General features: G+C 38.7%; 1 protein-coding gene across 4 annotated transcripts; it reads left to right on the top strand.

Moving 5' to 3' along the window:
• Window positions 1-33,257: 33,257 nt before the first annotated feature.
• Window positions 33,258-69,940, top strand: THUMPD2 (THUMP domain 2 tRNA and snRNA guanosine methyltransferase). Of its 4 annotated transcripts, XM_090281188.1 has the most exons (10): window positions 33,258-33,419; window positions 40,430-40,565; window positions 41,916-42,322; window positions 43,282-43,359; window positions 46,195-46,247; window positions 50,507-50,594; window positions 55,223-55,294; window positions 55,890-56,004; window positions 63,339-63,447; window positions 69,272-69,940. In XM_090281188.1, the coding sequence occupies exons 1-10, from the start codon at window positions 33,294-33,296 to the stop codon at window positions 69,579-69,581; spliced, it is 1,494 nt and encodes a 497-aa protein (XP_090137314.1). In that variant the 5' UTR covers window positions 33,258-33,293; the 3' UTR covers window positions 69,582-69,940. The 4 variants fall into 4 exon arrangements, with proteins under 4 accessions (XP_090137314.1, XP_090137317.1, XP_090137315.1 ...); XM_090281191.1 differs by lacking the exon at window positions 55,890-56,004 and having other exon boundaries at window positions 69,272-69,334; XM_090281189.1 differs by lacking the exons at window positions 63,339-63,447; window positions 69,272-69,940 and adding an exon at window positions 56,488-57,084.
• Window positions 69,941-72,089: the final 2,149 nt, after the last annotated feature.

Here is a 72,089-nt window from a genome sequence, read left to right as displayed (position 1 = left end):
GAGAAGCAAGGAACGGTGTTGGTGGGAATACAGAAGAAACCAAGAAAGCAAATTGCCCCCCTAGAGCCAACTGTGCACCAAACAAACCTGGGGATACACTAGAAACTAGAAGGGCTTCTCTTTAGCTTCCCACGTCTCTCAAGGTCTAGCACACACTGAACTAACTTCAGCCAGGTGCTTGTGATGTCACGGAGAAAGCTGGGGGTGCGGCTGGGGCTGGGGCATGTGTGTGAGGGTGGGGGGTGAGCGGGGGTGGGGATATGGGGAGCTGCAAGTCCAATGCTCATGAAGAGAGAATGGCAAAGGGCACAAAGGCCTATGGGTGAGGTGCCCACGCTGGCTAACCCCTCTGGACTTGCTAGCATCTGTGACTTCCCCCAGTGTGTTGCAGGTGTTTTGCACCAGATAGGCCACCATATGGGGACTGTTTAGGACCCTGGAGGTCCAATTGCCAGAGCTCACACTGCCTGGGCACCAGCTCTGCAGGCCCACTGGCACCTTCTCTGAATCCCGGAGGCCAGAGACTGCCCAAAGCCAAGTGCTGGAGCCACATAGACCCTGCCTGGACATGGCCCACCTTTGCAGGGGACCTCCTCAGCTTCCCTGTGAGACCTGGAGCTTCCATGGCTGCCCTGGCCACCAGCGTTACCAGCCAGGTGTGAGCGTTTCTGAGGAGTGGACATGGAGTCCTGACCCAACAGGTGCTTTACCCTCAGTCGTCCCTTTCTGGCAAGCAAGTTCTTTCTTTACTTTTTTAAAAATAATTTTTCTTATTAAAAAATTTTTACATTACCGTTTACATTTAATTTTATTTTTCTATTAGTTTCAGGTGTATAGTATAATGGTTAGATAATCATATACTTTACAAAGTGTTCCCCTTGATATTTCCAGTACCAATCTGCCCCCATACATAGTTATTACAATAGTATTTACTACATTTCCTATGCTGTACTTTACATCCCCCCATGACTAGTTTGTAACTACCAATCTGTTCTTCACAATCCCTCCACCTTTTTCACACAGCCTCCACCCCACTCCACCACCGATGGTCTGTTTTCTGTATCTATGAGTCTGCTTCTGTTTTGTTTGTTCATTTCTTTCTTCACTTCCTATTAGAAACTTGGTATTAATTGACTTTAATTGCCTTTATTAACTTCAACTACTTAGAAATTTTACTGGAAGACTCCATTTTCAGTAGCAACAAAAAAGATAAAAGTAATATGCCATATATATTAAGGAAAAGACTACTCCTAACAGAAAGAAAAGATAAATTGAAAATATGAAAAAGTACCATCAGTAATTCTCCCTCCAAGTTAATCTACAATGTAATCTGAGACAATCTCCAACAACAACAGAAGTCCCACATATTTAGAAGCTTATTAGGAAGATGTATCACATTTTAAAAGCACATATAAATCCTACTTCTAAGAAATTATTCTACAAACCTACTAGTCCCATGTTCAAGGTCATTCACTGTAGCATTGTTTGTAAAAGCAAAATACTGCAAACAACCCAAATGACTATCTTTAAATTATCGCATCTTTATCCAGTGAAGTACTATGCAGCTGATTAAAACAAAATATTACAAAGTTCTCAAACTATGACATGTTTATCAGTTATAATTTTCATTTTAAACAGAGCTATCTCTCAGACTTATTTATAGAATTCTATCATTTGTCATTCTTGTGCATACAAAGAAAAAAAAATGTAATTGAAATCAACTGGTTAGGGAATTACTCAAACTTCTTCACACAGAGTCCACCTCTTTGAATCACTTTTACACTCAGAGGTACAGAAATCCATAGTTTGCCATGGAATATTATCCTTTGTGCTCCATTATTATCTCCAAAATCATCTTCAAAAGAGCTGACTGACCCATATTAGTTTTGATGCTACTACCTTCTTAACTTTTACTAGGAGAAGGAATTAGAAGGCTTTGAGACATAAACTGGGACTCCTATTTCTCCCAAAAGTGGTCTTTCAATGGTCTGTTGCCTGAAACACCAAGGAGTTGCAGCCATCCGTCCATGCATGTACTGCCAGCAATGGCTGCACCGTGACTGCTGCTTTTTGACAATGGCTCTAAGATGCCTTTGAATGGAAGCCTCACCTTAATTTAAGGTGCTAAAGTATTTTTTAAAAGTCTTGTATTTTTGAATACATTGTTTAGTGAAAGAGCAAGGTACCATACAATGTGTAAAGCAGGCCACTGTTTGTGTAAAAATGGGGGTAAAGAATAATATATATGATTGTGGAAGCATAAAATATCTCTAGAACACACACACATTCAGCTGTTGTCGGGGGAATGAGTACTGGGCAGCTGGAGCTAGGGTAGGAAGGAGGACTTCGCTCTATAAATATTGTCTCTTGAATCTTAAATAAGAGGAATGTTTCATTCCAAAATACACCTTAAAATTTATAGATTTGCTTTTGCTGCTTTACAAATAAATTGGAAGTAATGTTATTCTTATCACAAAGTAACAGTTTTCAATGCTAAGTAAAATGTTTGCATAAGAAGTAGTTACATTCATTGTGTAGTACATTCAGTTAATTTAAGAGCAAAGAAACCCAACCACAAGTAAAATCTAAGTGAAAATACAAATCAGTTAATAAATCACTCCTATCGTAACAATATAATCAATAAAATATACTTAAAAAATAAATAAATAAATAAATAAATCACTCCTGGGTTGCCATTTGTGTTCTTAGTAGTTGACTCCAAAAAGACATTTAAAGCTTTGAACCACAGGGAAATTGAAAAATGCCATTTCTGATCCATCCTTTTGAGCTGTGCATACAAATAAAAAAGGAATGGCAGTCATTTGCTTGATAAACTACTGAGTGGCTATTATTATGGAACTACAAAGACCAAAGTCTTCACTTCGAGAACCTCGGATTCCAGCAAAGGTAAAAGATATGGTAGACCTATGATGGGACTCAATGGGAGAGGCACACACAGTGCAGTGGAAACATAGCAGACATCTAGCACACTTCAGGATTATACAAGGACACTCACTCTAACAGCTGACACTCGGACCAAATCCTAAAGGTTCTAATTGAAGCAAACAAATACAGTGGAAAATGTGTTCAAAGTCTGGTCAGAGGATCAATTCACCTCTATTCTTGAGCCCATCACCATCTGATAATTGACACATTTAATAATTCTATCCGCTTTCTCTCTTATATCCTCAACTTCCTTCGTACTAGCTCTTTCTTCTCAGCATAGAAATATTCTCATCTCTTCCATCTTTACCTCATCTTTTTCTCCCATGACCTCTTCTAATTATTGTCCTCCTTCTTTGCTTTCCTTTTGTAATCCTTTTATGAAACATGCTACATTTACTATCTCTGCCTCTCCAGCTCTCACTCGTTCTTGCCACCTCACCAATAATTACTCTTGCCTCAGTAGCCAATAATCTCTTGCCTGCCAAATTTAGTCAAGATCTTACCATATCTTACTTGACCTCTTCTTCTCCTTCTTGGTTTCTCAAATCTTTGAATGACTGCCCAAAGACTTTATTATAAAAACTCATGTTAATCACATGGTATGTGAGAACTTACCTACTTTGAGAAACCTATTTTTATTTCAAAAACAAATATCTAGAGAAAAATAGATTGGGATACATAACAGAGAAGTCCCTCTCCCCTGAAAAAGTACATCATGTTTAATCAGACAATCAGCTAACTGACAAGTACAATTGAAAAAGCATGTGGCAGAAGCGCTGGCCTCACTAAGGCCTTTATTCCCAAGCTAAGGTCGTGGCAAAGAGCAGAGCCAAGTTCCTCAAGGCAGAGTTCTCATGGAAAAAAAAAAAAAAAAAAAAAAACAGCAGACAAGGTAATGTTAACAAACCATCTCACTAAGGAAAGCTTCTTTAAAACTTTCTTAAGCTGGACCCAAAAATATCTCACAAAATACTGAAGTCTTTCTAGGCCAAGATTAGAGACAATAAACAGGGAAGATAAGCCTGGCTACTGCATGGCTGCATTTTTTCCCAAAGGCATTTGCCTATGATGGAAAAGAAACTATAAAGTTTATCCTCTTGAGGCCTAGGCATCAGAAATCAAAGCCTGGACACTACCAAGGGATGCAGCTCTGATATATTAATTCCCACATTCTACTAGAATTATGATAGCATGCCCTCAGGTAGGGGTGAACTGAAAATAAATCAGCACTCCAGGGATCTGTAATCTAGCCTTCCATCATCTGAATGTCTAGGAATCTCAAGCTCTGAACCAAGATTAAGGAGGTCCCAGAACGGTAGCACTGCTAAACACCTAGCAGAACCAAACAAAAGTCCTCTCTGAGAGAAGATGCCACCAACCCTAGTCATCAAAATATTTCCTAAGTATCCTTTAAATACAATGTTCAGCACAGACTTAAATATAACCAAGCACACAGGAAACAATAAATGTCCCTAAAGCATATTGTACTGAAATTTTTAGACACAGACTGCTTTTAAAAGGCACAAACAACAACAAAAATAAATAAATAAACTGTGTTATGTTTAAAGAAATAAAAGCCAAGATTGAAATTTTAGGCAGGAAACTAGAAACTATAAAGAAAACAAGCAAAAGTCTAGAACTGAATAATATAATGTCTAAAAATAACAATGCAACTTTAAACAACATATTAGGCACAGATAGAGAAAAACTAGTCAACAGACCCCTGACTGGTCTGGTTCAGTTGGTTGGGTGTTATCCCACAAAGCAAAAGGTCACTGGTTCGTATCCCAGCCATGGCACATGCCTGGGTTGTGTACAAGAGGCAACCAATCAATGTTTCTCTCTTACATCATTGTTTCTCTCCCTCATTTTCTCCCTCCCTCTCCCTCTCTAAAAAAATAAAATAATGTATTTTTTAAAAAATAGTCAGCTGAAAGACAGCTCAAAGAAACTAGCACAGAAATTTGAGCACAGGATATTTGAGAAGGTACTTAATACTGTAAATTCTGCAGCATGCAGAAGCAGAACAAAATGCATTCTTTTGGGGGGGTGGTCATGAGAAGAGGAGAAGGGAGGAGAATGGAAGGGTCTGGGTCCCTGTGTACTTACCCTGTTCCCAAGTTTACCAGGCACATAATTCACTTTTCTCCTGAAAGGAATGTGTAAGGGGGCAGAGAGGGGACAAGAATGTTACAATGACTGATAAAGCCAGGGAAAATTAAGGCCACTCTCATAGAGATGTTGTTCCAGTCTAGGACATTGTGATGTATGTATCTGTGGCGTGTGAGAAGAACAGGTTAGGGAGGAGACAGTGAGTGTGTGTATAAGGCAAATCTTAGAAAGCCAGAAAACCTGTAACTGGGTTAGAGAGTAGGAAAAAGGATGCCTCGGATATTTCCAGAAGTTATTCGAACAAAAATAAATAGTAGGAGCAGATACAAACCTTTGGGATTTACAGGAAAGAAGTATTGGTTAATACAAAAATCAGATGAAATATAATTCCTTCTAGTATGTCTGTCTTTGCCTACATCCCCTTGAAAAATATCAATTACACAAAAGCACTTTTTAAAAGGGTACATTTGTTAGCTAAAATTGAAGAGCAATTCAATTAACGGTTCATACAGAGTTAAAAAAGATATCATCTCAATCCTTCCATCTTTAAAAATACCCCTAAGCTAGCCACCTCAGAAAGATAGATATATCTTATATTTAACGACCTCCAGAGAAAGATTTTACATGTCATCTCAGTAACTAATTTCAGCATTTAGCACAAACTCTTTTCATCAACAAAATTAACTGTCATTCAGAACTTTAACTTAAATCTCTTTAAAAAAAAAAAAAAAGTAATTTGACTTACAGTTTAAATCCAACTTTTTTCCTCCCAAAAGATAAATATTATATGAGCCCTTAAGACTACTAAGATACCCTGGTGAACTCTCAAGCAAACCTCTCCACGAAAAGCAGGAAGTTGCAGGGGAATGAAAAGCACAGAATGGCTCTTTGTCATCACACTGGACAGACCTGGTGCAGGTGCAGGATTTATGACACTGAAGTGGATTCTCTGACTTTGTGGAAATCAATGAAAGTAAAATTCAATTTAAACTTTTTATTAAAATAACATAAATTTTAAGGCATGACTTTCCTGTCATAGTATATCATCAAGACTGGTAAGGATTACTAGAGGTAGAACCAGAGAATGATCATTCAAGTGCATGAATTATACCCTTGAAAGAAAAGTACTGGCCCTTTTGGGCCCATTGGGAAAAGAAAAGTTGGGTCAAGGCTATACACTATAGGCACACCGTTCTATCTTTTTATGTCAGCGGTCTCCAGAAACAGTGATTGGTATGGCCAGGTCAATTATACAGTACATGCTGTGATTATCTAAATTACTAAAATTGGGGAGCCATGGTATACACTGCCCTTTCAAACACAGTGATACAGCTTAAGAACTGGCAATATTATAAAGAGTGTACACTTATGACATAACATTGAACCCAGCACTGAAGAAGCAAAACCAAAACAGCAAAAACAAGCAAAACAAAACAACCAAGAGGGAATCACAGGCATTTAAAAAGCTAACATAAAACCCATCAGAGATCCCTGAGGATGTAGAAGGCAATTATAACCTTGAGAAGAGAGAGAGTAGCAGTCTCACAAAGAGATTTACAAACCTGGGCCCAGGCTTTGAACTACTCTTTCTGGCTACTCATTAAAAACCAAGGTAGCAAATATCCCCAAGGGAATATAAGCTCTGAAGGCAAATGGCACTTGAAAGGCACAAATGCTATAAAGCAAAAGACAACACACCATAACAGATAGCAAGCAAAGTGAATTAATGGAAGAAACACATTAAGAATCTGAAGCAAATATAAGGTCATGTATTGGTTACATGACGCAGAAATGCAGAAACAAGAATTTTAAAAAAGAACCAATGAAGAACCATGAACGGCAGTATGAATAGACTGAAAACTAATTTAGTGTGCTGGAAGACCAAGTCAGAAAATCATCCCAGAGAAGGGTTCAGGGATCAATTAACAGGTGGAATATAAGCAGGATATTATGATATATGTTAAAGCTGTGAAATAGAGTGTTACTATCTGTATAATAGTATAATGGGAGAGTAAACAAAAGGAAGTAAATAACTGAAGAATTAATGACTGACAGCTTTCCACAATTAAAGGTGACAGACCTAGATTAAGAAGGCACATAAAGTGCCAAGAGCCAAACAAAAGAGAGAGAAGGAAAAGAAAAATCTAAAATCTAGACATCAATAGAGAAAACTGAAAAAAAAAACTCAAAGTCTAAAATTCTAAAAGATTCCAGAAAGAAAGAGCAATTCAACTACAAAGAATAAAATTCAGATTATTAGTTTTCTCAACAGCTTATACTAGAGACAATGAGAAAATATTTTTAAAGTGCTTCAAGAAAAAATGAAACTTAAAATTTTGTCCAGTAAAGCTATTGTTTAAAAATGAGAAAATAAGAATGTTCTTTGTATGCAAAGCCTCAGAACATTTACACACAAACACCTGCTGTGAAAACTACTATGAAAAAGTACTCTAACAAGAAGAAAATAAATAAAGCCAGCTATAAGAAAAGTTGAGGTGAGGAAATAATTCAGTAAAATTTACTTTGTCTAAAGAAGCAAGGGTAAAAAAATAAATATACATAATAATCCAGGACTAAAGCAGGATGATACTAAATAACCTTACTTTAGGGAAGAGGGAAGTAGAGGCTACAGTCAGAGAGAAGTAAGACTCCATTTTACAGATGAGGAAACTGAGGCACAGATAGGTTAAGAAAATTGTACAAGGACACACAGCCAGTAATAAGCAGTGCCAAGATTCAAACTCAGGCATTCTGATTCATAGTCCAGTCTTAAAAAGAGAAGATTCAGATATTGATAAAAATGAAGAACTATATTACATAATAGTAGGTTGTTATAAGTCTTAGGTAACAATCAGATAAATAAAAACAAAATATGTGTAACTGTCTAGACAGCATAAGAATATCTGATTTACTCACTGGAAGAAGAGGAGGACTAAGGTAACCAAATGAGAGTACGATAAAGAGATATGAATTAGATGGTATCAATAACTCTAAATAAAATAATAACTAAAAAAACATAAATAGTTAAATTAATTAACAAAAAGGGTAACTAATTGGTTTAAAAGCAAACAAAAAATTAGATGCAGAAACAGGTTTTCTATAGAAACACACTTATGAGGGGGGACCAAAAAAAATATCAGAATTATCTTCTGGAGGGCAGGCCCTTTATAGTACAGGCTTCCCCTACTAGGCAAGTGTTCTAGGAACCCATCTATATCAGTGTACCAGCAAGCATTATTGTGAGAGGCTGCATTTGGCTTCAGTGAATATTTTTGAAGATTTTCAACGTGTTTGCCCATTTCATGGTGGGTGATTTACAAGCACATCGGTCTACACCGTGTTCAGTGGTCAGCAGTTTTTGAGCAAAAATGGCATGATCCCTGTGCTCCACCCTCCCTATTCACTGGATCTTGTCCTGAGTGACTTTTTTTGTTTCCTCTGATGAAAAAAGTCCTCAAAGGCAAACATTTTGCCAATGTGGAAGAAATGAAACAAAAAACAACAGAAGCACTAAAAGGCATCAAAATCAACTAGTTCAAAAACTGTTTTAAGCAGTGGAAAAAAAGCCTCAAAAGGTGTATTGCAACAAATGGAAATTACTTTGAAGGTGAGTGAAGATTAAACATGTAAAAATAAATCTATAATTTTTTATAAATAAATTCCAGGTTTTTTGGGTCCCTCCTTATACATACAGAAAAGTTGAAAATGAAGGGAAATAAAAAGATGTAATAAGAAAGTATAGACTTTCAGCCAAAATGGAGGCATAGACAGACATGCTGCATCTCCCTCAACAACTAAGGATATAACTACCTCAAAACTAGAGACAATCAGGAGTTCCAGAAAATTAAACTGCATGGAAGTCCAGCAAACAAAATATAAAGAAGAAATACACATCCAGACAGGTAGGAGGGATGGAGCCGAGGCAGAGAGGACGAGGTGTGGTGGTGTTAACAGCGGCAGCAACAGCAGCAGGCTGGCTGAAAAGCACAGTCAAACGTTTTAAAAAGTCAGGAGGGACACCCGGGGAGCTTTCCCAGCTCCTCACCAGATCTCACAGCTCACCATGCCAGCACCGGGGAAAATCAAGCCTCATTGCTTCTGACTGTGCAAAACAGTGGGAGTTGGGGTGGAGGCAGAAACTACCAGTCTCTCAGCAGAATTCGCTTGTTTAAAGGGCCCACACGGTCCTAGAATGTCCGCAGACCCAACCACTCTGGGAACGACGGCCAGGGCAGGAGCTAGAGGGGTGCCAGTCCAGTGTGGGTGTGGGAGAGGTGCCTGGAAAAGGGGCGAGTGCTAGGAAGGCGGCATTGTTCCCTCTCGGACCCCTCCCCCACATACGGCGCCACAACGTGGTGAAACAGGTCACCCTGTACTGATGAATCCCTAAGGCTCTGCCCCTTACAACGTAATAGGAGCAACAGCAGAGCCAAACAAACACAGAAGCCTGTCAGAATGAGGAGACAGAGAAGTATGGCCCAAAAGGGGAAACGGATCAAGGTTCCAGTGGGAGAACTAAGCGACGAGGAGATAGCCAACACAACAAATGAGGAGATAGACAACCTAACAGATGCAGAATTCAAAATACTGGTGATAAAGATGCTCACAGGTTTGACAGATATGCTTGAGTATGGCAAATGCATAAGGGAAGAAGTGAGGTCTATGCTAAGTGAAATGAAGGAAAATTCGCATGAAACCAATGGTGTAGGGAAAGAAACCAGGGTTCCAATCAAGGATTTGGAACATAAGGAAGAAAAAAACTGTCAACCAATGCAGAATGAGGAAGCAAGAATTGAAAAAATTGACAAAAACTTTCCAAATTTTGAGAAGGAGATGGACATACAGGTCTGGGAAGCACAGAGGGTCCCGGGCGAGCTGGACCCGAGGGACCACACCAGGATGCATCATGACTGAGAAGCCAAAGGTGAAAGATAAAGACAGAGTCCTGGGGGCAGCAAGAGAGAGGCAGAGAGTTGCCTATAGGGAGGTGCCTATAGGACTATCAGCTGATTTCTCAGAGGACACTTTGCAGGCAGGAAGGGACTGGCAAGCAGTATTCAATGTGATGAAAAGCAACCTGCAACCAGGATTATCCTATCCAGCAAAGCTATCATTTGGAATGGATGAAGTGCTTCCCTGACAAGGTAAAGCTAAAGGAGTTCATCATCACCAAGCCATTATTATATGAAATGTCAAAGGGACTTACTTAAAAAGAAGATAAAACTATGAACATCAAAATGACAACCAACTCACAACTATCAACAACTGAATCTAAAAAATAAAAACAAAACCCAACTAAGCAAACCAAAATAAAAACAGTATCATGGGTATGGGGATCATTTGCAGGGTTATCAGCTAGGAGGGTGGAGGGGGACAAAAAGAGGTATGGTGCAGGGATTAAGAAGAATAATAGGTGGTACAAAATAGACAAGGGGAATTTAAGAATAATATAGGAAAGGGTGAAGCCAAAGAATTTATATGCATGACCCATGGACGTGAACTAAGCAGAGTGGGATTGCTGGAGGGAGTGGGTTACTGGGTGGAGGGGAGCAAGGGGGAAAAAAATTGAAACTACTGTAACAACATAATCAATAATATATACTTAAAATTTTTTAAAAAGAAAGTATAAAATAAAAAAAAAGCCAGAGAAGGAATTTTAATGTCAGGTACAAGTGAATTCAAGGCCAAAAGTAGCAGGGAAAAGCATAAATACTATATAAAGATTAAAAGAATATATGAGGTATAATGATTATAGCCCTAAATGTACCTAACATCTCAAATAATAATGCTTCACCTTCATTTAGTGCTTATTCAAGCACTTTTCTAAGAGCTCTAGGGGGTAAATATTATCACTATCCCCATTTTATAGGGAGGGGAACTAAGACACACAGGATTAGGAGATTTACACGAGGACATAATCCGACTGTCTAACTCAGAGTTCACCTTCTCAACCTCTATTTTCTGCTACTATTCTAAATTATAAAGCAACAACTGACAGGGTTTTAAGACTATAAATCAAAAATAAATCATGAACTTATTTGGAAATTTTAACACACCCTACAGAAACTGATAGATCAGACAGATAACAAAGTCATAGAACATGGGTGAGAAAATTATGGCTGGCAGGCTGGCTGCCTATTTTCGTAAATAAAATTTTATAGGAACACAGCTAGACTCATTCATTTACATATTGTCTGTTGCTGGTTTTATATTACAACAGCAGAGTTGAGTAGTTATGACAGAGACTGTGTGGTATGCTAAGCCAAAAATATTTACTATTTGTCCTTTAAGGAAAGTTTCCCAGCAACGGCTATAGAAGATTTAAACCACAAAATTTAACCAGCTCAATCATTGATACATAGAGCATTTTATACCAACAGAAGAGAGTCTACACATCTCACAAACAGTGCATCAAATTCATTACTGAAAAGCTCTAATCCCACCCTCTTGGCACAATAACACAGTTGTCCAAAATATATCCTGAATCAAAATATTAGAGAATAAAACAAATATAAGAGCCAGGTAAATAAGAAGAAAATGAATGCCTTAAGAATGGGCATTTGGAGTATATCTCTGGTAGTCTCCAACAGGCTACCTAAGCCCAGACTGGTACACAATCTGACGCCACCAGGGGCAGATCCAGGAAGTGCAGATCAATCTAAGAAACAGCAACAAACAAGAAGAGTAACAAAAATGGGGAGACAAAGAAACAACTCCCCATCGAAAGGAAAGGAAGAATCCCCAGAAAGACTGGTAAATGAAATAGAGGGAAGCAAACTATCAGACATGGAATTCAAAAGATGGATTACAAGGAAGCTCAATGAGATCAGCAAGCTCAAAGAAAACTACAAAGAACTTTAGGGAAACTACAAGGACCTCCAGGGAAACTACAAGGAACTTACTGAGAATTACACCAGCATGAAAAAGGACACAGAAGCTATCTATAAGAGCCAGGAGGAATTGAAGAACATAATCTGAATTGAAGAACACAGTAGAAGGAATTAAAAGCAGGCTAAAGGAAGAAGAAAATCAAATCAGTGAGCTAGAGAACAACATAGAAAAAAAATTCCCAGACAGTGCAACAAAATGAAAAAAGACTGAAAAATAATGAAGAGGTTTTAAGAGAGCTGCAGGACAACATGAAACATAATAATATCTGTATCATAGGAATACCAGAAGGAGAAGAATAGGAGCAAGGAATAGAAAACCTCTTTGAAAAACTAATGACAGAAAACTTCCCTAACTTGAGAGAAAGAGTCACACAAGTCCAGGAGGCACAGAGGGTCCCAATGAAGATGAACCCCAACAGGCCCACTTCAAGACACATCATAATTAAAATGGCAACATTCAAAGACAAAGAGAGAATCCTAAAAGCAGCAAGAGAGGAAAAGCTAATAACATATGAGGGAGCTCCAATAAGGCTATCATCAGATTTCTCAGCAGAAACACTACATGCCAGAAGGGAATGGCAAAAAATATTCCAAGTAATGAAAAACAAAGGCCTACAGCCAAGAATACTCTACCCAGCAAGGTTCTCATTCAAACTGGAAGGTGAAATAAGGAGTTTCCCAGACAAAAGAAGGCTAAAAGAATACATCTCCACCAAACCAGCATTGCAAGAGATGCTTAAGGGTCTGCTTTAAGAAGATGAAGAAACAGAGAGAGACAGGGAGGAACACAAGTGCAAAGGGGGAAAATGACAATGAATAAGTATCTATCAATAATAACCTTAAATGTAAATGGATTAAATGCACCAATCAAAAGATATAGGGTAGCTGAATGGATTAGAAAGCATGACCCACATATATGCTGTCTACAAGAGACCCACCTTAGAACAAAAGATCTACACAGACTGAAAATGAAGGGATGGAAAAAAGTATTTCAAGCAAATGGACATGAAAAAAAAGCTGGGGTGGCAATACTTATACCAGACAAAACAGATTTCACAACAAAGGCCATAAAAAGAGACAAAGAAGGACATTTCATAATACTTAAGGGAAAAATTTATCAGGAAGATATAACCCTTATAAACATATATGCATCTAACATAGGAGCACCCAAATATGTAAGGAAATTTTTGAAAGACTTCAGGAAGGATATAGACAGCAACACATTCATAGTAGGGGACTTTAACACCCCACTGTAAATAATGGACAGATCTTCGAATCAAAGAAATACCAAAGATATTGAGGCATTGAACAACACTCTAGACCAAATGGACTTAGTTGACTTATATAGAACTTTTCACACCGAAGAAGCAAAATATACATTCTTTTCAAATGCACATGGGACATTTTCAAAGATAGAACACATGGTAGAACACAAAACAAGGCTCAACGAATTCAATAAATTTGAAATTATATCAAGCATCTTCTCAGATCACAATGGCTTAAAACTAAAAATCAACCTCAAGGAAAAGACTCAAAAACATTCAAATGCATGAAGAATGAATAACATGTTATTAAATAATGAATGGGTTAACAATAACATCAAGGAAGAAATCAAAAAGTTTCTAGAAACAAATGATAATGAACACACAACAACCCAAAACCTATGGGATACAGCAAAAGCAGTCCTGAGAGGAAAGTTCATAGCAATACAGGCCTACCTAAAAAGGATAGAAGAATCTCTAACAAAAAATCTAACCCTACAGCTGCAAGAACTAGAGGAACAACAATAAACAAAGCCCAGAGTGAACAGAAGGAAGTCAATCATCAAGATCAGAGAAGAATTAAATGACATAAAGACTAAACAAACAATTCAAAAGATCAAAAGTAGGAGCTGGTTCTTTGAAAAGATAAACAAAATCGACAAGCCTTTAACCAGGCTCATCAAGTAAAAAAGAGAGAGGACCCAAATAAATAAAATCAGAAATGAAAGAGGAGAAATCACAACCAATATCACAGAAATACAAAGGATTGTAAGAAATTACTACAAACAACTGTACAGCAAGAAATTTGACAACCTAGATGAAATGGAAAAATTTCTGGAAACATATAATCTTCCAAAACTGAATCAAGAAGAAGCAGAAAGCCTGAATAGACCAATAACAGCTAGTGAAATTGAAGCAGTAATCAAAAAACTCCCGGCACACAAAAGCCCTGGACCAGATGGCTTCACAGGTGAATTTTTTAAACATTTAGGAAAGAACTAACTCCTATCCTTCTCAAACTATTCCAAAAAAATCCAAGAAGAAGGAAGACTCCCAAACTTGTTCTATGAAGCCAGTATTACACTAATTCCAAAACCAGGTCAAGACACAACAAAGAAAGAAAACTACAGGCTAATATCGCTAATGAACATAGATGCTAAAATGTTCAACAAAATATTAGCAAACTGGATCCAGCAACACATTAGAAAGATCATACACCACAATCAAGTGTGATTCATCCCAGGGATGCATGGATGGTTCAATATTAGAAAATATATAAATGTAATACACCACATAAACAAAATGAAAGACAAAAACCACATGATCATATCAATAGATGCAGAAAAAGCATTTGATAAAGTACAACATCCATTTATGATGAAAACTCTCAGCAAAATGGGAATAGAGGGGGCATACCTCAACATAATAAAGGCCATATACGATAAACCTGAAGCCATTATCATACTCAATGGGAAAAAAACTGAAAGCATTCCCCCTGAGGTCAGGAACAAGACAAGGATGTCCACTCTCTCCACTCCTATTCAACATAGTCTTGGAAGTTCTAGCCACAGCAATCAGACAAGAAAAATACAACACATCCAAATTGGAAAAGAGGAAGCAAAACTATCATTATTTGCCGACGACATGATAGTACATAAAAAACCCTATAGACTCCAAGAAAAACTACTCGACGTAATAAGTGAATTTGGCAAAACAGCAGGGTACAAAGTCAATATTCAGAAATCGAAGGCATTTCTGTACACCAACAATAAAATATAAGAGATAGAAACTAGGGAAAAAATCCCATTTACTATACTAACAAGAAAATTAAGTGCCTAGGGATAAACTTAACCAAGGAGGTAAAAGACCTGTACTCAGAAACACTGAAGAACGAAATTAAGGAAGATACAAATAAATGGAACCATATACCATGTTCATGGATGGGTAGAATCAACATCATTAAAATGTCCATACTACCCAAAGCAATTTATAGATCCAATGCAATCCTTATTAAAATACCAATGACATATTTCATGGACCTAGAACAAATACTTCAAAAATTTATATGGAACCAAAAAAGACCTCGTATAGCCACGGCAATCTTGAGGAAGAAGAACACAGTAAGAGGAATCACAATACCTGATACCAAACTATACTACAAGGCCACGGTAATCAAAACAGTCTGGTACTAGCATAAGAATAGACATGTAGATCAATGGAACAGAATAGAGAGCCCAGAAATAAACCCAAGTGTATGTGGTCAACTAATATTTGACAAAGGGGGAAGGAACATCAAATGGAGTGAGAAAAGCCTCTTCAACAAATGGTACTGGGAAAACTGGACAGGGACATGCAAAAAAAATGAAACTAGACCACCAACTTACACCATATACCAGAACAAACTCAAGATGGATCAAAGACTTAAATGTAAGCCATGGCACCATAAAAGTCCTAGAAGAAAACATAGGCAGGAAAATTTCAGATATCCTACATAGCAACATTTTCACTGATATATCTCCTAAGGCAAGGGAAATAAAGGAAAGGATAAACAAATGGGATTACATCAAACTAAAGAGCTTCTGCTCAGCAAAAGAAAACATCAGCAAGATGAAAAGGGAACCAACCATATGGGAAAATATATTTGCCAATGATACCTCAGACAAGGGATTGATCTCCAAAATATATAAAGAACTTATACAACTCAACACCAACAAGACAGAAAACCCAATTAAAAAATGGGCAAAGGACCTGAACAAACACTTCTCCAAAGAGGACATACAGAGGGTCCATAGACATATGAAAGAAGCCTCAACATCACTAGCCATCACAGAGATGCAAATAAAAACCACAATGAGATACCACCTCACACCAGTCAGAATGGCCATCATCAACAAATCAACAAACAACAAGTGCTGGCGAGGATGTGGAGAAATGGGAACCCTACTGCACTGTTGGTGGGAATGCAGACTGGTGCGGCCACTATCCAAAACAGTATGGAATTTCCTCAAAAAACTAAAAATGGAACTACTTTTTGAACCAGTGATTCCACTGCTAGGATTATATCCAAAGAATCCTGAAACCCCAATTCAAAAGAACTTATGTACCCCTATGTTTATAGCAGCATTATTTACAACAGCCAAATGCTGGAATCAAACTAAGTGCCCAACTATAGATGAATGGATCAAAAAACTGTGGTACATTTACACAATGGAATACTGTGCAGCAGAAAGAAAGAAGGAACTTCTACCATTTGCAACAACATGGATGGAACTAGAGAGAATTATGCTTAGTGAAATAAGCCAGGCAATGAAAGAAAAATACCTTATGCTATCCCCTATTACAGGAAACTAATGAACAACACAAACAAATGAGCACAATTGAACCAGAGGCATGTAAACAAGGAGCAGACTAACAGTGACAAGGGGGGGAGGGGAGGGGAGAGAAGGGAGTAAAAAGGGGAAGGGTCTAGTCAAAGAACATGTATAAATGACCCATGGACATGGACAACTGGGTGGGGACTCACTGTGGGAGAAGGGGTAGGCAGGGTGTGAGGAAGCAATAGGGAAAAAAGTGGGACAACTGTAATAGAAAAACAAAAATTTTTAGTGGGGGAAAAATAATGAAAGCAAGATGGATTGATAAATGAGCCAGCAAACAACCCCCACCACCAAAAAAAAAAAAAAAAACCAAAAAACCTTACATATAGGACAGTGAACACTAGAAGGAAAAAAAAATGGGCATTTGAATGTGACAGTCAAATGTGCTAATTTAAATAAGTGAGGAGGTATAGATTAATAAAATGTCTCAATGCAACTGTGACTATTAATCAATACATTTAAATAAGCTTTGACTGCAGTTACTTGAAGCATCTATCGCATATCCTTAGGAGAGAGTGAAGCATAGCAGATAAGAACCTGGGCACTGAGGTTAAGCAGCAAGAATTCCATTCTCAGCTCTGTTCCTCAGCAATGTGTGCCTTTGGCAAAGTCACTTAAACATTCTGGGCCTCAAGTTTCTGATCTGTAAGATGAAGTTAATAATAGTGCCCTGCTGATCATAGAGTTATTGGGGAAAAAAAGTGAGATAATGTAAAGGAAAATGACTGAGCATAGACCCTAGCACATATGAAGTTTTCAATAGATACTATTGGATAGTATCTCTTTGTAAATAGAATACCATTCTGTTGGTAATTGGGAAACCACCATGACTTCAGAAACAATGTTCCATGAATTATTTTCTTTTAAACTTTTAAAAATCATTTTCCTGTTTTAGCAGCTGAATTATCTATATTTTTGGAGTCCAGGTTGTTGCTCTCCAGTATTCTCTCATTTACTAAGAATACCCAAGTTTAGAAGAAAAAGCTTTGTCGGGATGAGGGCGAGGAATGAGCAGGGTATCTGTTCTAAGGAGAGAATAGACTCAAAATGGAAGGAAATCTAAGTTTAGGAGGTTATCTTTTATTCAGTTCTTTGAATGTCTCCTAATAATGACTGTCATAAATGATAGGACAGAGATATTTTTATGATCAATACCTAGAAAGCAAAATGTTTGTGCCAAGGTCTTCTCTGATAGAAAATCAATTTTATGAATAGAGGTGCAACGAATATAACCCTAACCATTATGCTGTTGTTCAAAAAGCAGTATCTCATTCTGATCAGGAATGAAGAGATATAGAAACAGGGTTATCAAATTTCAAGAGAAACAAATCTTCACCAACATTTAAGGGGTCCAATTTATACAGGTATTGGAAATAAAGACAGAGCAACAGAAATGATGCTAGAGGTGGAGGAAGTTTAACTTTACATATCTGCAGATAAATATGTTAACTTGAATATTCACTAAAAAGAGTACCCATTTCTGTAAAAGAAGAGGCCTAAAGAGAAAGATTATAGTATGGTTATAATTTTAGGTAAAGTTTCTTACAAGATTGTGAATCTCTTTTGCTTGAAATCTCTGATCGGGAATATTATCATTTATATAAAGAGTACCACTTAACTCATGGCTGATATGAGTATCATGCATGGGCTTCATATGATCTGAGACCCTTTATATAAAATGTAGAAACCTCCTAAGTAATCATTGGAACCCTCCAAATCCCCATCTTTTTTCTAAGGCCTTTTATTTCTCTTGTGCCTATAAGTCCTCATAAGGCAGCTTGCCCTATTATTTCATTAAGCCTTAGCAATAATTATCACAATTGGTCATTTTCATTTAGACTATTATTAAAGAAATATCCCCAAAATAAACTCTGAAAAATTAATACCTTGAGTTGATTGTTATTATCAAATGTTGAACTGGTTGAATTAAAAACTGTATTTAAACAAATACTATCAACTCCAAAGGAAAAATAGTTAGAACAAGTTATTAACACCCCCTCTACTGATCCACCTTTTCCTAGAGTATATAATAGGGAAAATATTTTCTTTGGTTTCTAAATATTTTTATTGAGTTAGGCCTAACCATGCACAAAATATATAGCTGTGTTGATTTTCAAAATCATAGAAGCAACACTAAGCAACTTGGAATTAGTTACAGATTTCCGTCTGACATTTATTTACTGAAATATTGGTTGAACAGTAAAAAGAAAAAGGAAGGAAAGAATAATGTCACATCACAAAATCTCATTTCTGTAGGCAGTGCTAATGTTAATGCAATTGAATAGAATAAACAGGGAAAAAGCTGATGATTACTATTTTTTTAATTTGTTCCTCAGGTTGCACTTTATCACACTTCAGTTTACACTTAATCCAGGATGTGAGATTGGATGCTTTGCCTCTGTCAGATATTGAAGCCTGGGTAAAATGAAGAGTTTCCAGCTGGTGCCATAAAACTTCAGTCCAGAAGGCCGTCGCAATAACTCAGGAAGGAAAGCAGAGCACAGAGTGGTCCAAACAGAACATCTTTTTTTCTTCTCTCCCTTCAAAAACCAAACTGAGCTGAAACTATGCAGCCATAAAACATCAGCCAACTTAGAGCACATCTCTTGAAGGCCCTGACCTCCAGAAACTTGTTTGTTCCGCATAATTTTTTTATGAGAAAGAACTTATGAGTATCAGTTCCCCTAAGGAGAACAGGAGGATTCCCATACATTGCTGCAGTTTGGCTTAAGGTGAACTGTGCCCTTTTCATGCATATTCTTCCAAAAGAGTAGCCTTCTCCTTGGTTTTCAATATTTGCTCTAGTCCCTACCCCACAGTACATTTTCTTTTTTTTAAAAAAAAGACCTTTCTTAAAAAAAACAATAAGCCAAGAGGTAGCTAGTGAAGACTTTTTCCCATTGGACTCCCTACAAGAACCCTTATGTTTAATTGATAATAATTATTATTCAATTATTCAAGCCCCTGTCTCTGGAGATCCTGACATTTCTATAAATAACTGATTCTTCACCACTGTCTCAAAATTAATTTTTAAACACCTTTCTAAATGTCTTACACAAAAATAACTTATGTACATAATTTTTATAAATATTCAAGCAATTAATTGAGTCAAAATCTGAGGAAGACTGTTAGTAGAAACCAGTTCCTATATCTTTCTCTTTCCCGTCACTTTGCATTCATGAATGGTGGGTGGGGTTTTTTTGTTTGTTTGTTTTTTGTTTTTGGAAATTCACAAAACTCCTATAAATTGACCAAAACAGGCAGGAGAGCCAAGAGTCACAGGAGGTGGTACCTGCCACAGGTCAGAAAGAAATGCCCGTTACTGGTGGTATCTCTTCCCTATTCCAACTAGGGCACCATGTGGCCATCACATGTCAGATCTTACTGAAATAAACCCAAACCCAAAGGGAGCAGGGGACTCTCACATGCTTACTAACCTAGAGAGGTGCTTCCTTCCTTTTGCAGGAAGTGAGCTCCATGAACATGGACCTCTTCAGGCTTTTCATTGCCATCTTCCGAACACCTGGAACAGACATAGCCATAATTTTTGAAAACTGTTGCTCTTAATTCTGTTCATTCAAACTGCAGAAAATAATGTCAACTTTTGGATTCCAAAAATGACATGCCATAAGATATCAAATGAGAATAAACACAAGAGGACATACGATCTCAACAAAATCAAGGTTCAACCCTTTTCCCCTTATCTGTGGCTAACAGGTGTAAACTTCATTGGCCCTTTACAGAGCACATATGGGCTACTGTATGTATCCAGAAAACAAATCTCATATTTAAGGATATATGTCATTCTCTAAACTGATGCTTTTATCTACGTATTTAAAGATACATCGAGTGTTGAAAGTAAAATCAGTGAAGCCTACCTTCTTCACCTGACTTAAAACTGTATATCTTGTTCTTCCCTGCTCACCCTGGCTGGTTTGGCTCAGTGGATTGAGCGTCGGCCTGCGAGCTAAGTGTCGCTGGTTCGATCTTCCAGTCAGGGCACATCAGAGAAGGAAAACTCTGACTCCAAAAAACCTCCGCTGCCTTGCGGCATACCTCTTCAGGGGAAAGGCTAAGGGAGTAAACCCTGACAGAAAATCCGGAGCCGGAGTCCCTAAGGCGGTTTGACGTTGTAGTCAACACCGGCAACTCCTGCGGCGCACCTGAAGCCAAGCTGTATTGACTCCGTCTTTCCCTTGGACCCTTCAGCTGCGAAGAGAGGGGGGGTCTGCTGCATGGGCAACAGCAGACCCTCCATATCACCCTGCCCAGGCTCTGTAGCTTCAGCTTCACTGGAGAGGACACTCCAGCGTCATCACAAGATGTCGATTCAACACAGGAGGAGACAGATACCGTGTCACTCCCGAGTCGGACTGCACAGCCATTCTCAGCGGTGCAGATAGACTCTTAAGAAGCTACACCATCGTCTCTCGAGACGGACGGCTGCCGATTGATTGATTGATTGTTCTTCCCTGCACTCCTAACCTGCCTGGGCCTCCTCTATTTTTTATAGCACTTCTCGCCTTCTAAACTCCATGTACATTATGTATTCTGACGGTTTCTTTGCTTTCTTCCCTCACCCCCAAACTAAAATATAAGTGCTATAGGTAAATTTTTAAGTTTTGTTCACCAATGTATTCCATGTGCTTAGTTAAAACCATGGCTGGCACAGAGTTGTTTAATGAATTAATGTTTTTTTAAGAAATTAGATATGCCATGCTACCATTTTATATTAATGGCTGGAAATACAAAAACAGAAATACAAACCTGAGTAGAATTATAGTATCAATATATCTACCCTTGGACTGTTTTTGATAGCTGTATCAGGGTATGCTTTATGGAAAATATCGTGGATTTTTGGGATAGCAATCATATATTTAAGCAAATGTATAATTGGGGCTTTATATGCATGCAGTTTGAGCTTGGTCTAGGATAACCTGTGTTTCAGTTCAGAGTGCTTTTGTAAGGCAGGTAATAACAGAAGAGCCACTGTTGCGGGATTAAACCATAAAGACCCTTACTGTTTATTTAACAAGAAAAAGTACGTAGTCCCAGGGTTCAAGGTTATTGAAGCTCCAGACCCTTTTCTTGTTTGGCTTCCTCACTCTTAACTTGTTGGGTTTTTGTTCTTAATGCTATTGCCTCATGGTTGCAAGACAGCTACCGTAGCATAAGGTAACACATCTACATTCCAGACAGAAAAAAGAAGATGTCACACCAGAGTTCCCTTTTATCAGGAAAGCAAAAAGTTTTTCTAGAAAACCCAGCATAGTTTCATTAGCCAGAACTAGGTCACATGAACATCCTCAGGAATTAAAAAAATTGGAAAAGCAAATGTAAGGCAAAGAAGAACAGGATTGCCTAACAATGGTTCTCTACCCTACTGGGAGACTTTTAAAATCCCAATGCCTAGGCCCCACTTCAGACCAATTAAAACAGATTTATGGAGGCAGAGCAGATTTATATGCAGATAGGGCTGCGAATCACAGACAGGACCATTCAAGAGCATTGCTAGGAGTAGGCACGTTGTCATCATGAAAGAAATCTGGGTCTTGTTTAAGAAGGGAAGAAATAAAGTAGATGTGAGGAAAGCAAATAACAGGGCCAGCCACATGCTTCAACTTACTATTATTAGCACAAACTCTACTTGAAAAGACTCACTCTGCTGTTATTCTTGCCTTCATTCAGCAACTTCTAAGTGATAGGCCCTGGGGACAAAAAGATGAGTAAGTTATGTAGCCTAGAGATTAGTAAGGAAGACAAACATATGAGAGAACAAAAATCCATCAAAATCCAATATGCCAAGGGCTAGGGGGAAAAGAAATGGGGAGCTGTCATTTAGTTTTACAAGATGAAAGAGTTCTAGGCATCTATGGCACAAAAAATGTGAATATACTTAACATTACTGAATTTACACTTACGAATGGTTAAAATGGCCCTGACTGGTGTTGCTCAGTTGATTGGGCATCATCCCGCAAAGCGCAAGGTCACCAGTTCAATTCCTTGTCAGGGCACATGCCTGGGATGCAGATTTGGTCAGTGCATGTGCAAGAGGCCTCTCTCACACATCGATGTCTCTCTCCTTCGCTTTCTTCCTCCCTTGCCCTCTAAATAAATAAATAAAATCTTGTCTTTAAAAGATGGTTAAAATGGTAAATTTTATGTTATGTGATTTTTTTACCACAATTAAAAAACAAAAACAAAACCAAAAAACCAATGAAGTTAATCCTAATAAAGGAATAAGACTAAAGGGTTTATGCTAGAACAAAGGATTTTTTTCACTTAATCAAAATCTATGGAAGTAGATAATGGCCCCACTACCCTTTCAGTAACCATCTGTCTCTGCTCTTTAATTTCACCCTTGTGACCTGATCTTTGGACACCTACCTTGCTTAGAATGTGGTCAACAGCAGCTACTGCACTGGAGGCACCCAGAAGACACCTTCATGGGAGAGGAATCAGAGGCCAGGCAGCCAGGACATCAGATCGTGGGACTGAGAAGTCTCAAAAGACCTTAAAGAGCTGAGCTCATGCCTTTTTCGGTCTTATTTATAAACAGGCTAGTATCCCACTAACAATCTCATTCACATCTTTGAAGATAGTTAAGGTTGTTTTTAACCTTTTCTCATTTTGGGAAGCTAAACAATTTCAACTCCTTTTTTTTTTTCTTGATACACCTTTGTGTATTTTAATTGCTTTCACCATATCTATACCTAGTATCGTGTTAATGGTATTTTTCTTTTTATTTATTTTTTAAGTATATTTTATTGATTATGTTGTTATAGTAGTTACAATTTTTTCCCCTTTGCTCTCCTCTGCCCGGTACCCCCCTTCCCTCCAGCAATACCACCCACCTTAGTTCATCTCCATGGGTCATGCATATAAGTTCTTTGGCTTCACCCTTTCCTGTATTATTCTTAACATCCCCCTGTCTATTTTGTACAAACTGATTATGCTTCTTAGTCCCTGCACCATTTCCTCATTTCTAACCCTCTCCCTCCCAGCTGATAATCCTCCAAATGATCCCCATACCTATGATTCTGCTCCTATTCTGGTTTGCTTGGTTGGATTTTGTTTTTATTTTTTAGATTCAGTTGTTGATAGTTGTGAGTTGGTTGTCATTTTAGTGATCATAGTTTTGATCTTTTTCTTAAGTAAATCCCTTTGACATTTCATATAATAATGGCTTGGTGATGATGAACTCCTTTAGCTTTACCTTGTCTGGGAAGCACTTTATCTGCCCTTCCATTCCAAATGATAGTTTTGCTGGATAGAGTAATCTTGGTTGTAGGTTGCTTTTCATCACATTGAATACTGCTTGCCAGTCCCTTCCTGCCTGCAAAGTGTCCTCTGAGAAATCAGCTGATAGTCCTATAGACACCTCCCTGTAGGTAACTCTCCGCCTATCTCTTGCTGCCCCCAGGACTCTGTCTTTATCTTTCACCTTTGGCATCTCAGTCATGATGCATCCTGGTGTGGTCCCCTCTGGGTCCAGATCACCCGGGACCCTCCGTGCTTCCCGGACCTGTATGTCCATCTCCTTTGCAATATTTGGAAAGTTTTTGTCAATTTTTTCAATTCTTGCTTCCTCATTCTGCATTGGTTGACAGTTTTTTTCTTCCTTATGTTCCAAATCCTTGATCTGAACCCTGGTTTCCTTCCCTTCACCATTCGTTTTGTGTGGATTTTCCTTCGTTTCACTTAGCATAGACTTCACTTCTCTTTTGCATTTGCTGTACTCAAGCATATCTGTCAAGCCTGTGAGCATTTTTATCACCAGTGTTCTGAATTCTGCATCTGTTAGGTTGTCTGTCTCCTCATCTGTTAGGTTGGCTATCTCCTTATCACTTAGTTCTCCCACTAGAACCTTGATCCATTTCCCCTTTTGGGCCATACTTCTCTGTCTCCTCATTCTGACAGGCTCCTGTGTTTGTTTGCCTCCATGTTCCAGGTAGAGCTATCACTCCTGTTACGTTGTAAGGGGCGGAGCCTTAGGGATTTGTCAGTACAGGGTGACTTGTTTCACCACGTTGTGGTGCTGTATGTGGGGGAGGGGTCTGAGAGGGAACAATCCTGCCTGCCCAACACTCGCCCCTTATCCAGGCACCTCTCCCACTTCCGCACCGGACTGGTGCCACTCTAGTTGCTGTCCTGGCCATCGTTCCCAGAGTGGGTGGGTCTGCGGACGTTCTAGGATGATGGGGGTCCCCCGAATAAGCAAACTCTGCTAAGACTGACAGTCTCTGCCTCCACCCCAACCCCCACTGGTCTGCACAGTCAGAAGCAATGAGGCTTGATTTTCCCCAGTGCTGGGACCATGGGCTGTGAGGTCTGGTGAGGAGCTGGGAATGCTCCCCAGGTGTCCCTCCTGATCCCTTAAAATGTATGACTGTGCTTTTTGCCAGCCTGCTGCTGCTGCCACTGCTGCCACCGCTGCTGCCACCACCACCACATCACGTCGTCTCCGCCACGGCTCTGCCCTTCCTACTTGTCTGAATGAGTATTTCTTCTTTATACTTTTGCTTGTTGGACTTTCGTGTAGTTTGATTTTCTGGAACTTCTGGTTGTTTCTAGCTTTGAGGTAGTTGTATTCCTTCTTAGTTGTGGAGAGAGACACAGCATGTCTGTCTACACCTCCATCTTGGCCGGAAGTCCCAATTTCAACTCCTTTTAATCTTTCATGTGAGATTTATTCTCCTTAGTTCCTTTTTTATTATTTTCCCTGAACTTCTCTACTTTCATATCCATGTCAAATATGAAATTATTATAATGAATGTCATAAAATAACTATATTAAATAAGTTAATAAGTGTAACATATAATTTGTGGTCAGTTTGCAGTCCACTTTTAATAGTTAGGCTTTTAGCAACTAAATTTGAATTCCATTTCTGCCTAGCCAGTCTTTCCCATTTTTTCTTTGTATTTGTTCCCATCAATTTTATCTTACTATTGAGATTTTTTAAAGTTTTGAATATTGTTTTGACAGCATCTGGGTAAAAAGCCAACTATAATTTCAAGAAGAACAAGGAGTTTCCAAATCAAGGTATCAGCTAACACAGTTTTCAACCAAATTACATATACGAATGTTTTTAATTCTCTGTATACCCAGTTTGAAGAGCAAATACTTACCAAAACATTTGAAACATGGGGGTGTCAAATGTATCTGGAATTGTTTGGATTAACAATCGTTTCCAGCATTTGTTATAGCGGTTTATGTTTCCCAGTTCCCTTCATTGGATGTTCAGCAAAGTTGTCTTTGAGGAACTCCAACTCTCCAAAACTATAGCTGCTTTCCCACCCTATAGACAAAGAGCCTCAAGGCTTCTGATAGCATTTCCCCCTGACCAACACATATACTCTTTTACTACTTTAGGAACTCATTATTTAATGAAGCCAAGCTCACCACCACAGTTAAGAAAGATGCTGCTGACTTAAAGAGCATGCATGCCCAGGCTTAAAAGTCTGGGAGATCTACATCCAATGTAAGCAACCAATCAACATCCAGTAAAAACTACATACAATGTCTAGATAACAGATCTAGGCAATTCAGATTAATAATTAACCCATGTGCTAGTACTATTCTAAAGTAATTTTTAAAAACTACAAGAAAATAGTCATTCAAAATATAAAATTGAGAATGTTGGGCCTGATGCCTGATTATAACCATTATTCAACCTGCCCTGGGTTGTCCCAAGATTGCAGTGTCTATACCTGTCGACAATAAGTAATAAGTACTTAAATATTAGACTCTTGGTTTATATAAAATCTATTGTTTCAGGTGAGGGATAAATTTAGCTAAACCCAGCTGGGAACTGGATTACTTTCATCTGAAATGGGCCTGCACCCCAGTCCTGTGTCAGTGATAGTCAGCAGCCCACTCCCTGGTAATAAGCCCACACACTTAGATCTCCCTTACCAGCTCTGCTCTGAGTTCCTGCTTTGGCTGAACTTACTCAGATCAAAATTTCCACAATCTATAGAGAGGGTGCTGCCCCTTTTCCACATCACGATACCCTGATTCTTTGAATTCTAAAATACCTGAGTCACAAAGCCATGTTTTGTCTATTTGTTTTACTAAAAGTCTGGGTCCCTGGGGAGGGTTTAACATGACAGCACCAGAAACAAAGTTCAACTGAGTTTTTGTTTTTGTTTTAATTTGTTTTTTTGTTTACTTATTTTTTATTTTTAGAGAGAGGGGAAAGGAGAGAGAGAGAGAGAGAAACATCACTGTGTGGTTGCCTCTCATTCACGCCCCCAACTGGGGACCTGACATGCAACCTAGTTATGTGCCCTGACTGGGAATCGAACCAGTGACACTTGGTTCACAGGCCGACACTCAATCCACTGAGCCACAGCAGCCAGGGCTTCAACTGAGTTTTGAACATCCTTCTTAGGTCTTTACCAGACTGCAGGCAATCCCTCACTGGTTGCTTACCCCTCTGGCCTCAGCAGCCCACAGTCTGATCCTACATAGTCCCTTTCCTTATCTGAGCTTCCCCCTCACAATATCCCTATTCCCTCTTGACATCTTATGCAGAACAGTTTAATTATCTCTATATTTCTCTGGTCAGTGACTTGAAGCCTCACTGAACTCCACTGAGGAATTTTCTTAAACAAAGACTATTTTGTACCTACAATGAATTCTGAGGCCAGTTTTTAAGATTATTTTTCCCCCAACCTGGCTAATTTCGATTTTGAAGTTTATGAGGCAGTAGCTCTGTATCACCTAAGCTGATTTGAGTGACAGGGCAATAAAGCAAAATAAAGTGATCAAAGATACAAATATTATCTATGATCTAGAAGCCCAACTTGTATCAAGTAATTTGCAGCACTATGTCCTATTCCAAAGCAATTTTATGAAAGAACCAAATGATTGCCGAAGCTGGAGCTGCAGGTTGTGTGCTTTTGTTTTGTATCTACCCTAGTTTTCCATTTAGAAAATTAATTCATACAATTATAAAAACTTACAGCATTTAATGTCAATAGTATACTCTTAATTATTAAATTTCAAACTTTTAGTGAGAAAATTGTTGGATGGCAAGCCTGATTATGTGTGGATATATAGCAGAAAGAGCTTTTCAAAAATGCTAAAATCTATTTTTCAAAACAACACAAAATGGCCGTAGGTAGCAAAGCGTTATCACCCTTCAACAAAAAGAAAAATAGAGAGGAATGTATAACACAGCAAGTTTTCCTGTTCTCCAGCACACTCTCAGCTTTTCATGCCAAGCATGGGAGAAGAGTTGACTGAATTAAGCCTACATTCTCATAAAATCTTCAGATTCTATTCTGCCAAGGACCATTCGCAATAAAACACAGTACTCTATGTTTCTGAGAAAATAAAATCTGTCCCTTAGTTGGGTTTGTTTATTTGCAAGTCACATCTGTTTGAGTTTTAGGGTGACTTTTTCAATTAGCCCTGAAAAAAAAAATACCAGGTAAAATAACAATCAACTAGAAAGCAGCAAGGCTTACAGAAAAATGAAAGGGGGAAATAAAAATATGGGTATTGTAGCTAGTTTTGGTCATTTGGGAGCTTTCTTTACACTAAGAAATAGAAAGATAGGTAATAACAAACCTCTAAAGGAAAATAATTCATAGCAAATATACACACGAAATGGAATGAGAGAAAAGGAATATTAAAACAATAGTCTGAGTGGGGTGAACATAACTGCAAGGGGAAAATGGCTTTATTTTATGTAGGCAATATAGTTCATTCAAGTAAATTGAAGAAAATTGTAAATTCAGTCATTCATTCAGTCAGCAAATGTATCGAAGAAATAATTTCCATACTCCCTTCCAACTGGAACATTATAAGGGTCTATTAGACATAAATATGGCTTTATGGGCTCAAAATATATTTAAACAAATAAAATCACATCAAATAACCTAGTGTTTCAAAATATGCATTAAATACATGGCACATTTTTTTTCAAAAAGCACTGGAAATACTAGACTCCATTTGTACATCAAAATAATTTCATGCACTGTATAACTAAAGCAATTGAATTGTCTTTCTAGATTAAAGCATGAAGATTGAATCTTTTGAATTTTGATGCTACATTAAAACTACAGTGATATAAATACTAATGAATAAATAACATTTGAAGGCAGTATTTACATACACAATGCAATAATTTTTCACTAAATTTTCTTTTTCTTGATAGCGTGTTCAAAGAAGCAGTATTTGAGGTGATTACTCTGTACATATAAGTGGTTTAATCAGTACGTGACCAACAGCTTTTTCCTAAATTGCTTTTGCAGTTGCAGCTATAAAAATATGTTCATTCTTTCTTTCTCAATCTGCACTAACTTAGTTGGATTGTATGTGTCTGACAGACTTCTGTCTATTCACAATGCCACAATTCAACTGAATTCTAAAAATGTACAAAATCCTACTCTTTACAAGTTACTATATGCTGGGTTGTATAAGCAAGAGTTCATCAGACCTCCATGGTTCTTATGGGCCATGTACCTACCACCGGGAGATGGGCCTCAGAAAGCAGAGAATGACCCTCCTTAGCAAAGATGCTCCGAGGGAGATGAGAAGCCAAAACATAGAAAATGCTCAGTCGACTTCAGAATAAGTTCATTTATTCAGCCTTATGTATTAAGTGCCTACTATATGCCAGACCCAGTTGCTTTCCTTTCCGTCCTATACATCACATTGTATTGTCATCCTTTATATCAGTGGTCCCCAACCTTTTGGCACCAGGGACCAGTTTAATGGAAGACAATTTTTCCATGGCCCTGGGGGGGGGGGGGGGTAGGAGACAGGAGGTGGAGCTCTGGCAGTAATGCAAGTGGCATCCAGGGACCGGGAGGAGGGAGGTTGGGGACCCCTGCTTTATACAGCTCTCTGAGCGATCCAGCACCGTCACCATTACCTCCTGTTAAACTGAACATTTCTCAAAGGCTGGGACCGTGTCATATTAACTGACATATTGCCATGGCCTCAATAGATATAAATGTATAAATAAATGATAAAGGTATAAAATATTAGGTGAGTAAAAGGGTATAAGAAAGGCAGGAGAGAGCATCATGGAAGATGTGGCATTGAACTTAGCCTTAAAGAAAAGAAATGGAAGAGAAAAGGATTCCAAACAAAGGAGCACTATAAGCAAAGCCCTGGCCTGGGAGGAGGAAAAGAGTGGATATTTTGGATAAGTTGGCAGTTGAATAGGTTGCTATATAGCAATGGCTACTGATCTCCTGGGGAGAAGGGGCCCTGCCTTACCACCAACCCAACTCACCTGCAAAGTTGTGAAGAATTTCATCTTCAGAGTCCTCCTATACCCCTAAACGCTTCCCATTGACCTCAGCACTTAGTGAGTGACCTTCTGTTCACTTACATTCCATTCAAGTCAGCATACATTCACTGAGAGCCTTCCACAGGCTAGCAAGCCAGTGTGCTCTCCAGGGATGCCCAGATAAATGAGGTCAGCCCTCCCTCAAGGATCTCACAACCTAAATCATTTGCATTTTAATATCTAAGTATATATATCAAACACTTTTAAGAACTAAAGGAAGTGCCACTCACACCAAAATAGGAAGAGATCTTGAAGCAAAAGATACTGCCCTAAATTCCTAAAACACCTCACCAAAAGTGTACCTGTTTTAAAATTGCTCATGTCTCCTTCCAACTTCCTACATGTTGAATATGCAGTATCCCAACAGCAAAACTCAGCTGGATATGCTAAGCATCTGTAAGAATCTATGGTTCTTCTTCAGTAGAGAAATTTTTGATAAGAAGTAGAAATGATGGAGGACAGAGCATTTGAGTAATGGGGCAAGGATTCCAGGCAACTCTCCTCTCGGAAACCACTATTTTCTCCCTAAAGAGGTAGAACTCCACCTATTTCATCTCATCTCAAGCATTGTGTGAAAGGCATTGTTGGAAGTGCTCTGCTGAAGCAGGGTGCAAAGGTGAGAAAATGCACTTGACCCCCCAACTGGAGGAAGAGTTGTCCCTGACCTTGCTGTCCAAAGGCTCCTGGAGGGGAAAAGACAACAGAAGAAGGGAACCCGTGGGGTGGGTGTAAGGGAAGATTGGCCCTGCAGGACTGCAGCCTCAGCCCAGCCTTGATTCTGTCCAGAAGAGAGTGATGCTGACCAGCCACCTTGGGCAGCACTGTGATAACCTGGTCCCTACCTACCACTCTACTTTTATCTCTACCCATTTCTCAACTCATGATTTATGCTTTAATAACCCCTAGCTGCTGTTGTGGCCTTCCTGTCCCAATCCCTCCACCACACCCACACATGCACACATACACACACACACAGTCACATGAACATCTGCTGTGCTTTCTACACCATACCACCACTACAACCCCTCCCCCACCACTCCCATCCTGGTGAGTCATTTAGCTCTTACACATCCTTCAGCACTTGGCACTGGAGTGATTTCCAACCTTAACCAATCAATCTCACCATCCTCTAAGCCCCTTGAGGTCCAGAACCTTGCTTACTTATCTTTGTATCCGCAAGGCTTCAGGCAGTGTCTGGCAGAGAGAGGGTGTCCAGTATTTGTTGAACTGAACGGAATACGTTATGTCTGTGTGCTTACCATGTTGGGTATAGATTGTAGAAAGTGCTAAGGAGGTTTCATGTGTCTCCCCAGTCAGGAACCCCAAAGTATAGAGACCCTGTGATGAGCTATGGTAACCGCCAAGAGAAAGAGAGCCTAAATCTGGAGGCAAAAAAGAAAGGATTCCACCAAAAGGGAAGGAGTCTTAGGACTGAACCGTTGAAAAGCCCTTGTTACAGGACTCCATAAAAATTTTCATGATACTGTTCCAGTAGACCATGAAGCAGGGGAGAGGGTGCAGATCAGGGAAGCACATGGGAAGCACTTGCCAGAGAGATACTCATTCATTTAAAAGTTTCTATTTATCATTCATATCACGACAGAACTAATTTAATGCTGTTTTGTTTTACTTTATTTTGGAGACAGCCAAGTTACACCAAGAGACTGACTGTATTTTTGCCAGCCATTTATTTAGCTGTGGGAATTATAATAATTTCACAAGTCAAAAGCATAAAACATAATATCTCTTAATAAGCCAATAAAGAAATAACATACTCCAAATAAATGACAAATTAATCACACTATTGATCCAGGCAAAGAAAAATGAAGAAATGATGTTCAGATTTAATATCAGAAGTACCTTTTTACAGGAGAAGGCCTGTCAGGAGAGAAGGCAACCAACCAAAAGCTGATCTCCAGCTGCCAGCACAAAAAGAATGATCCTTGTTGCTAGAGCATGTTGCTAGGGAATGAATACATAATGTTACCATTCTAGAAGGCATCATCTCACCAAGACAGGATCAAATGGCCCAAGGGTCTTCAGAGAGTTTTTAGGTTGGTGAAGAGTCACTCTGCTCAAACCAAAACTCACATAAGTCCTCACAAATTCTGAGTACACTTGACCTTGAAAAAACTGCTCTGGTCCACTCAAATGCGGATTTTTTCTATAAATAGAGTTGACTCTTTGTATCTTCAGGTTTCGCATCTGTAGATTCAACCAACCTCAGATAGTGACAGTATTTTCGCATTCCCAAACACAGTTTCCTAACTGTGGATTCCCTGCCTCAGGTAGGGACTGCTGTTTGAATCCTTGGGTCCAAAGGGCCAGCTGTAGTTTTGGAGGAGTCAAAAGTAATTCACAGATTTTCGTCTGTGCAGGGGTCGGTGTCTCTAACCTTCACGTTGTTCAAGGGTCAACTATACTTATAGTCTCAATATCCCTTGCCATAGTTGCTTCTCCATATGGGAGATAAGCCCCCTTTGGGACCCCACAGCGGCTAAGCTGAGTGCTCATTCAGGACAACAGATGAGAGGATGACCTCCTGACACAACTTCATCCTTATATCAAACTACTTCTAAAAACAACGTTTTTGTCTTCTCATTAACAAATGGACTAAAACAACTTACTTGTCAGAAACAAATGGATTTGAAATCACATTAAACCAATACACAACAAATGGTGTTCATTTTATAATATAGATTCTATGCTTCCCAAGAAATATTTTCATTGCCAATGTAAATTCAGAGTTAAAAAATGTTCCCTTCAAGGGCTGTTAAGAGACCCACTCAAATCAGACCATGCATTCATTACCTTGATGGTTAAATACGTTATGCAAGAACTGTGAACTGTTTCATGAACATCAAGCCATTTAGTTGGAGAGTGGGAATTTCTGTTGTTGGTCCTGGGGATTCCCAGCTTTGGCCCAATTCTTGGTGAAGACAGAGCAAGGATCCTTATGAGAAGAGAGTAGTGAGGGGGGATGAAGAAGAGGAGAGGAAGTTGGGAGGCATGGAGAAGGTTCATTAAACTAGGTATTAAGACATCTAGGTTCCTGCCTCACCTATGCCAGTAACTCGCTGTCCCTTGGCCTCTCTAGGCATCAACTTCCTCAATCTGAAAAATAAGGCAGATGCATTAGATGATCAATTAATTACGTCCGGTCCACCTATGCCTTTCAATTGTTCCAGATGCCTAATCCAGGACGTTCTAGATAGTTAACCAAGGTGACTCGCTTGGGGCCACGCCCAGCTCACCTGACCGGGTTCTCTCTGCTCGGCTGGCCTTTAGCTCCACCCACCACCAACCCCTGCGCAGTGCCTCTGAGAGCGCGGGAACGCGATGCGCGCGCCCGAGGCCACGTGACCCCACCTCAGTCCCGAGGCCCCGCCCGAGCGCCATGGCGGCGGGGCCCGAAGATCCCGAGCCTGGGCCTGCGGTGGGCGTCCGCTTCTTCTGCACTGCGGGCCGCGGCTTGGAGCCCTTCCTGATGCGGGAGGTGCGGGTGCGGCTCCAGGCCACGAAGGTGAGTCGGCCTCGCTGCGTCCCGGAGGAACGGAGGGAGGCCCTGCCACTGCCCCCAACCCCGCCAGGGTCCATCCTAGACCCGGAAAGCGAGGCGACCCACGCTGTCAGCCGCAGACCGCCGTGGCGACAGGGACATCCTCGAAGTTCTACTGGCAGATCCCTTCCTTGCTACTGGAAAGAACCACTGGTTGTTATTCCCTGTACATCTATTACCGCACATCAGTCACGGCTGAAGTTTTTTTGAAAGGGGGTTGAAGCAAGTTATTTCCTGGAGTCTTCAAAAGAAAGTATTTGTTAGTGCCTGTAACTAGAGTTAGACCTGTCAGAGTTAGAATCCTTTCTCCATCCTGTAAGTGCAGATATCATCTTCAGGTTCAGTTGCTTGACTCTTGCCAGTTTCCAGGTGGTGATGGTCCTTCTATGTTTTGTTGGGAGGATTCAACGATACTAGGGCATGTAAAGTACACCTTAAGCACACAGTAAATAGTAGCTAGAGAGATACTTTCGGAGGCCTCGGTCCAACTTGCAGAGAAAGTGAATAGTTTCTGGTATGTAGAGGTTGTTAATTTCAGTGAAACGAACAAGATTTTAAACATCAGTTTTGTTTCATTTAGAATATACAGATCAGGTTTCTTGAAAGCAGGGGAAAACGATGTAACAGAAAAAGGCTTCCGTATCCTGATGAGTAAATAGGATGGTGCAGATGATGCGATATTGGAAAATATTGGAAGGCGTGCTAGATGAAATGGAAGACTCCAGCAGCTCCTCTCTGGTTGGAAGCCCACAGAAGTTATTTCTGCAGTGAGAGGGTAGGGTGAGAGGAGGAGAGAGGAGGCCATAAAAACGGCATCAGTCTTGTTAGACTACCTGCCGTTTGTGGTTTTAGTCACAGACTTTAGTAGAGTGTTGGATGTAGCTAATCCAAAAAACAATATAGTAACAACGGCTCACATTAAGCGTTTAATGTAAGTCAGGCACATGTTCTAAGGTACTTACTCTGTACTCCCTTAATTTTCACAACAATTCTATGAGGTAGGCTTCACATTTAACAGAAAAGGAAAATAAAGCATAGGTAAATCCAATAAATTATTCAAGTCATGTAACAGAAATGGCAGAGCTGGGGTTTGAACCCATGCTGCCAGGCAGTCTGACTCCTGGGTCCAGTCCCTGACCACAATGTGGCCGTGACATAATGCTGCACTATTTTTTTTTTTTTTTTTTATTTCTTTAAATGTTAACGTAGAGTTCTTGGTATGAGAAATAGAAGGCTTGACCCAATCTGGGTATATCACACTTTTAGAAAAAAGAAGGACCCTTTCTGCTTGTTCTCCATCTTCTCTACAGACAAAATGAGGTTGAGGGGGGCAGGTTGCAAGGGATGTATTTTCATTGCAGCAACAAAATTCAATTAATTATAGGGAAAAACTTTGGCAATGAGAACAATTAAATGCCAAGAGAGTTGGGAATTTCCATATTTTGATAGTGTTTTAAGGATTGATATGCTTGGAAATGGTCTCTGAACAGATAACCTCTGAAATTCCATCCAGTTTGTCTAATATAAAGCAAACTCGAAGTGAGGGCAATTCTGAAATAAAAATGATAGCATCTAATGTTTATGAAGCACTTAAAATGTGTCAGACACTTTATGTACATGTTATGATTTAATTCTCAAAAGAACCCTAAGCAATAGCTCATTTTTACCTCCATTTTACAAGGAAATAATGAAACTGATGCTGAATGGATGGTGAAACTGGTATTGGATCTGAATCCCTTTAGCTTCAAAGCCCGTGTACTTTTTTTTTTACCACTGTACCGAAGTTTACCATGGAAAACTACCTTGGAACACTTATTTGTTTAACAGCATTGTAAAAAGTATACATGAGCTTTAGAACCAAAACACGTGTTGAAATCTTATATCATCCTTTAACAGATTTGTAAGTTGGGGCAAATTACTCAGATTTTTGAGCCCCACTTTCCTTGGATATAAAATAGAGATGATAATACCTATTTTAAAGGATTACTGCATTCCTTAAGACAAAGATCCATAGCACATGTAGCATAGTGTATGGCAAATAGTAGGTGCTCAGTTAAACATTCCTGTAGAATAAGTTGCACAGGAATACTTAAAATCATTCTTGCAGTGACAAGAGAGACTGTTAGAAACTTTTGTTTGCGTTAAGAAAATTAATAGTGTAAAATCTAAATACAAACAGATTAATTCAGAAGTGATTATTTAATTTTACAAAGTAATCACTATTCTGATCAGTGTTTTTCCAATTTTAGTGAACATAAGAATCACCTAGGGAACTTGCTGAAAATGCATATCCCTAGTTGCCAACCCCACAAGATAAGCCCAAGGTGTTTGCATTTTAACTTGCACCTTCTCTCCCCTCTCAGGGCTTCTTCTGACATACAACTGCAATAGAATATTTCCTGGGTATTCGGTTTAGCGTTTTATCATGGAGTATTTCAAACATACACAAAGGTTACACAGAACAGTATAATGAATCTTACTCATCCACCGACTCATGGTGAATTCTGCTCCATGCTTACCTCTTCCACTCCTCAGTCTATGTTATTCTGAAGCAAATCCCAGACATCATTTCATCTGTAAATATTTCCCTGCATATCTATAATATCAGGACTCTTATTATAGCATAATATACGTAGAATAATATAAAAAAGGTAATACACATTGCTCTTCTTAAAAATATAAGCCACAATATCATTATCACATCTAAAAATTAGTAATGTCTTGTCATCAAATATGTAGTCGCTATTCAGATTTCAACTTGTCTCATAAATGTCACTTTTGTTTTAAAGTTTGTATATTTAAATCAGGATTCACTAAGGCCCTCACATGATTGGCTGATAATCTTTTAAGTCTCTTAATCTATACATTTCCCGTCCATCTCTCTCTGTTTTTCCATGACAATTTGTTTGTTAAAGAAACTGGGTTGTTTGTCCCATAGTCTAGAGCAGGGGTCAACAAACTTTTTCTATAAAGGGCCAGAAAATAAATATTTTAGGTTTGTGGATCAAAAGTGTGGCATGTTTTTAAGGCTTTGTGGATAACACTGTGGTTTCTGCTACATTTTATTATTGCTTGTATATCCCTTTAAAAATGTAAACACCATTCTTAGCTCACCAGGCCTAGTTTTCTGACCCCTGGTCCAGAGCTGTGTGTCCACTAGGATCATCACTAGCCATAGTGGTTATTTTAATTAAAATTAGGTAAAATTAAAAAAATTACTTCCTCAGGTGCACTAGTCCCATTTCAAGTGCTCAGAAGCTACATGTGCTAGTGGCAACTGTATTAGCATAGGTTATGGGACATTTTCATCATCACAGAAAGTTGTTGGACAACACTACTGGAATTTCCACTAGTCTCAATATTGCCAGTTGCATCTCCATAGTGTAGTTTAACTTGGTCCTCTATGTTCTGTATTTCCTGTAAATTGGAATCCTATAAGTTGTATCTAGAGCTTGGTCAGATTCAGGTTTGGGTTTTTACCTCCTGGTGGTAAGGCAGACTTCTTCTTAGGTTCCTGGATATTTTTAAATAATTTATATTATATAAATATACCTATTTTATACATAATATATGTATATAATGTCTATATTTTATATAGAGACAATATATTTTTACTCAGACTATACTTAAGAACTATAGTAGTAAAAGTTAAACTTTGTAACAGTGTTTAGTATTAAATTCTTCTATTTATTATAAGAATAATGATAAGAACAGTGATTTTTAGTATCAAATTCAGTAGAATAGACATGTTCCAAATGCCATTTAGTCAGGAAGTCCCTGTCAAGTGATTCCTGGGTCTTTATAAACCCACATAGCAAAGACTGTTGACCCAAGTGAAAAAGCCAGTCAATTTGTAGTTTTTTAATGGGGTCATGATAGTAGAAGGTAGTGGGGCAGAACTAAGCAGATAGTCTACTTATTTCATTTAATGGGATGATTGCATAAAGTTGCTTTTTTGAAGATTCTCGGCATTCCTCTTAGACTGAATGGCTTTTTAAAAATTAAGTAAAATATATATTTTAATCCTCTCTTCTAAAATGAACCCGAAAAGCTCACACACCACCTCGACTCTTCCCTTAGCACTTTTAAATTAATTCTGAAAGTAACTGGTACCTGTAGAATTAGGAAAGCTTTGGTATCTCTCTAAATTACTATACATTTTACCTATACTTAAATTCCATCTTGTGTTAGACTTGAATCCATGAATTTTAGAAGAAAGGGAAAAATGCTAACCGCTTAGATATGCTAGCTCATAACAGAGCTGTTTTTACTTTAATAAAGGCTGTTATTTCATCTTGGGAAGTGTTAGACATGAAACCAGCTGGTTTTAGACACTTGGTTATGATTTAATTCCAAATGGAAAAAACAGATGGTATATATAAATAAATTTTCAAGTTACAAATATTAGAATGAAATATTCTAAAATAGTACATTTTTCCCTAAGTATTGTGATTGAGTAGCATCAATTACAAGCAATAAACTAAGCCGTTTTTGAAATCATAAGTACCAATATTCATTCTCCCTACTGCTTTAAGCTATAGTACCTTATCTTCATAGATGGCAAACCATTAAAGTGCTTTCATACACATGATTATGTCATTTTCACAGTAACTATTTTACAATTTAGTGAACTGCTTCTAATTGTGTGCTTATTAGTTATAAAAGAGTAGACCTTATGTTAATTTTTAAATAAAGAGAATAATGTTGATTTTGATTTTGTGAATGTATTTAGCATGTTAAAGCATCAACACATAGTCTTATGATTTGACCCTAAATAAATTAAATCTTATAGGTCTTAATTAACTTGATATTCAGTTATGTTCCTTTTGAAAGTCTTTCCACTCCCCCCACCCCCAAAAAGAAGACATTTTTAGAAAAATTCATTGTATATAATGTTTCCCTTGATGTTCAAGTAAGTTAAAAAAGGATAAAATCTTTGTATAATCAAGTAACTATAAATATATAGAGCACTGGCTACTTAAATTAAAACCACTAGTCTAGTTGTTATTTGTTCATGGGACTTGAACCTTAAAACCATACATTTTCAGTGAAATACTCATTTCAATTCCCCCAAATCTTGTCAAGGTATTTTATGTTCGTTACTTGTTTTGTGGTGGCTTTAAAGTCAGGGAACATAAAAATCTAAAATTTTAAACATTTATTTTTTAAAACTTGGCTTTCAAGTTCTAAGCATTTTGAGGTGTATATTGAACTTGGACTTTAGTGAAAAATGTCACCTTTGTAATGAGAAAGAAGTAAATTCTTGAAGCTAGAAATTCTTGTTTTAGTCACTTCATTATACCCTTAAATATTGGTTCCTAAACATTCTTATTCCCTACTTCATCTCTCTTAGCTGCATTGCTGGTATCTAAGCTAGTTGGGCTTTCTTTTTTATTATTTTTCAGGCTTTATTGAGCTATAATTGACATAACGTTGTGCACATTTAAGGTATACAGTGTGTTAATTTGATAAGTTTTTATATTGCAGAGTGATTACTATCATAGCATTAGTTAACACCTCCACCTGTCACATAATAACCATTTATTTTTTAATGAGAACATTTAAGACCTGCTCTCTTAACAACTTGCAAGCATGTAATGCTGTATTACTAGCTGTAATCACCATGCTGTCCGTTAGATCCCCAGAACTTGTTAAACTTATAACCAGAAATATTTGGGTTTTAATTGGGTCAACTTGGGGCTTCCTCAGCAAAGATTTTTCTTCATCAAGATGGAATGTTAACCCCAGAAATTACCATCTAAAAGGCTTAATTAGACCATGCCAGACTAAGAATAAATAAAAAATAAAAAAACTTGCAGTTCAAGTTCCCATTGAAGGAGAGCTGCCTAAACACAGGGGATACCCCAAATTCCCTGATGCTTAAGTTTTAGAAATGAGTTAGAACTATATTAGTCAGCCTATGGCCACTGCTAAGGGAGAATTTAAAGACAATCCACATCCATCCTGAATTTAAGGGAGTTGGGTTGACCCAAAAAAGGTTTAGGATTCCGTTGGTATTGAACACTGTTTGTCATACTGTTATACCCTATTAGACTCCCTGAGTCGGTGCTCTTTCCATTTTCCTTTCCTCCCTGACTTTTACCACCCTGTCTCCAAGGCCTGTTTCTGTTTGGTGCGCATTTCTTGCTTCTATCTATTTTTCAGTTCCCACAGCCAAGTGTCTCATTATTTCCACCTCAGTAATCTACTTCTCCCTCCAGCATCACATTCTCCACTCAGTCCTTTATGCCTCTTCCAAAGTAATTTTTTTCTCCCAACTAATTTGGTGCTGTCAGTTTTCATCAAAAGTCTATGATGGTTGACCATTACCATCTGTGGTACTCCATTTTGTGACCATTTATCAAGCTGCCCGAGCTACCCCACCCATCCACCTGACACTCCATCAGCATAACACAGCAAGTGTTGCCATGCCAGCCTACAGTTCGCTTCAGCCAGGTTGTCACTCCCACCTCTGCATCTTGCCCTTTGTTCTTTCATTAGAATCCCTCTTCCCAAATCTTGTAGGACTCTTCTCCAAGACTTTCACTAATGATGCCCACTTTCAAATAGTGTGTGAGGTTCAGCAATATAATTACTGAGCATTGTGTGTTCTATTTTTCTAGTAGTTGTGTGTACACACAAATACACACTCACGCTTTACAGATGGTAGCATAACATAATAAGATTATGGTCTTGGTTACTGATGATGACTTCTTATAAAATTTTTAACCTAGCTAAGCCTCAGTTTTCTAATCTGTAAAATGGGGGTTATAAAATCTATCTTAGAGAGTTGTTATAAGGATGAGGAGGAAAAAGTGTATTCAGAATGCCTAGGATAGTATCTAACAAATACTAGATAGTTCAGAAATGGTCATTTTTATTGGAGATGTTATGTTTTAATTCATTAAGGGGGAAAACAGAAATGGTTCTTATTCTACGCTATGCTACATTAATATCTGTTTTTCTATCTCTAGGTTGAATATGTTTCAGGAAAAGTTTTTTTTACCACCTGCTCTGACTTGAATATGCTGAAAAAATTAAAATCCGCAGAAAGATTATTTTTACTGATTAAAAAGCAGTTTCCGTTTACTGTTTCTTCTGTAAGTAAAGGTATGGTATACACCTGTTGCTTTTTACCCACACAATATATTGTACTCCAGAGGTTTCTGCTTGATAATTACTAAGTAGCCATTTGACATTTTAAAGATTCATTCCTACCTGTGGGATCATTAGTTATGTATTTTTCTGTACTTCCTGAATATTATCACCTAGTTGAGTCTCTTCTCTTCGCAATCCGCTGCCTGTCTTACTGAGGTTTCAGTGTCCCAAGTCATTTCATTTTGAGGATTCTGATCTGTCACTTTCTCTAGAGATATGTTTGGCCAGTTGCATTTATTTAGATTTAGGACATGTAATAACCCAAAATGCATTGTCTTAATAAATTAGTCAACACTTTCACCTTGTAAATTTAACTGATGAGTGATATAAGTGGAAAAATACTGGGTAGTAAAATTTCCTTCATTGGGGACCTTAAATGTTTGAATAAACTTTTAGCCTTTTATAAAGCAATAGAGTTAAAGGGGGCTTAAGAGATTTTCTGTTTTTATAAATATGTGGCTAAAATAATTTAAGGGTCTTGATAAATGCAACAAAAAAGGGCCAGACAGTGCTGGATTAAGCATTGCCTTAAACTTCATTTTGATTGCTGATTATGCACAAGACATTATTTAACTGTATAGTCTATAATAAATTGTATCAAGAAAGATACAAATGGCAGGAAATCAAGATAAGACAGAAAAAATATTTTAAAACAAATACTAAGACATTATACTGTGAGATCAATATAATTCCACACACTCTCATTATTAGAAAAAGAGTAATTACTCTTGGGTCTTCCTGATGACCCTTCATTCAGAAAAGATTACGTTGTATTGAGTATGCTGGCAGTCCCAACGTTATGAATGGGTTGTGTACTGAAGTGTTACTTTATGGAAACTTCTTTTATGCTTTGTGCCAGGACTGTATGATATAAAATAGCCTCAAAATTCAATTGCTCTCTTTCTGAGGTCTTTGTAATTCATTTTCTTCAACTTAATTTTTTAGGCAAGATCAGCATTATTTCAAAGATTGATACATACTTTGGGTATATACATATATCGAAGAGATACATATGTTATCCTAGGACAAGTGATCTTGCTAAAGTGTATGATAATTCTATAGGAATGTTAAAACACTTTTGATGCTTAGTATGGAATATAAGAATGAACCTTATTTTGTATAATATTCTTATATTAAATCATATAAATCCAGATGGAAGTGAAGTAATTCTTCATGCAGTAGTTTAAGAAAACTTACTTCATAAAAATGGAATAAAAAAGATAATGGAATTTTGGGGTGATGAATATAATTGACTTTCTTTAAAATTTCAATATAGGATAAACTGAGATTTTATTTATTTAGGAAAAATATTTAATGAAATGCAAAGACTTATAAATGATGATCCTGAAAGTTGGTTGAATGCCATTTCAATTTGGAAAAATCTTGAACTTGATGCAAAAAAGGAAAAGCTTTCTCAAAGAAATGCTAATCCACTGAAAAGAAAAATGGAAGAAAATGACACCATTATTGCTAATAAATTAAAAGCAAAACAAATGCAAAAGACACAAGAGAATAAGGAATGTCAGCTGAAAAAACAAGTAGAAGAGGAAACACTGGAACAAGGAGATTTTCTGACTAAAAGAGAAACATTTGAAGAAGAACTTCAGAATGAAGTGGCAAAAGCTGCTGATACACACAACCAGAATGACTTGACTTTCAGAGTTTCCTGTCGCTGCAGTGGAGCTATTGCAAAGGCCTTTTCTGCACAGGTACAGTCACCTCCAAAGTGGGTTTTCATTTTTTAAAGCAATTAACTACTCTTTAGATTTAAAATGAGATCATAACCTTTCACAGAATAAATAATAAGGCTCAGGCAGATAACCAGGCCTAATATCATATAATTAAATCTCTTTAAAAATGCATTTTCCATTTTAACTTTACCTCAGATGCTTAATAGGAATAGTATGCCACTCCACGTACCGACCTCCTTTTATTTTCTCCCCGAAAGTTTTCTTAAACTCACAGGCATCTTTTGCATTTAGAAACCCTGATATCATGCTCCTAAGCTGTTTGGGTTTCTTTCATTCAGTTCTGTGTTTATTGAGTGATTACTCTGCACCAGGCCCTGAATGTGTGGTTGTCACTAGAACCCAGACTACAAATACATAAATACACTCATGGTCTCAACTGTCTAGGGGAAGGTGAACACTACAAATAGTTTCCTTCAAAAAACGGTTACCAGGTGGCCCTTACAAAGTTCAGTGGTATAAAGGGCATAGGTGTAGGTTCTTTGGTCAACCTTAAAATCAGACCCTAAAGTTTGAGTCTAATACTACTGATCTGGTCATTTTTAAACATACAAGCTTGCAGTAGGTAAAATAGTTCATCTTTTTCAGCTTGCATCTATTTCCTAACACCCAGAATGGCTTTATTTACCAGGTCATGATTTGGTTATGTCACTTATCTAAAATTACAAGAATAGAGATGGCATGAATAGATGTTACTGCCGTAGAATGTGTTGGGGTGGGAGAGGGTGTGAAAGAGGTAAAATGTAGGCTTATTGCTTTGAATAGAAAGTTCTGTAGTGTAATATTTTAATATTTAATTTTAAATTACTATCGGATAGTCTGACTTGATTTTCCTACTGGCTCTGTTAGTTTTCACTTATAGTTAAACTTAAGTTCTTCGTTTATAATATTATCTTTTCTATAACTTGCTGCTTTTCCAGGAGGTAGGAAGAGTAATTGGGATTGCTCTTATGAAACAGTTCGGATGGAAAGCCGATTTGAGGAATCCGAGTGTAGAGGTAATGAATGTTCATTTTATTTTAAATGCTTATAACCTAATTCTTTAAAAACAGTGTCAGCTAATCTATCGTACTTTTCCATTTTGCTTTAGAGTTTCAAAAAGCCTGTCTACATGTATCCAGCAGTCTGTTTTTTCTATAGCAGTACAACAGTGCAGATAATTTTGCTAGAAGTTTTTAGTGTGAAAATGTCTTATCTAAATAAAACGTTTTGGAAAGGAATTGTTTTGTCACAGTTGAGCTAAAAGGCATTTATTATGAGGTTGCAGAGATGCTCTCTACAATCACTGTAATACAAAACAAATCTCTATAATAAGAAATTCTGGCTAATGTTTTAAAAACACATAACACAAAAAGGCTGCACAAAATTCAATAATATGTTAACAGTGGTTTTATTAGGGTTGTAGGATTGTGTTTTTCTTTTTTATTTCTCCATTTTTTAAAACTAATTTAATGAGTTTACACTATTTTAATTGGAACAAAGTACAACACATGGGAAAATAAATGCTAGTTACAAAAATATTATTCACTGTTTTTTTTTTTTAAGAACTATCTCATAAATTTGAAAGGTAGTTTAGTCATTTTCATAGCTCGTTAATTTATTGTTATATAGCTTTAAAATAAGTAGTTGCTGGCCTATTTAGAACAGTTAGTGTTATTCTTTAATTCTTTATATGATGTTTTTCACTTTTAAAAAGCAATGCCTGGTGTATATCTTTTATTCCTGTCATGCAAAATTCTTTGATCCCAAGAATGTTTTGACAGAAGGGTGTCTTCCTTTCATCTCCCCCTTCTGCTCTCCGGTTTCCTCCTCTTCATCTCCCTTTGATTATCTCCCTCTCTCAGAATTACAGTTTTCCGTAGTTTAGCTCAGAAATAAATATAGCTAATTTAATTCCTATCAGCCATTGAATGTGAGTAACGTTAGCTATTATTGGTAAAAATGATCAACACAAAACAAAATTGGCAACACTAAGATCACACACAGTAAAATTTGTGACCAAAATTGACAGAAGAATCAAACCTTAACAAATTTTGTTCTGCAAAATTAATAGAAAAAGTATCATAGGGGGAGAAGCTATTCTTCATAACATTTGATATATAAAAATATCAGTATATCATATCTTTAGTATAAATTTTAAATAGAAGAGAATTAATTTCAATAAATAATTTTGCTGAAGTTGACTAATATAAAAAATTGGAAACTTTAGCTCTGATGATCAAGGAATTAAATTGACTAAAGGGAATTCATTCCAAATCACCTTTCTTGATGAAAATTTATCAATATTGGAATAATCCTGATTATACTGCATATATTAAAAATAACCTTAGAGTAAAAGTATCGGGGTTAAAATGTTCCTGAGGTCAAACAACAGAGTTAGAATATTCCATAAACTTCATCAAACTACACAAGTAAGACTCTAACTCTTATACTTTATTTGGGCTACTAATTGTAACTTGAGACATCAAATCCTCCTATGTTAATAAAGGTAATAGAGAAGAGGAAGCTCACATGTAGATAGTAGAGAGAGAAAAGGTCACCCTATAGGTTACAATATATTAGACCTGAAGAGAGTTCTGTTACACTAAAAGTATGTAGCCTATGATAGTCCTGTGAGGCTTCAGCTCTTGTTTGAGGTTAGAATTAGGGTGGATTTAGGAAGTCATCTCTAACCCCAATTGCTGAAAAGTCTGATCCAGTTATGATAATTCAGAGTTCTTCTAACATGATGAATCTCCATGTAATTTGTATACCAAATTAACCTCAAATTTTTCTATGAAATGTACTTAAAATTTACTGCACCTCATCTCAAGAAAAATATTATGGAACATTTTTCATAAAAGGCAAATAAGGCCTTGTAATTCTGATTTAAAATGTAGGTTATATACCAGGGAGGATACACAGAGGGTCAAAAGACACATGAAAGAATGCTCAACATCACTAGCCATCACAGAGATGCAAATAAAAACCACAATGAGATACCACTTTACACCTGTCAGAATGGCCATCATCAACAAATCAACAAACAACAAGTGCTGGTGAGGATGTGGAGAAATGGGAACCCTACTGCACTGTTGGTGGGAATGCAGACTGGTGCAGGCATTGTGGAGAACAGTATGGAATTACCTCAAAAAACTAAAAATGAAACTGCCCTTTGAACCAGTGATTCCACTGCTAGGATTATACCCGAAGAACCCTGAAACCCCAATTCAAAAGAACTTATGTACCCCTATGTTCATAGCAGCCCTGTTTATAATAGCCAAGTGCTGGAAACAGCCTAAGTGCCCATCTGTAGATGAGTGGATCAAAAAACTGTGGTACATTTACACAATGGAGTACTTACACAGCAGAAAGAAAGAAGAAACTCCTGCCATTTGCGACCACATGGATGGAACTAGAGAGAATTATGCTTAGTGAAATAAGCCAGGCAATGAAAGAAAAATGCATTATGATATCACCTGATACAGGAGACTAATGAACAACACAAACAAATGAACAAAATTGAACAAGGAACAGAATAAGAGTTATCAGGGGGGAGTGGGGAGAGAGAGAAGGGGGGTAAGTAGGGGAAGGGTCTAGTCAAAGAACATGTATAAATCACACATGGACACGGACAACAGGGTGAGGAATGACTGTGGGAGAAGGGGTGGGCTGGGTTGGGGGAGCAATGGGGAAAAATGGGACAACTAATAGAAAAACAATAAAATTAAATTAAAAAAAAAATATATATATATATATATATGTTATATAGGTTCAAAATGGAAGTTTTCAAATTACCAATAATTTGTAATGCATTTCCTGTTCCATTCTAATTTATATATTTGTTCTTTCAGATCTTTATACATTTAAATGACATTTACTCCATCATCGGTATTCCTGTATTCAGGTATATATTATATTCCAAGCTTCAGGTTTGTCTCTCAGGAGAGTCTGTCAAAGTAAGAACTCTGTGCTTTTCATTTACAGTATGAAATGATACAACAGAGGGGGCTGAACACAAAGCATTTGAGTTCTTTACTTTAGCCAGTAAAGTGTTTTTATGAAGTTTAGTGGGTATGATTTGACCTGACCAATTAAAGCTATGAAAGATTTTATCACAGTAATTTGCTGATTACATGATTCATACTTAAAATCATATCTAATTGTTTCTCTTATTAAGTGATTTTCACAAGCCCATATTTAAGCTAAAATTTTTAGTCTGTTAGCATCTTGGAATTTTAATTAAAATAGAAAATACAGCATAATTCTTAAAATTCATCTTGAACATTAACTGTGCACAGCTATGCCACACTTACACAGATAAAATAGTGGATAAAAACCATGGACTTCCATTCTGCCTTCTCAACAGATTAACTGCAGGGTTAGGCATATTATCATATTTCTCCACTCTACAATCAGGAAAATAATACTACCTTCTTCATTGCTTTGTGGGTGGGCTTAAATGAGCTAACCTACATGAAAATGCTTGGTACTGTTTCTGGGATACAGTAAGTGGTGAATACATTTCAACTGCTTTATTTCTGAAACAGATCAGCAACCAAGGAGGGATGGGAGAAACACTTATTAAACTAAGATTAATTTATTCAGTTAATTTCAGTTGAAATGCCTAATGTATACATAGTATATGCTAAGCATTGTGCTAGACATTCAACATTCAAAGATGAGGAAGATGGTTATTAAGTTCAAGGGATTCAGTCTAGTGGTAGAACAGATAGGTGATAAATGCTTGACTAGAGTTAGAAAAGGGGACCTAACTGATGCAGGAAGGTAAGCAAAAGAACATAGAGGAGAATTACCTAATGAGTCACTGAAATGGAGAATGAAGGAGTATCGCTACATGGAGAACACCAGGAAGGGTTTCTCAAATGGACAAGAGAAGGAAAGGACCTTACAGGCAAGGGTTTGCATGTGCACAGGCGTGGAGTAGGAGAAAGCTTGGTTTATGTGGGGGCAGCAAGTAGTTTCAGTATAGATGGGGCAGGGACACATAGGGAGAGTGGCAGAAAATGAGACCGAACAACTAGAAACAAGTCATGAAGTGTCTTGTTAAGCCATGCTGAGCAACTTGGATTTTATTCTAAAAGCAGTAAGAATCTGAAGCAGCAGAGTAATGTAATCAGATTTGTGGTTTTTTAGATATTACCAAAGAAATTATATCTTTAAATGAAAGGGAAATAAAAAGAAAAAGGAGGTTTGAACTCCTGCAATAGTTCAGGCAATGAATGATGAGGAGCTGAACTGTGAGGCCAAATGGGGGATAACAAAAAGGAGGCCATGAATTCAATAAAAAGTTAAGGGGTCTAGAATAAATGTCAAGAGACCTGTTTGGGACACTTGGACAACTATTAGATACTGGTGTCTCTCACTGAGATAGAAAATGTAGGGAAAGTAATGTATTCAGTGAAAAATGTCTTGAGTGGATAGAGATATTTAACATTATAGCTCAGGAGTTCAGGTGGTGAGTCTATGCTGGAGATGTAGAGTAGGGTACCCAGTATATAGATGGTAAGTGACCCAGGAAAATGAAGAAACATATCAAGATATGAAATACAGGGAAAGGAGTGTGCTCAGTTTACACCTGTTGAATTTGCAGTACTCTAGGTAGGTAAAAAGTGCAAATACATATTTAAAAATAAAGATCTCGGATTCAGGTGACAAGTCTAGGCTAGAAATGTTGATAAGAGTATCTTCATCTTTGAATGAAGAAGAAGTGCATATATATGGATAAAAGGATCAAAACCACGTTTATTTTTGTATTATGTAAAAGTCAACTAAAAATCTGATTAAACACATTAGCCAGATTCTGTGAAACTAGAGAAGTACTTTTATTTTCAAGGAGTTTATTTCTGAAAAATTTCTTTCCCTGAATAATTTTATTAGATTGATATAATGGGCCATTTTCTTGAAGTAATAGCAGATAATTTGCCCAAGTTTATGAAAGCTAAAACACATACATTTAGTCACATGTTAATAGGGTTGGCTCCCATAAATAAAACCTTTATTGGTAAAAAATACACATAATTGTCAAAATTTTCAAAGGTTCTGCATAAATCCCTGATACTCAGAAAGGCACTTAGCAATTTATGTGGACAAAGACAATTTTCCATACTATGTCTCTTATTTTGGTGCCTAGAGTGAAAAATAATCTCTCAATTCTGATTTTAACTAATGTGTTTTGCAGTGAGACAGTTGCTAAGCCTAGCATGTAGTATCAAAATTCACTGATCAAAATATTTTCTGGTCATTCTACCTGCAAGTTTATATCCCAGATTCTAAATCTATGGATATAGTACAGTCTGCAATGTGAATTATTATTTTTTAATCCTCACCCAAGGATGTAATTTTTTTCTTATTGATTTGGATAGAGAGGAAGGGAGAGAAACATAGATGTGAGAAACACTGACCAGTTGCCTCCTGTACACGCCCCAACTGGGGATCAAACCCGCAACCTAGATATGTGCCCTGACTGGGAATGGAGCCTATAACTTTTTAGTGAATGGGATGTGGCTCCAAACAACCAAGCCACCTGACCAAGGCTGCAATGTGAGTTATTTTTTGAAAAACCTTTTAAAAATTCAAACTGCCATGGGTCTACCATGCAAAGCTTCCTCATTGTAACAGTCGTCGTCGGCAGCCGTCCGTCTCGAGAGACGATGGTGTAGCTTCTTAAGAGTCTATCTGCACGGCCGAGAATGGCTGTGCAGTCCGACTCGGGAGTGACATGGTATCTGTCTCCTCCCATGTTGAATCGACATCTTGCGATGACGCTGAAGCTACAGAGCCTGGGCAGGGTGATATGGAGGGCCAGCTGTTGCCCATGCAGCAGAACCCCCCTCTCTTCGCAGCTGAAGGATCCAAGGGAAAGACGGAGTCAATACAGCTTGGCTTCAGGTGCGCCGCAGGAGTTGCCGGTGTTGACTACAACGTCGAACCGCCTTAGGGACTCCGGCTCCGGATTTTCTGTCGGGGTTTACTCCCTTAGCCTTTCCCCTGAAGAGGTATGCCGCAAGGCAGCGGAGGTTTTTTGGAGTCAGAGTTTTCCTTCTCTGATGTACCCTGACTGGAAGATCGAACCAGCGACACTTCGCTCGCAGGCCGACGCTCAATCCACTGAGCTAAACCAGCCAGGGCTTCATTGTAACAGTAAATATACAATTATACTGTTTTATTTGAAAGAAATACCTCATCTAATTATAAGATTTTAAGAGGCTTACAATAAATACACACACACACAAAACAGGGTAACTTAAAGTCAAAGACAGCTCAGAAACAAAATGATGAAAGAGACTGTTTGCAGAATACTGACTTTGTATAATGTTTGGAGAAAAACCCTCTTCAGTGGTTTTGAAACAAGCCTACCCCAAAACAAGCACTAATTCTTGAAATCATATCTTCATATCTTAGCAACAAATTATATAAGTGAAATAGAAAAGTGCATTGAAATTTCTAAGGGAATGCTTGTTCATTGCATTAGACTCGTAGAAATAACATCTTGAAAATTTCTATGAAATTTGGACACAGTAATAGTAGCATTGATGAGGTAGAGGATGTAGTATGAAGTGATACAGAATGGCGACCAGAGAACTCATTTGGGAGATGTCCGCTTCAATGCAAACAATGCAATGCCATGCTTCATTTCATCTTCGGAGAAAGATGCAAATGAGCAAACAGCACGTTTACACAAGGGACTTTTTATAGAAAACAAATTTCACGGGTTAGCATCCATCCAGTCCTCCCACACTACATCTCTCACAAAACAGCATATTCTTCTTGATGACTCCAGATCAGCATAACAAAAGTTCTCTTCCATGAGGGAAAACAGGGAAGTATTTAAACACTTTTTTAAAATTTCCCTCTTGTGTGATTAAACTTCATAAGTTAAACACAGAAGGGTTCAAATTTCTGTTATTTAAAAATTTGTACCTTTCGAAAGTACCATACTAGCTGATAAACAAGGTGCCAAGGCCAGAAAGTATTTTTGTAATAAGGTTAAATACTCCCAACTTGGGGAATACTTTACTGTGTGTTGTATGAACATGGCAATATGACTCAGATATGAACAGGTCACTCATTGTTACTTACAGCAGGTTCTTCTTTAACATACAGTAATATTGAATGTATCATCCGCTTCTTCTTTCTTTGTAGGGTTCCTTTAGCCAGCAGAACTTATATCAAGACTGCAGGACTGAGATCTACCATAGCATGGGCAATGGCCTCTGTTGCTGAAATTAAGGTAAGGAAAATGTTTTTGTCATCATGACAGCGGGGTCCTTTCTGTAATTAACTTACACAGTCTCTTTACTTACGGACATCTCAGTTGCTTGCTTGCCTCCCCCCCCCCCTTTTTTCTTTTATCATTTTCTTCTGCTGTTTGGTTGTTGTTGTTGTTGTTGGTTTTGTTGTGGCCGTTACACTTAGGAAGTTCTGCGGTCATATATGTTTTTATATATTGTTGAACTTCTGAGAGTATTTTGCCTATGAAAAAGATAGGTAAAAAGATAACCACATTATATTTTTTCTAATTTTTTGTGTCACAATCACGTGGCCTGTAAATCCTCTACTTCTTAAAATTTAAGTTTTTTCCTGTGACCAAGATCTTGATCATTTTTTATAAATGTTCCATAGACATAAGGAAAAAATTTTATTTTGTAGTCACTGTCCTCTGTATCTTTGCTTCCTATTTTACTCTCTGCTTAATTTTGGAAGGCATTTGAAATATCATTGATATTTTTTAAGCTTTTGCATTTCTATTAGTTGCCTTATTCAGCTGCTCTGTAGGTTGCTAGATACACATGTCTGCTATTGGTTCATCCTGAGTTGTGCCTTTTTATTATTATGTAAGTTCTCTTTATCTAGAAGAGTGAGTTAAAACCTAAATTTCACCATGTGTTATTAATATTTTCACTCATGTCTTTTTCTTTGCATATTCCATATATTCCTTGGGCACTCCCTTGTTTCCAACTTTGTTTTCAGTGTGTTTTTTACAAACATATAGTTCTGTTTGTACCCCACTCAGATGGTCTTTGGCTTTCACTAAAAGAATTCAGTACTGTGACTGACACTCATCTGTTTTACTGTTTATAACTGCTTCCAGTCTACTCTTTATTTTTGCTAGTTTGATCAAGTTACTTCATAATCATTTCATTTTTCTCCCTGAAATTGGAGATTTTACTTCATTGTTCTAGTCTATGAATGGTTCCCTTTCCCAGCTCTCTCAATAAAACACACAGGACTCTACTGTTACTTTAAAATAAGAGATGTAGTTCTTCCTCTGACTAGACAATTTTTACTACCAAGACATTGTCATCTCCCCCTTCTTCCCTGTCATAAGATGAGACCTCTAAGGTACTGTTTTCTCTCCTCCTGACCCACCTCTACTCCTCCTTCAGTGAGACCTTTCAAACATTTCATCTTCTTCCACTCCCAACCCCCAATTACTGGATTGAACTAAATTATTGACCACGTATCAGATTTCCCTTAAAGTATGTCTCATTTGTTTCAAAAGCTCTTATTTAGCACTTACATTATGAGCCTGTCCTTAATTGTTATGGTAGAACTGTATACAACAGACACATTTCTGTGCAAACCCACAAAGACATATTGCAAAGGTATCACTCCGCACCATAGGCCTTCACGTTGTCTTTCCCCAGTTAAGGTCTTCTCTGGCTTATTGATTGCTTGGTTAATGTCTTCTCTTCAGTATTTTCCTCACATGTGGTATTTTAATAATATATTCTCTGAATTTCTATATAGCCTCAAATCTCTTCCTTTCATCCTGGGTAGGCCCATCTTGGCTTGAGTCGCAGTTCCTTTCTCTCAGCTGTCGGAAGGTGCCGTCCCATTGGCTTTCAACTTCTGGTGTTATAGCTGAGTTGTCTGGGCCAGTATGATTTTCCTTTCCTTTACAGCTACCTTGTTCTTTCTGCTCAGGTGCTTGTAAGACTTTTGTCTTTAGTGCTATAAAGTTAGGGTTATTACCAGGATATACTTGTGTGTCTTTTCTATTCTGACTGCCTGAGTTCTAATTCTGGCTTCACCACTTACTGGCTGAGAAACTTTGTTACTTAACATCTTTGTGCCTCAGTTTCTCACTTGCAAGCTGAAAAGAATAATCTTATAAGGTCATGTCAGAATCAAATGAATTATCATTTATCAAGTGATTAGAACAGTGCCTGACATTAGAAAGTATATAAATATTAGCAGCTGCTATAGTAATAATTACAGTTATAATACTTTTTTGGAATCTCTAATAATTATAAAATTTTTATTATCATTTCTCTATCTCAGGCACCTTTACTCATTATTTAATTATTTTTAACTCAACTGCTTTGCATTAGAGACTTTAACCTAAAACTACTCTTTTTTTCTGCTTCTGAAATACCCACACACACACTCTCTTAGCACATTTTCATTCTTTCCAATAGGTACCCTCTGGCTCTGAGTGAAACCTTACTGGGCAGTGAGCACTCTGCTTCTTCTGTGTACATATCAAGGGACCACTGGGCTTGGAGGTGAAGGAGGTGTCCTGCTTGCTCTTCATTGTTCGTTTTGCCCAAAACCTGTCCTTGCCTTTGAAGCACATGCCATCAGGTTGTCACAGTCATATACAGATCTCTTCCTATCATTCCTATAAGAATATAGGCCATTATTCTTGTTATAATTCCTTATGATCTCATTACCCACTCTATAACCTGACCCCTCAAAGTTTTGACTTCCTTACCTCTAATTATCTGCCTTAGGCACATCTGGACCTTATCATACTCAGAAAGGGATGCTTCCCAAAAATCTCAGTTTCACAAAGCCTGCTCTTACCTACCTTCTCTTTCCTGTTCACATCCTCCAGCACCCTGACACAGTTCTGTAACCCCTTGGGACCTCCAGCCTTTGACCCTACCACTGCCATTACTTATCACTGGTCCTCATCCCTCCCTCACAGCTTGGATGTTGTGTTCTACCATTACAGTCATTTCCTTGCCCACACTTTTAACTCTCTTGATTCTTATTTGACTGAAATATTGGAATCAGAAGAGAATTTCAACATGTTCTCCTCACCAAATCTGCCGAAGTACCAGAATCTGCGCCAACACACATTGCCTTATTGCCGTTCCAATAAGCACATTGCCCTTGTTTCATCCATTACTTGTGGACTGCATTCCAGTCTCTCTTCCCTATTAAGGACTTTTCTTGCTATCGGGCCATTCTCATCAGCAGGTACACTTGCCATAATATCTTGCAATTTAAAAAGAAGAAAAGAAAAAAAAAAAAAAACCTTCTCCTGAACCGCATGCTCCTTCAGCTACTACCCCCATTCTCTGTTTTCTTTTACAGGAGTACTCTCGAAACTAGTTGTCCATACTTGCTGTCTCTACCTCTTTCTTCCCATCCTCACTTGGGCCCCTCCCACAGGCTTTCATCACCAACGCTCCACCAAAACTGCTCACCTCACACTTGGACACCATCAGCACCCTCCTTCTTGAAATGATTTTGTCCACTTCGCTTTGGGAACATTACACTAGGCTCTCCACCTGCTTGAGCATGTGCGACTCTCAGCATGCAGTGCTGAGTGGTCATCTACCAAATGTCTGTACCTATAAGATCATCAGAGTCCAACCCATAGACTTTCTTCTTTCTTAACTTCTCTCACTTCCTATGTGACTCATCCAGTTCTGGTGCTTTAAATATCATTTGTAAACTAACACTGACTGCTCCCACATTTATACCTGTAGCCTGACCCTCTCCTCTGAACTCCAGACTTGTGTTCAATGACTCACTTAGTCTCCATAAGTGACCTAGGAGGTATCTCAAAATTACCACATCCAGAACTGTACTCTTGTCTCCTATGAAGCTTCTCCTCCCGAAGTCTTCCCATCTCAGTAACAGGCACCTCTGCTCTTCTAGTTGCTCAGGTCAAAAACTTACTGCATTTCAGACTGTTGTCATTCTTTAGCATTCCACATCCAATCTATCGTATTGGCTCCACCTTTAAAATATATCCAGAATCTCACCACTTCCATCAATACCACTTTTTAATTTAAACTACTGTCATCTCCTGGATCCCCTAACTATCTTCCCTATTAACATCTTGCCTTTCTGTTCTGTTCTGTTCTCACAGATCATCTAGAATGATCCCTTAGAAATAGAATTTCAGAACCTTCCATTAGTTTCCCATCTTTTGGAATAGAACTAGAATCCTTACAGCACCTGCCAGATCTGACATGTGACCCCCAGAATGGGAATGATTAGTTTATTTTCCCCAGATTTCCTGTTCCCTTCCCAAGTCCAGACAGGATTACACTTTCCTAGCCCCTTGTAATTGGGTGTGTCATGTGAGTGACATGCTTCAGCCAGTTAAATGTTGGTGGACACAATGTGTGTCACATGCAGATGGCACCTTTAAGACCTAATGCATAAACTGTCATGCTCTTTTTCCCTCTGCCACAGTGATGGCTGTGCTCCAAATGGTGACCACTTTGTCAGTTTGGCTTCCAGAGTCAGAAGCAAAAGCCCCAGGTGCCCATGGGCATGTTACATGAGGTTACATGGTGTTTAAACCTCTAAGATTTGGAGATTGTTACTGCATGCAGCAAAAACCAGCCACCTTGATGGAATCACCTGCCTGCCTCTCTGACATCATCACCATGTGTGCCCTCTCGCTCACTGTGCTTTGGCCACACTGGCGTCCTTCCCAGTCTTTAAACATGCCACCCATATACTTGCCTTGAGGCGTTAACTACCTGAAATTCCTCAAGTGTAAAAAAGAATCTTTACTCTTAAAATACTGATTCCTCAAGGTTTAGGTTTCTTTTATAATACCTTATTATAATAGACTTAATAGTACCAGATCAATATTTCTGTCCACAGGCTGGTGCATTTGTTTTAGATCCGATGTGTGGACTTGGAACAATACTTTTGGAAGCTGCTAAAGAATGGCCAGTAAGTTCTAAACTTTGGTAAACTAAGAAATATATTTACTTTTCATTGGTTTCTGTATATTTACTTACCAGTTATTTACATGTAGATTGTCTTTTGGGGATTATTATTTTAATTATATGAGTCACTATTTACTATTGTGAAATGGCTTATGAAAGATTAATTAAATTGCTATGTTTTGAGGGTTTTTTCTTTTTTTTAATTTACTTTTTTATTGTTTTTCTATTACAGTTGTCCTACTTTCCCCCCATTACTCCCCCCACACCCAGCCCACCTGCTATGTTATTGTTTTCATTAGTATAATAAATTTTGCACAATATGAGTAATTCCAATAATTAGTCATGACAGATTATGCTAATCCCCAAGTTCTTTAGGAATTTGTACCTGTAAAATATTAGTAGATCTTAAATTTTTAACAAAAATTTTGCTATTGAATATCATTTTAAAGAAATACTATGAATTTGTTTCAACCTAGATTGGATTAACAAATTATTGATTGCACTTTCATCATTTGAGAAAGTGGGAGTCGGTTTTCTTAACTACAGAAAATATCTGATAGTTTTATTTATACTTGAAATATGAATTTCTCTCCTCATAGGATGTTTACTATGTGGGTGCTGATGTCAGCGACTCACAGTTACTAGGTGCATGTGACAATCTGAAAGCTGCAGGCCTCACGGATAAAATTGAGTTACTTAAAGTCTCTGTTATAGGTAAGACGTTAAAAATGCAAACATTTGGAAAAATGAACATATGTAAATACCTTTAGAATTATAAGACTTACTTTCCATATTTAAAGTCCAAATTGTTTATCCCCTATAGTCTATTGGTGAGGCTAATACTTAGTTTACTTCCAATATTATAATTGTAACTTTTTTATTTTTCAATAATCATGATTGAGCACAATATTTATATAGTTTTCCTAAGCATTTAAGTAAAACCATGCCTTCTTAAGATATGTTTGTTGCATCTGAACCATTTCTCATGTCATAATCAAGGATCACTTCACATGGTGTTTACTTTCTTCACTAATTTGGTTTTACCTTTGTTGGGACGCATGAGTCCCTTGGTCAACATTGACAGGTGTGAGATGTCACACCTTTTTACTACAGTAAGAGCAGGCATGGACTTCAGAGTCAAACAGACTGAGTATAAATTCTGACTTCAGCATCATTTTTAAACTGTATGTCCATCAGCAAAATACTGGGCCTCTCTGTACTTCTTCATCTATAATACGAAGATAACACCTGCTTACTAGAGCCGCAGTGAGGATTCATCGTATAAGTATATACTGTATGGTATCAAGCACACAGCATGAATTAAAGACCTGTAGGCATGGAGATGTTTAGGAAGTTAGTAAAACTGCCATCATGACTTAAGTCTCTGCAGAATTGCCACTTTCATTCTCTTTGTGTGCTTTAATGACTATTTTTTTCCAATTTTAGTGATGTTCACTTTATTTTATAATCCTTCACTCATATAAAAAGAGATGGTTATTAACATACAGAAATTGCATGTTTTTGTAAAGTATATAATTGTCTAACCACTATGCTGTACACCTTAAACCAGCACAAAATAATTTTGATAGTGGAGGTTCATGGTACTATTCCCTTTACTTTTGCATATGTTTGAATTTTGTCTAAAATTAAAAATTTTAAATATAAAATCTAAAGAAATTGCATGTGTTTATTCCCAAATTTTAAGCATCATAAAAATTTGGAACCAAATGGTATTATGTTACAGCCTATCTTAGGAAATGATTAGTCATTGGTTAGGCTTTTTTTTTTTTTTTTTTAATCTACAGATATATATTTTTAGTATAAGTTGGAGAGCTGTCATATTTACAGATTTGAGCAAAAGAAACAAAGGTATCGATAATTAAAATGACAAAATTATACACAGGTTAAAAGGGAAAGATGTTATCATTCCTTCCACTTAGACATTCTATAGCCTATCATATGTTTCTTTGGTGAAGGAGTTCACATAAGATTATTGGTGACAATTATGCTTTGTTCTCAGTTGTCATTCCTTTCTACCCTTGAGAGAGTAAGGCTCGCTTTGTTTCAGGACACACATGCTGCACTGGTTACATTTTCTTTTGTATTAGTATGAGTTTTCCTCTAATACCCTTCCTCTCGCTGCTGGCCTGGCCTCTGGTGTTCCAGCCAGGTGTCCTGTGACCCATGCTGTATTCTGCAAGATTCAGAAAGCTGCCAGGCTGCCCATTTGGGGAGTCAGAAGGAAATGTGGGGCACAACGAGTTAGGTTTATGTGAAATATGTGTAGGAAGTAGTGGATAAGAACCTTACCATAGAGAGTTGAGTATTTCTGCTACAATGGCTTTATCATTTATTATGTAGCATAAATGTGGTTTATTGTATGGTAACACTTCTATTCTGTAACAAATTCAGCAGCAATATTTTTTAAAGTGTATATTTAATGAAAAAGTAAATGCAGTAAGTCCTCACTGAATGTCGTTGATAGATTCTTGGAACTATAGCAAAATGATATATAATAAAACCAATTTTACCACAAACTAATTGATAGAAACAAGAGTCAGGTTTCTACAGCATTTCATCGACGTCACAACAAAGCGATACTGGAAGGCTGGGACATCCCACATCACCCTTGGAACCCAGGTCTTAAGTCCTGCCCTCTAGCCCAGGCATGACCACTTCTCCTGGTGACCCCAACTTCTGGGTCACTGAGCCCAAAAGGGACCCAGCACCAGCCTAGTGGGTCAACACTTCCCAACTTCTCCTCCTTCTACCTGGAAGTCACTACCCCCGGACCCACTTCCCTGAGACTCAGGAGTCCAGGCCCCTGGCCCCCCTTCCCTGGCCCTAGCCCTCCAGACCCTAGATGGACACCTGTCAGTGGATGATGAGGCTGATGGTCTTGAAGAGGATGGCGTTCTTGGCATTGGAGTGCTGGACCTTCTTGGACTTGGGCGGCTCCTGCACCTTGTTGAGCAGTGTCCAGGGTCTCCAGACACTCGACCAGCCTCCCCTTCACAACCACGTCCTCTGGGGAAAGAGAGGGCACGCCCCAGGGCTGAGCTCTCTGCCCACCCAGCTTACTGGCCAGGGCCAGCGGCCATGCCACAGGAAGGGTGTGAGCCCCACAGCTGCAGGCCAGGGTCCCTGCTCCCTCAAGCCCTTCCTGAGGCCCCAGGTGAGCAGAGGAGGTGAGAAAAATGCCAACAGAGGACCTGACTCCTGACCTGTGCTCTCATCCTGCTCCACTCTGACCCTGCTGGGCAAGAGGCTCCACCCCTGTGAGCCTCAGTTTCCCTACCACAGCACAGTTGCTCTTTAGGTTTCTCACAGGCAAAGGAAGTTCCAGTAACCTTCCCCACAGAGAAAAAAAAAAGATACTGAACAAAAGAACCTCATTTGAGGATCTGCAGTACTGCATTTTCATTTCTCAAGAAAGCTGATGATGAGCACATCTTTAACAAAATGCTTGTTGACATTTACTGTCCACTATGAGGGCCGTGATGATATCACTGACCAAACAAGACATCTCTTATAGAAGGACTAGCATTTACTTCAAAACTCAGTAGTTATTTTAAGGATGCTGAGCCCAAAGCCAGTTATTTCTCACATGCATCTGAAGAAAATGCATTTAAATGGCACTCTGTGGAGCATGACTTTTTATTTAAATCAAATGACTACTCTTCTAAATGAATTTTGCTCATTTTTCCTTTTTCTTTTGTTTTAAATTTTTGAGAAATCAGTTTATAAACATCTACAGCTAAATACAGGCTTGAGAGGGAGAAGGAGATTCTTAGGAAAGCTTTCCCTGTTCAACCTTTATGTACATTCTTAAGTTCTGAAGTTCATGTCTCACAGAAATTCAATGATAACTATAAAAGAAAACATTAGGTGAAAAATACATTCAAATCTCATAAAGCCTTAAGCATTTGTCACCTGTTAGTATCACCTTTATAGATTAGTAAAAGATAGTTTTCCTGTGACTGCTGATCATTTACATACCATTGCCTGTGATAACTGCATGAAATCAAGGGGCCTTGAAGGAGCATACTTGTGTTTCACATGGCGAAACACCTAAGAACTTGGTACTTACTCCTGGTGCCCTTGGGGTATGGCTGTTTGCAAGAAAAGATGCTGTCCCTTTCTGTGGAGGCAGCTGTGGGGATGAGGACATAGTGCTGTGTGTGTCAGCTGATGCAGGTCACAAATGACAGCAAAAGCTTAAAGGCGGCCCACGGGGGGCTGCAGTTCAGACCAAGCAGAGGGTCTGCAGCGGTCTTGTTGGGAGACATGGGGAGCAACAGGTCGCTATGGCAAGGCAGCGCCCAGAGCAGCCCCGTGCTGCACACATTCCGCGGATCTGCAGGGAAGCTGCAGCGGCAGCTGTGCAAGGACAGGTTCGCCATGTTCAAGCACATTCCCATGTTTGAGGGCAGCTTCATCCAGATCAGCAAAAGAAGAGAGGTCAGTGTGCACAGCAGTGTGCAGGTAGTCTGTGGGCTTCACATGCACCAGCCCTGACCTCATAATCCCTGATGTCATGCTGCCGGCACAACCAGCTGTCAGCTGTGCAGTCTGTGCCAGACATGATTGACACACCCAGGCACAGGGACTCCAGTCAGCCCAGAGCTGGGAGCTGGCCAGGCCGCTTCCTTTGAAGTTCGCAAAGTTGTCCATCTACAGTCGTGAGAAAAAATGGCTCCACCTAAAGCTTGCCACTGGCTGCTCTTTTTACCTACAGTGATGCCCCCTTTCAGATGCAAAAAGAGATCTGTTTGCACATGGGGAAGACCTGGTGTTATCCCTGACACTGCCAGTGGAGTCTTAGGGCAGTGCCCATGTGGTACCAGCTTGAGACAGGATGGTCATACTGTTGGAGGCAGAAGACAGGAAGACCCCAGCAGTAAGTCTTTGCAGAGCCTCCGAGAGGGTCCCAAGTGCTTCCGGACAGCAGCCAGAGGCTCAGGCTGCTTCCCTAGGCTGACTTGGGAAACACTGCATGCGGAAGGGCTAAGCCAGATGAGATACTATGTGGAGGCCTTGACCTTGGTGTACCGGGTCCTTCTTTATATCTGAGGTCCCTTAGATGTCAGCTCCTCTAACCCCACACCTGATGTTGTAATGCTGCCAACAGCATCCTCACTGGCCAGTGTGTTCTGGAACACTTCCATGCTTCTGTAGACTCAGGCAGTCTGATCTGTTGCAGGACATTTTTAACTGAGAAAGCACTTTCTTTAGGTGAGCCATGAACTGATTTTTGTTTAAATCTGGCACTTCAACATGCTTTGCACACAGGTGCACAGTTTGTTAGTAGCTATCGGGTTGTAAAATGGACATAGCTTTTTTTTTAATCCTCACTCGAGGATATGTTTATTGCTTTTAGAGAGAGGAAGGGAGGAGAGAGAGAATCATCCATGTGAGAAACATCAATCAATTGCCTCCCATACATGCCCCAACCGGGGATCGAACCCACAACCTGGGTATGTGCCCTGACCAGGAAATGAAACCACAGCCTTTGGTATATGGGATGATGCTCCAACCAACTGGGCCACCCAGCCAGGGCAAAATGGACATAGCTTTGCCCAGCAGTCTCCCTTTAGGAATCTGTTTTGTAGAAATGCTAAGGCATGTATAAAATGAAAGTGTGGGATGCTCACTGGTGAGTCGCACTAGCGCTGTCCCTGGCACTGGAACTGTCCAAGCAAAGCTGCAGTGACCCTTTTGGAGGTGCTGTATGGGGATCCCTGCATCCACTAGGAGACTGGACTTGGTGACTTCAAAGGTCTGTTGGTAATTTCTTAAAGGCAGGTGACAGCCCTTTCTGGTCTCACTTATTTTCTTCTCTACACCCCGGTTGCTCCTCTTGGCACATGCTATGGAGCTCCACAGAGAAGGTGACCAAGACCAGGGGTCAGCATCAGAAGCCTTCCCATGGTCGCTGAGGTGTCTGGGGCCACCTCTCGCTTATGCTGGTGCAAAAGGAGTTCAACAGCATGCTTCATGCAAATACTCTGTGCTTAGGGACACACTGTCTTTCCTAACCCTGGCAGTGGCGGGGCCTGACTAAGGGGCAGCAGCAGTATCACGCAAGGGCAACATGAGTGCCTGCAGGAGGGGAGGTGACCAGCAGCCCTGTTACAGTGGCTTTGGAAGGCTCAGGAGGTGGACCCTTTGTCTCAGCCTGGCCAAGTAAAGACAATATGAACTTATCACCACTTCCACATACTAAAAATTTTCCATCCTGGCCTGTTCTTCTAGCTGCTAATGTGACCCACCAATGTGGGGTGGGTCTTGCTGGGATGCAGTGTGTCAGCATTCCAGCCTGTTCTCTAACACAGATGTTCAGGCCATCAGAAGCATCCCAGCCACATAACATTGCAGTCCATCACTACCTGTCATAACTATACCCTACCTGCCTCAATTCTGAATCACACACTCAATATTCCCATAAGGGAGGACTTAATTCTGCTCTTGAGAGTCTCACATTTTAGACTCTTATCCTCTCATTGTGCCTGTCCCCAAGACTGAAGGCTTCTAAACAATGTCATTCCAATAGCTTCCTCCTGCCTTTGCATCTTCAAATAGTGAGGGCTTGTGTGAAGCTGAAAAACGGAGCTGATCCAGAGGGAGTATAGGCACCAGCATTAGGCAACTTGGCCCTTACCCCAGGCTTTCCCATTCAAAGGCTGTCTGACCTTCAAAGTGATGTTTACCTCTGAACTTAAGGGATAATAATAATACCTAACCAACAGGTGTTGTAAAGACTCAATTAGTCTTGAGTTCAATTCAATTAGTCACAATGCACAGTTCCCGAGATCCTTAGGTGCCACCAGGAAGACAGCTAGAGCACAGGGGTTGTTCAGGCAACAGAGGAGTTGTTTTCAGGACAGTGTCAGGAACTTGGTCTTCGCTCCAGAGTCCTATGTTGGGTGCCTTGGAATGTCAATCAAAGGTCATTGGCACCAATTCAAACACCAACAGGAATCCCTAATTTGGGGTGCGGTGAAGAAGTAAAGTTGATTTAGTGCCAACAGCTCTGTGATAATACAGCATGTCTGTGAAAACCGCTCTGTGGAACAGCTGGACAGTGCTACCGTATGGCTGCTGTGAAGTCAGCCTGGTCCTGAGGCTGCCTCGGTGCCAGGCAGCCCTGGTCCCAGGTCCCACTCAGCAAAGCAGCTCCGCTCCACGATGGTCTGCCCTGCTCTGTCTGGCTCTGCCCGGCTCTGCCCCAGCCTGCCCTGGTCTGCACTGCTCTGACCTCCAGCTGGGGAAACATAGTGTTCAGTCTTCTGTGGAAAGTCAGCTCATTTTCAATTCCAAGTTTTCTTATGTTCGTAGAATCGGTGGGAAGTGAAATAAGTAGAAAGTGAAAAGTATGCTCAGAAAATGTGAAAGTTAAGATTGGGTGTATTACCATATGATGATCTAATTTCTGAGAAGAAAATGTAAAGATGAGAAAGAAATTTAGATTTCATAGTCAAACACTTTAATTTTATTTAGTGATGATAGTCATCTTGTTGATTATTGAATGTTTAACCTCTTCTCTAGGCTTAGGACTGAAATAGATGTTCTTAACATTTTGGGTCCCCTTTAAAAAGTCAATGAAAGCCATAGACATCTCCCTTAAAAATAAATAGATCTACACATGCAAAAATTTATATATAACTGTGAAAAGGGAAATGAAAGTTACAGAATATACTTTTGTAAAGGTTTTTCTAGACAACATAATGTATTTCTTCGATCTGGCAAATTTCTAGTCATGTAATATGTTTAGAGGATTGAATTTTCTGGTTCACTTAAAATTCTGCTTATGTCCTATTTTATCATACCTGAAAAACCAATTTTCAAAGAATGGAATATAATTACTGTCCCATTATGTTCAGTAATTCTAAAAGCTTTTCAGAAACTTGTAATTTCTTAGAAGTAATATTAGACACCCTAAATTTTATTTAATATGCAAACATAATCCTGTGTACTTTAATTTTCTCATAGTTAGGTTGTAAATACTTGAATTTACTGAATAGAACTTTCAGATTTCTGTATTTCAGAATTGCCATTGCCTTCAGAAAGTGTCGATATTATTATTTCTGACATTCCATTTGGGAAAAAATTTAAGTTAGGAAAAGACATCAAAAGCATTCTACGAGAAATGGAAAGGTAAGGTATTGAATTTATTTTCATAATTTTGAGCTATTGAACATTTAACCAAAATGTATCACAGCTCTCCAGTTTGGATTTGATTGCATTTTAGTAATTTCCTTGAGTTTTTGTAGCTTAATTTTCTAAGGTTTTGAATCAGAAGTTTATCATTGAAATAGTTATGTCATATCATCTTACACTGTTTCACTCAGAAAAAAATACTAACTTTTTATCATTGTCTAAAATTTAAGTATCCAAAATAGTGTTCATGTTAGTCACTGAGCTAGGTAGTTTACATATTTACTTCTAATCATCACAAAAGCCCTGCATCCTGTGGGTTAACCCCCCACACTGCACAGATGGGAAACTGGTACCCAGAAAGGTGAACTTTCTCAAGTCACACAGCTACTAAACAGTCACATAAGGATCATTCAGTGACACAGGATGGACAATGTCTTTATTGCTGATTGTGAAATGAAAATGCAGAAGAGTTATTCATGTTATGGTTTCTAAGGTTGACCTCAGAAAATATAAATCAGTGAAAAATTTTTTGAGAGGTTCAAACAGTAAGTCCTGAGTCTGTGTTTTTATGATCACTTGATTTGATAAAGGAGAGAACCTAGAATGCATAAAGGAATGAAAGGATGTGAATAAGTGGTCAATCCTGATTAAATTGTTTCAGCTGAGCATTTGATAGAGCAGGACAAAATAAATGGTCAAGAGCCCGGATATAAGTAATGTTACCACAAAATTATGTGGGCTTGGATGGAGAAAATTCACTGTCAAGGCTGACGTTCTATAAGGAAAATTAAAACTTGATGGCAAGTCTAAGTTCAACTAAGAGTCATCTCACCTCGTTCTACCAGCTAGGTGCTCCTAACTTCTTCTTGGATTACCTTATTTCTAAGCAACATGCGCTGTTACACAGTCACCTAACTCTTGATATGTTACCTGAGATTTCTTTCTGGGCAACGGCTATAACTTAGACACTTTCTGAGCTTCTGTACTCTCTTCTGCCTGATAATCACATTCCCCTCAAGCAGGTATTGCAACCCTGATTGCACAGTAAAATTGTTTCAGGAGCTTTTGAGAAACATCGATGCCCATTCTCTACCTCTCCCCACCGAGGCACTCATATAATTGTCAGTATTCCTTAACTGCTCCCAAGGCGATTCTGTTGTGCAACCAGAGTTAATAACCACAGCCTCCGCACCTGACCAGGTATTAATAATTGACCAGCTCATGGTGAGATACTAATAATGTGTGAGTAGTGACTAATGCTTAACCTGGAACTTTCCACAAATAATGGCTTAACCTGGCTCACAATCAAATGCTGCATATTTTAGATATCTCCACAAATCAGTGGAGGGCAGTGTTTTGAGTACAGTCCTCATCAGCCCGACTTTCTGTAGGCTGGTTTTGGTTTTTCTAGGTAATTAAAAATGAGACAGTAATAGATATGAATGCCTTACATTGTGGCAGTAAATTTAAATATTTATCTAAGAATCAGGAAGATATTCAAGATTTTCCACATAACTCAAATGCCTCAGTAGGATCAGTTTAAAGTATATGTATTTGGACATAAGGAACTTCTGTGATCGAGTGCCCTTGCCACCTGCTCACAGCCTTTATGGTTTGATCTGACTATTTGTGGTTTGAGGTTTTATGTGCCTCGTAGCATAAGATAGTGGTGAAGATTACAGGCTTTGAAGCCAGATACCTGGGTTCCAATCTTGGCTCTGTTACTAGTAGTTCTTCAGTCACAGGCACATTGTTTAGCCACTTTGTGCCTCATCTTTAAATAATAACACCTACCTTATAGCATTGCTCAGAGGATTCAGTGGATTTAAATCTCTTAGAACAGTGCTGGGACCTACAGAGTGCTGTTAGCTAACAATAACTGTTAGCTCTTACCTGATTTTTTTAGTATAAACCACTTCAAATCCTTTTGGGAAGTAGGTCGAGATATATAAAAAATACCTAAGTGCATATAACTTGTCTCCAATGATTGATGAATAGTTTAAGGATCTAGATAGAAAATGGAAGGGAAGGGGAATTGTGTGAGTAAAAATGAGAAAAAATACAATAGGTCAGTAAACCTGTTTATAATAGGCAAGAAATAGTTGGTCCTGGGCTCTTCAAGAAAGAACGTGCAATCAGAATTAATGACTGTCCGACAAATGATTGCTCTGATGGCGTGAGCTTGGCACTCTCAGCTCAGTTATTTCCTGCTTTAATTTATTTCCTCAGTAATCATTTCATGAGGACAGAGCATTGTGAGGAATTCAGAGAAATATAATATTGGAACTTTCCTCTTAAATATAATCTTGGAAAACATATGAGCAAAATTAGAAATTTAACTTGCTTGCCTGGAAGTAAGAAGCCACTGTGTGCCCAAGAAGCTTGAGATGAATTCATTGCAGAAGCAAGATATCGGTGAAATTTAGAAATTTGGAAAGAGTGAAAAAGGAGACCATGCAATGTTTTATACATAAAGATGTTCAAGAAATATTTCTCGAGTAAACACTTCAGAAAGCATGTGCAAGGAACAACAAAGACATCAGACTGCTGGCAGTGGAGATTGGTGGTAGAAGGTTAAGGCTTAATGCCTTCCAAGGTCAAATAATTTGGAGTCTTTTGTATCCCCTACCCCTAGTCTTGCCCATTCACATGCAAAAGCGAAATATCTTTTATGTTGTCTGATACAGTTCCCCCGACTTACTGACCATAGAATTCTTTTGTTATAAAAAGTAATATCTCATACTACTAATAGTGTTCAGAGTACTACAACTTGGGAAATGTTGCTTTATAAACTAAATGGTTTTCTTAGTAAAAAATTATGTGTATATGAATGTGAAAAGATGCCTTGAAGGTTATTTATCAATAATGTTAATCTCTTAAGTAGCAGCATTTCAGGTGATTTTTACTTTCTTATTGTCTCCACTATTTGAAAAAATGTTATAATGGTAATTTAATGAATGTTCTGCTAGGCATCTCTCATATACATAAACTCCAATAGATACATGTTTTTAATTTTAAATAACTAGGAGCATTCTTAATTTTCTGTCCTGTAAGTTGCTGTTTTTCCACTCAGGAATATGCCATGAATCTCCTTTCTGATAAGTTGTTTTAGTGCATATTATAATTTTCCATGATTGCTTTAGGTAGCATCATGTTATATGTATATACCATTATATAACCCATACCTATAGAAGTGCATATAGGTTATTCCCAATTTTTTATCTTAATAAAGAACAATGCTCTGAACACCCTTGAACAGTTTTCAAACTTAATATATGACCTAGTTACTTAAAACCAGAGTGCCTTGCTTTCTTTGTCTGCAAAATGGCCATGGTCACAGTACATACTTGAAAGGATGAGTCTCAGGATTAAATGACATATAAAGTATTTAAAACAGTGCCTGGCATCGCCATTATTGGCACTATTATTCTACTGCTACTTCTGTTACATCCTCTTAGGATGGTTCCTGTAAGTGAAGTTGCTAGGCCAAAGGTTATGCACATTTTATATTTTTAAGACATTATTGTTAAACTGCTGTTCCAAAACAGTTGTACCAGTTTCTGTCTCAGCAGCATGCCTTTTCTCATGCCCTTGCCATCCTGAGTCTGACAGTGTCTTTCTTTTTGTTACTATGGCAGGTCCAAAGTTCTGTCGTGTTCATTATTTTAATTCTATTTTCTCTGATGCGTATAGAAGTATTTGAATGTTTTCCTGTTTCTGTCCCACGGTATACAGCCACATCTGTCCCCATCCCACCCCTCCTCTCTCAGCAGAGGAGGTTCCTCTCTCCAGCCAGGGTTTTTCCTCTCGGTTCCTACCTCCTCAGGGACCATCCTCCGCCCGTGTCACGTTCGTATCTTCAAACCCTTCCTCTCCTCATTCTTTGCAGCCTCGGTCGTCCCTTCCCCAGGCTCCTCGAGGCCTCGCATAGCCCACACACTGCTAGGCCCTAGCGACAGAGCCGTGAGTAGGACCAAGGCCCTGCCCATGTGGGGCTTGCGTGCCAGTGTGGGCAGGCAGGTTGTTCATAAATAAACAGGGTTATTTCCAGTCGTGACTGATAATAGGAAAGAAATAAAACAGAATATTTTGCGGGAGAGTGACTGAGAGAAAAGCAGTGGCTACCTTAGCTAGTCAGGAAAGGCCTCTCCCGAGAGGTGGTATTTGAACCCTGGGACCTGAAAGATGAGAAGGCAATGAGTGTTCAGTGCAAAGTGAAGAGCAAGGCCAGATGTTCTAAGACAAGAAGCAGCTTGTTGAGTTTGAGCCACTGAAGGAAGGTCAGCTGCTTAGGCCATGTGAGCGAAGGGAAGCAAGCAGGCAGTGGCGTGGGAAAGGTGGGGGCGGGTCAGCCGGCACAGGCCTGCAGAATGTATCGGAGTGTAGTGGAAGCGAGGGTGAGCCGGGACTTACATTTGCTTTCCGCGTGGCAACTGGGAAGGGGGAGTGAGGAGAGCAACGAGGGTGGAGAGGACCTGTCAGGAGGCGGGATTTGAGGATGGAAGTGAAGTAGATGTGCTGTGGTCTGGAGACAGACTCACCCAGCTTTGCTGGTCGTCCTGTGAGGGGAAGCTCCAGAAGCTCCTGGCGTCTCTGCTGGGCATGGGGAGAGTCCCGTGTCCTTGCCGCTACAGCCAAGCTTCTAGAGAGCAGTCTACACCTCGCATCTGCTTCCTCACCTTCCGGTCCCCTCTTGGCTCCAGAAGACCAGCGTTTGCTCCAGGTTCACTAGTGACTTCTAATAACCCTGATCACTTGTTAGTCCTGTAGTGTTTGACCCGGTTGAGGCCATTCCCTCCTGTGACTGTGCTCCTTTGACTTCCATGACATCACTTCTGTCCAGATTTTCCCTGAGGGTTGTGTTTCACAAGCTCTTCCTCCTCTTGTCTTTGTTCCTTGGCCCCTTTTCTCTTCTCACGGTTCGGTGCACTGCCACCCCAGATGATCTTATCCACCATTGTGGCTTTATCTACTTTTTACTAGTGAGAACTCCGAAATCTCCACCTCGAACCATGGTCTTTCTCATTACCTCCAGGCCGTACATACAGCTGTCAGCTGGAATCCACAGTGACATCCAAACAATTCTCCTCCCTCCTCCACCCACCGCTCTGCGATTCACCCTTGCACCAAACTACTCCGAGGGCCCCCTCCTCATCCCTTCTCCATCTCTGATACTTTCTCTGCCTGCATCACCTCCCCTGCTCCAGTCCCTAGTTATCACTTGGCCGGCTCACTGCTGCTTGTCCTTGAAGGTGCAGTATAGGCTTGGGACCCACTCTTTACCGGCCTCTCCCCCACTGTTCAGCAGTCTCGATAGCAACTCAGAGAACTGGATGTCACGCATTACTTCTTCCACAGAAGTACCATACAGACTTTAGTGAAGTGACTGAGTAAATGAATTCTCCTCCACAAGCTGATATTTCAAGGTCTTCCCTTTTGCCAGCCCTTTGTTCATGTCCTTGTTCTTTCCTGGTGCCTCTGCCACCAGCCAATTGCCTTTAAAATATGCTTATTCTTTAGGATTTTTCATTTGCCTTTTCTTTTGTACAAGAATTTATTAGAATATTATTATAAATTACTTTGAGCCTTGCCTTTTAAGTAGAGTAAAAATAGATAATTAAAGTAGATTTGTACTAGCAATTCCATAATTACTATAATGAATATGCATTATGGAAGATACCGCCTAATTATCAAAATCCTTGTATTTAAATAGATAAAATTAAGTTTCAGATTAAAACCACCAGATATTTTAAATGAAGTGGGATTGTTTGTTATGTAAAAAGAAGGAAACCCTCATACCAACTATCCTTTTTTGTCACAGAGTGCTTCATGTTGGTGGAACCATTGTATTGCTGCTGAGTGAGGCCCATTGTAGGAGCCTTAAAGACTGTGAAGAGAGTAGCATCCCTTTGTATTCCAAAGGCAGCCACACACATGAACCTGGAACTGAAAAATGCTTGATTCCTGAAGAAAAAACTGGCATTTCGGAGACAGTGTCACCTTCATTGGAAGCCAGTGACCAAGAATGCTTACCCAAAATGCAACCATTTGGCTCTTTGGTGCCAGTGGAATGCTACAAAGTTAGCCTTGGGAAAACAGATGCATTTATATACAAATATAAGAAGTGGTAGTCGTCTGGACTGTAGCAGGCTAGATGCTGTGAGCCACGTTCTAGTCCTTGAATGTCTGTCCTTCAGCAGCAGCAGTTGCCTCTCAGATTCCAAGGAGACAAGTGCCCATAAGACAGAAGGCGTGGCTGCCGGATGCAGGTTTTTAGTAGGTGTTTCTGCTTTAGGCCCTGAAGGGCTTCATGTTTCTGACAAAGAACAATTAATAAACGTTAAACTAAAGTGCTCTTAACTTAGTGTTCTGTGAGGATGGGAAAAGTTCTACCCTGCCGGCAGTGTTTCTGAGCAGCAGCGAACAAAAATATTCAGAGGTTCACGAAGTGGATCGTAATCATCACAGATTGGTAATAATTTAACTATCAGAGTTTTTTTTTAATTTTTTTGTCCCATTTTTCCCCCATTGCTCCCCCCTCCCAGCCCGTCCCTTCTCCCACAATTGTATCCCTCCCCGTTGTCCATGTCCATGAGTCATTCATATACGTTCCTTGACTAGACCCTTTCCTTACTTATCCCCCTTCTCTCCCTCCCTCACCTGAGGACATTTTTTTTCATTGGATTTGGAGAGGAAGGGGTGGAGGGAGAGAGACAGAGAGAGAGACGGAGAGAGAGAGAGAGAAAGAGAAAAACATCAATATGAGAGAGAAACATCAATTGGTCGTCTCTTTTAGGCTCCCTGACCAGGGATCGAACCTGCAAACTTTCGGTGTATGGGATCATGCCCCAGCCAAGACACCCAGGCCAGTGCTCCCATACATTTTAAGGTTTTCTTTGTAGAGATACCGTGCTTTCACCATTATACTTATTTTCTTGACTTCTGTACTGATAGATTTTATCACTCTCACGAACAGAGCATTTAAAAGTCATTTCTCTGTTAAGGCAGCATAAGGAAAAGCTATTAACTTTTAGATATGTACCTTACCTTTAGTTCCTTTGCTATATTCCTTTTGTAGATAGAAAGTTATGTCATTAGCAAGAGAAAATTTTATTTTTTCTTAATAAATATGCCAATTGTTTTATTTTCTTGCCTAATTGTATTTGCTAAAACCTCCAAGACATTGTCAAAAAAAACCTATTGGCAGAGCTGGCGCGCTTGTCTGGTTTCAGATGGTTTTAGTGATTTGCTGCTGAGGATGTTATTGGCTAATGAAACTGTAAACAACCTGTAACATATTTAAGTTGATTCTTATACTTGTGCTTATACTGCTTGAAAAATGGCTGCTGAACTTCTCTAAGTGCCTTTTCAGCATCTATTGATAGGACCGCATGAATTTTCTCTTCTAATCTGTTATTGCAATCAATTTTATGTGTAGATTTCTTGATATTTGCATCACCCCTGAATAAAACTTACTTAGTCATAGTGTCTTCTTTCGATGCGTTGCTGTATTTTATTTGCTACTATTGTATCAAAATGAGGGTAGGCGATGGTTTTTCCTTCTGTGTTTTATTGGATTTTTGTATTAATTATATAAACTAAATGAGAGAATCTTTAATATTTCCCTATAGCTTGGAATAATGTAACTATTGTTGGAATGATCTGTTCTTTAAAGTTTTGATAGAATCAAACTCTAAAGCCATCTGTTCCCAGTACCTTTTGTAGTGGTATGGTAATTGGTCTATTCAGTTTTCCCATTTCTTCTCACTTAATCTTGTTAACATATACTTCATCCAAAAGCACTCATTTCCCCTTTGCTGCTCAAGTATTATCTTATAATTCTGTATTTGCTTTTTCCCCTTCTCCCTCTTTCCCGTCCATCCTTCCATAATTAGGTTCATGAGAATTAGACATTTGTTAGTCTTTTCAAAGACCAGCTTTGGGAATTATTCATCTTTATTTTTTAAAAAATGCCTGGATTTAATTCCTTCTTGCTGTTTGGATTATTTTGCTCTACTTTTTTCTCCTTATTATAGACAAATACAGCATCCGTTTTTAGATTTCTTTCTTTAAAGAAGAAAGCTTTTAAAGTCCTAATTAGCTTTAGCTATGCACACAGGTTTGAAGAAACTGTACTCCTTTACATTGCTTTTGAGACCACTTATAATTTCACTTTTCATTCCCTCTTTGATCCATGGCTGTGTTCTTAATTTTATTAGTTAAGATTTTGTGGGGCACCCTCTTTATTCTTATTTTTTTCCTTCTAGCTTTATTAACTTTTGACTAGATACAATGGCTTGCAAAAATTCTACTCTGTCTTTTTTAATGTAAGTATTCTACTGTGGCCAAGTTAGAAAAGATGCACCTTGGCCTATCTTGTTTCGTTTTGCCTTCCTATTTCCAAAATGGAGGTGTTTGTTCTGATTCCGTTTTTACTTGGTTAGTGAATTCTCAGGTGCTTCTTGCAGGATGGAGCTCACAGGGGTTGGCCCATGTGACAGCCCTAGGTGTGGGCAATCAATACTCAGATTCTTGCCAATCCCCATGAGTATTTCTTGCATGTTGAGCAGAGCATTCTTGACTGAGAAGAGGATTCTTGGGTTGCAGGTTTTCTGTCTTCACTGTCTGTAGGTGTTCAA

This window comes from Furipterus horrens, unplaced genomic scaffold (genome assembly GCF_987537825.1).
Source record: "Furipterus horrens unplaced genomic scaffold, mFurHor1.1.pri manual_scaffold_6, whole genome shotgun sequence".
Classification (NCBI taxonomy): Eukaryota; Metazoa; Chordata; class Mammalia; order Chiroptera; family Furipteridae; genus Furipterus; species Furipterus horrens.
The sequence above is the reverse complement of the archived record's forward strand: the minus strand, read 5'-3'. Positions and strand labels throughout refer to the sequence as shown.

Excerpts from the sequence above, each read along its gene's own strand:
- THUMPD2 (XM_090281188.1), top strand. The coding sequence starts at position 33,294 with ATGGCGGCGGGGCCCGAAGATCCCGAGCCTGGGCCTGCGGTGGGCGTC. Across the intron at positions 33,420-40,429 it reads TGCGGCTCCAGGCCACGAAG|GTTGAATATGTTTCAGGAAA; the intron begins GTGAGTCGGCCT and ends TTCTATCTCTAG. Across the intron at positions 56,005-63,338 it reads ACTTAAAGTCTCTGTTATAG|AATTGCCATTGCCTTCAGAA; the intron begins GTAAGACGTTAA and ends TCTGTATTTCAG.